General features: G+C 30.8%; 6 protein-coding genes across 16 annotated transcripts in view; 3 read left to right on the top strand and 3 right to left on the bottom strand.

Annotated features, from left to right (window-relative positions):
* The first annotated feature begins 13,009 nt into the window (after nt 1-13,009).
* LOC122532762 (disintegrin and metalloproteinase domain-containing protein 10) lies at nt 13,010-42,190 on the top strand. Its single transcript, XM_043661811.1, has 15 exons — nt 13,010-13,055; nt 14,603-14,863; nt 18,367-18,561; nt 35,644-35,939; nt 37,374-37,520; nt 37,609-37,757; nt 37,842-38,076; nt 38,157-38,331; nt 38,415-38,592; nt 38,665-38,842; nt 38,928-39,161; nt 39,247-39,363; nt 39,440-39,604; nt 39,693-39,825; nt 40,590-42,190. Exons 1-15 carry the CDS (start codon nt 13,010-13,012, stop codon nt 40,748-40,750), a joined length of 2,670 nt encoding a protein of 889 aa, XP_043517746.1. The 3' UTR covers nt 40,751-42,190.
* A 3,720-nt stretch (nt 42,191-45,910) lies between these two features.
* Nucleotides 45,911-50,010, bottom strand: LOC122532761 (membrane-associated protein Hem). Its single transcript, XM_043661810.1, has 2 exons — nt 49,890-50,010; nt 45,911-49,809 (listed from the first exon to the last, which is right to left on the bottom strand). Exon 2 carries the CDS (start codon nt 49,683-49,685, stop codon nt 46,317-46,319), a length of 3,369 nt encoding a protein of 1,122 aa, XP_043517745.1. The 5' UTR covers nt 49,686-49,809; nt 49,890-50,010; the 3' UTR covers nt 45,911-46,316.
* Nucleotides 50,011-54,506: 4,496 nt separating this feature from the next.
* LOC122532764 (origin recognition complex subunit 2) lies at nt 54,507-57,144 on the bottom strand. 2 transcript variants are annotated; one of them, XM_043661812.1, is made up of 9 exons: nt 56,895-57,144; nt 56,686-56,805; nt 56,400-56,609; nt 56,042-56,301; nt 55,739-55,953; nt 55,489-55,618; nt 55,177-55,417; nt 54,862-55,095; nt 54,507-54,779 (listed from the first exon to the last, which is right to left on the bottom strand). In XM_043661812.1, exons 1-9 carry the CDS (start codon nt 56,935-56,937, stop codon nt 54,580-54,582), a joined length of 1,653 nt encoding a protein of 550 aa, XP_043517747.1. In that variant the 5' UTR covers nt 56,938-57,144; the 3' UTR covers nt 54,507-54,579. The 2 variants fall into 2 exon arrangements, with proteins under 2 accessions (XP_043517747.1, XP_043517748.1); XM_043661813.1 differs by lacking the exon at nt 56,895-57,144 and having other exon boundaries at nt 56,690-56,803.
* Nucleotides 57,145-57,331: 187 nt separating this feature from the next.
* On the top strand, nt 57,332-59,480 carry LOC122532765. The gene is made up of 4 exons (XM_043661814.1): nt 57,332-58,043; nt 58,664-58,777; nt 58,843-58,999; nt 59,080-59,480. The coding sequence occupies exons 1-4, from the start codon at nt 57,747-57,749 to the stop codon at nt 59,247-59,249; spliced, it is 738 nt and encodes a 245-aa protein (XP_043517749.1). The 5' UTR covers nt 57,332-57,746; the 3' UTR covers nt 59,250-59,480.
* Nucleotides 59,481-59,892: 412 nt separating this feature from the next.
* On the top strand, nt 59,893-69,225 carry LOC122532766 (alpha-protein kinase 1). 10 transcript variants are annotated; one of them, XM_043661823.1, is made up of 16 exons: nt 59,893-59,992; nt 61,470-61,544; nt 61,735-62,027; nt 62,109-62,250; nt 62,321-62,440; nt 62,531-62,796; nt 62,879-62,988; nt 63,067-63,774; nt 64,930-65,106; nt 65,294-65,625; nt 65,868-66,158; nt 66,264-66,531; nt 66,809-66,865; nt 66,950-67,209; nt 67,303-67,453; nt 67,522-69,225. In XM_043661823.1, the coding sequence occupies exons 3-16, from the start codon at nt 61,798-61,800 to the stop codon at nt 67,527-67,529; spliced, it is 3,120 nt and encodes a 1,039-aa protein (XP_043517758.1). In that variant the 5' UTR covers nt 59,893-59,992; nt 61,470-61,544; nt 61,735-61,797; the 3' UTR covers nt 67,530-69,225. The 10 variants fall into 10 exon arrangements, with proteins under 10 accessions (XP_043517758.1, XP_043517759.1, XP_043517757.1 ...); XM_043661824.1 differs by having other exon boundaries at nt 64,918-65,106; nt 66,264-66,447; XM_043661822.1 differs by having other exon boundaries at nt 64,918-65,106; nt 67,312-67,453.
* Nucleotides 69,226-69,382: 157 nt separating this feature from the next.
* LOC122532769 (protein cereblon) overlaps nt 69,383-72,089 on the bottom strand; it is a 3,102-nt gene continuing 395 nt past the window's right edge. Inside the window, exons 2-7 of the mRNA XM_043661829.1 lie at nt 71,929-72,044; nt 71,481-71,810; nt 70,996-71,248; nt 70,778-70,923; nt 70,489-70,685; nt 69,383-70,396 (exon numbers count right to left, since the gene is read on the bottom strand). Coding sequence (XP_043517764.1) covers nt 70,261-70,396; nt 70,489-70,685; nt 70,778-70,923; nt 70,996-71,248; nt 71,481-71,810; nt 71,929-72,044 — 1,178 coding nt within the window. The 3' untranslated portion in view covers nt 69,383-70,260. The remainder of the gene's footprint in view (nt 70,397-70,488; nt 70,686-70,777; nt 70,924-70,995; nt 71,249-71,480; nt 71,811-71,928; nt 72,045-72,089) is intronic.

Raw genomic sequence — 72,089 nt, 5'->3', positions numbered from 1 at the left:
AGCGAAAACGCGAGATTGCCAGTACATGAATATTCATAATCGCGACTTTTTCGTTGGATATCTCATTACTCGTCCGCGGTAAAAAGTTGTTCTCTGTTTACTCGATTTCGAGTATTCTTCAACAGCGGAGTTCTTTTTTTTTTTTTATTTCAGCAGCTTTTCACAGCGCGGAGAAAGCGAAATCCCTCTGTTCTCTCGTGTACAGCGTGTTTCCGATTTTTCTCCTACTTACAGCCATCTGACAAAAAGAAAAAAAAAAGTTTAGAACAAAAGTTAAAACGGTACAAGGTATGCAGTAGGTATCAATAAAAAGAAATTTCGAAAACTGTTTGTTAGCTAAATATATAATATAATATAATAATAATATATTATATATAATATAAGTAATAGTATATAAGTATATATAAGTATATATTATAATATAAGTAATATAGTATAATATAATATAAATATAATAGCTAAATCAGGGTCACTTTGGATGAAACAGATAGGAACACATAATTTTTTTTTTTCCACTGTATTGTAGAGAACATCGAGACGAATTTAAAGCACATATTATGTGATATTTTTATTGTCATGTTACTCCATTTACAGTAGTGGAAATCGTTGTTTCAGAAGGTTGCTTTCGTTGCGGAAATCAATCTCTGTACACTTTAGTAGCTTCTCGAGAATTTCTCTTGCATTCGCCGAAAATTCACAGCACTACAACTCCTCTCGAAATTTGAAAAAGAACGCATTGTTGCCAAGCGATTACTTTGCACCAAATATCGGAAATATAAAACGAAGGAACTGCAATGACACACTGCAAATAGATTCCAGTCCTATGTTTACATTCAGTAATCCAAGGTCAACTATGTTTACACTGTCTTGGAATCAAATACGACGAGAAGTTAGAGCAAGCTAAATGCTTCACATTTCCACTACTGTAAATGGAGTAACATGTTAATACAAATATCATATAATATATGTTTTGAATTCGTCTCCATGTTCTCTACAATACGATAGAAAAAAAAATTATGTGTTCCTATCTGTTTCATCCAAAGTGACCCTGATTTAGCTATGAAAACAAACAGTTTTCGAAATTTCTTTTTGTCGATACCTACTGCACACCTTGTTCAACTTTTGTTCTAAACTTTTTTTTTGTCAGATGGCTGTAAGTAGGAGAAAAATCGTGCGTCGCGTTACGGGAAACACCCTGTATATGCAAGGTGTGCATGTTGAATTTTGTCACCAGTTTCTAGGCATTTCCGGTTAGTGCAATTAAAAAAATGTTTCATACAAAATTTTTCTAGTATTTGGTGAGCTACGTACGTGTATTCCCGTATTCCTAAATCTCAAAAGATGTTTTTCACGTAAAAAAAAAAGTCAACGTCACCGTGACATTTTTAAATGGCACCATATGTTTTTGATACCATATGGGATTATTGAGAAACTTCCACTTAAACTATGATACAGAGCTACTAGACTCTTCGTTGTCGCTATAATTACGCCGTCTCTGTTTACTTTCGTCGCTTTCCATAGTGATTCTTCATTAAAATTGCATTTGTGCAAAATTTTCGAGTTTAAGGTTTCGTTTCAAAGTCACAGTATAATCTCGACATCAGCCCACAATCCTACGACATCAAAAAAAAAAAAAAAAAAAAAAAAAAACAACGTGTGGTGCCATTTAAAGGTGACCTTGACGTTTTTACGTAAAAAGCATTTTTTGAAATTTAAGAATATAGGAACATGTAGCTAAAACTCACCGAGTGCTAGAAAAATTTTGTCGTTTGAAACATTTTTTAACTGCACTACCGGAAATGCCTAAGAACTGGTGACAAAACTTAACGCGCACACCCTGTATATATATATATATACACACAATACACACTGTTCACAAAAATTAGGGGATATTTCAAAACGAATATGAGGCGATAAAAAAAAAGAAGCTTTTGATTTCGTTTTATTAAACAAGAACACCAGAAAAGCAAACGACAAGTCAGTCGAAAGTTGTTCTTTCTCGAAAGAATGAAAGACGCGTTCCTTTTTCACCGCCCTTCTTGTGAAGAAGTGTTTCCGATTTGCTTGGTTTCGCGACGGGACGCGTCGAAGATCGAGCGTGTGCGATGTGAAAGAAAGTGAACGACGCGAGGTACCGGCGACGGAAACCTCGTTTTCTTCTCTTTCCTCCTCTTCCCTCCGCCTTTAATAATAAGCTAGCCAGAGGTAGTACGCGGCCGGAATATTTAAGAGGCGGCTTCGAGAATATATCAAGGGATCCACCGTAGGAGCAGTTGGCAGTCGCTCCGGATCGACTCGAGTCGCCAAGTTTTATTCAATCGGAGAGCGAGAAAATATATCCGTGATCTTATCGGTCTTATTCGTTTCTTTTCTTCTTGCTTTTTTCGCGATCGCTCACACTCGACCGGCCAACACACAGATCGCGCACTACGCGACTAATTCGATTGATTTCGCCGAGCTTCGTTCGATCAATTCGCCGTCAACTGTGGCCGAGAAAAAAAGAAAGAAAGATACACGCGTTTCACACTGGTTCACCCGACGCTGAAAACTACCACCGGAGGAGCGAGTCACTGTTATCACTACGACACTGGTTCTCTCGCACGCGGAACGCGGAGAGGAATCGCGGTCGCGAGCAAGGCGCCAACGCGATGGAAAAGAGGTGACGATCGAAAGAACGAAAGAACGAAAGAAACGAAAGAAACAAAGCGGAACAAAGGAAGAGAAGAAGACGACGACGACGCGGAGCGCGTACCGTGGCTTGCTGCTCTCTCGGTCCGCTGCTGCGGATATATCATCCTGCACCAAGGTCCGCCCCCGAACTGAAGCACCATCCTCGTTCTCGTGCACGTCGCGCTACACCGCCACACACCACTAACGATTGTTCCTTCGAGGAACGATTCTGCCGAAAATGGGGCGTAAATGTTACGCCAGCTCTTCTTCTAATCTCCTCTCATACCTCAATTAGCGTCTCATACATTCCAATTAGCAAATGAATTCGAACATTTTGAAAGTTGACATTCATTCTTTTTTTTTTTTTTGCCGCAAAGCCTTGCCGGTTCAAGGGCAGGGAACGCGTTGCGTTACAGTTGCGCGCCGTGATCTCGCGCTCGAACGAAACGGGACGAGCTGCATCGCGTGCCGCATTGTTTCCTCGCCGTGATGTGTTTCCACGGTGGCCGGTGGAAGTATCGCCTCTCCGTAACGAAGCATCTCGGCTCTCGGCTTGATTCCGATCGATGCGAGAGAGAGAGAGCCTTCGTTCTCGAAATAAATTCTCGTCTAGAGAGAGAATCCAGTTACCTACTTTCGGGGGGAGCGAGGAGTACTTTTACGGGGAAGGAAGGAGGAGAGCAAATTAATCGAGGGAGATCCCCGATCCGGAAGTGTATCTGCGAATCCATGATAATGCCCGACACGTGGAAGAAATCGTTTCGCCTCGGGAGAATCGAGAGTGTGGTTTCGTACACAACGGTGAATCTTCTGTTCTAGTCATTTCTGGAAATTTTCATTGCGAAACGGGGAATTCTTTTAAAAATTTATTTACAAAGTCGTGCATTGATGTCTTAATACTACGTGTAATGTGATTATTTTTTTCCCGGGCTGTGTCTGTTTAACCTCTTGCCACGCACGTCGAGAATTTTTTGTTCCAGAATTGTAATATTTTCTAAGAACATTTAAGTGAAACAAATTAGGCAGAACAAATAATAAATTTATTGCTTCTCGATAATCTCTATCCAGCGATATCGTACCGACGAATTTTGAAAGAGAAAGCGACGAATTATTGTGTACGGTCCGGTCACTCGTTACGGTCCGCAATCAGTTGCCAGCGCAAGTGATTAAGATGGAGTAAATTCGATAAAAAGACACTGAAATTTGTTATCAAAGTAACATTAGAAAGTTGAAATAACGTTAGTATTTAGTATTATTGTATAGTATAGTATAATATAATATAATATAATATAATATAATATAATATAATATAATATAATATAATAGAATTATAATATAATATAATATAATATAATATAATATCATATAATTATAATATAATATAATATAATAGTATAATAGTATTAGTATACTACTATAGTATATATATATATATATATATATATATATATAGTACATACTATTATACTACTATTATACTATTATACTACAGTATAATTATTTAGTATTTAGTATTATTATATAGTACAGTATAATTTATATAATAAGCTCTTTACTAAGTATATAATTTATATAATAAATTATTGATATGTGATAATTTGTATAATAAATTATTGATTATTTCACTTTAAATTAATTTTCACATCGTTGAAAAATTGCTTATCAAAGTGATACCTTGAAATGAAATATTTATTGCTCTGTTCTGTGATCTGCATCTTACAACTCTAGACACTTTTCTTGTCAATTATGGTTCCCGCACTATTGTAAGAATTGTAAGAGTATACTTCAGAAGCAAACCTATCAACCCTTTGCGCGTCAAACTATTTTCCAATCATTTCTTTCCTTTTTCTTTTTTTTTTTTTGCAATTTAAAAATACCGAGCGTGACTCAACATGAGAGTTCCTGATGTGTTTTCTGAATTGTGCAACGCACAGAGACGGCGTCGTTGCGTTTGGTCCGCCCCGTTACGAATCTTCATTCTCCGGAAGACGATAAACACGATCGTCGAAGCAAGGATCACGATTGTGCATTCATCGTGGAAATTTATATACGGCGAATCCTAACGAAGTGGCGAGAAGATCGAAGAGCGGAAAACAAAGCTACTTGCGAGCATGAATCGTCGAAGGACACCGGGAAACTGACGTCCAGCGTCTCGGCTGTACATAAATAAAGCGAGGGTGGATTTTCGGTGGTATAATACCAGCCACCAGACCAAATACAGGTTTCGCTGGCTCCGAATTGTGACCCATTTGCCAAGGTCGTACTCACTTTTGCAAACGAGACTCATCTTATTCGCACATCAAATTCGTTCTTTCGCGAAATAATCGAGCTCACCTCGTGGGTGACTCAAAAATCAAGCGGTACACTTTATTTTACTACTGCTAATGATGAAGTTTTTTTTCAAAAATTAAATTCTGTGCAAGAAATATTTTGGGTGATCAATTCAACATTTAATGGATTTTATTATTGCAACTATGTAAGATAGTGCATTCTATTGTAACTATCTTACAGATTGTCATAATTGTGAATATATATATATATATATATATATATATATATATATATATATATATATATATGTATGTATATATGTATATATATATATATATATATGTATGTATATCTTCAAATGTAACCAACTTCATTTTAGATCGCATATTCATTACGCAACTTGATACTTGATTGTTCTAGCTTGTTTTACAAAAAAAAAAAGGCACGATCTCGTTAACAATTGTTTATCCGGCTTTGATTTCAAATTGGAAAATCAAAAAGGAATATTTTGCTGTACGGCTTCCGAAGAGGAAAAAGAAACACTGTGCAAGCTCATGAAAAATTATCTGATTTGCTGAGCGTTCAAACTGTGACAGTGTCAGAATTGGTTTGCTAAATTTCACTGCTGATATCGAATTGTTCTTGAGACTTTTTTTTGTCGAAAAAGATAAGAATTTTTTTTAATGTTGCCTGAAAGTTGGCAAAATAATATAAAATGGAAAATATATTAATAAAGTTTTTTGTTTTTCATGAAAAATTCATTTGCGCACAAAAGAACGCAAGTCACTTTTTGTCCAATCTAATATTAGTCTCATTATTAAAAATATTACTACTGTTATTACCATTACGAAATATAGCTGGATACAGCTGCGTGTAGCTGAAACTCGTTTGGAATTGCATTTGATACTCGCTGAATTCGATATTGGAAAACGAAAACATGTTTTATTTGCATCTCACCTGAATTTGTTCGAGAATCTCCGTGGAATTATTAACACGATTCGAAAATGTTTTCGACGAAAATTACTTACACTCGATAATAATCGAACAGCGAATATTACATGCAGATTTACATTTTTCATAAACTGAAATGAATACTTTACCGGAAATCGAAATGGAACTTGTGCGTTTGTTTAGTTGAGAAGATTTACTGCTAAATATCGTTCTACGAAATATATAATTTCCATTCGAAAGTACGATCCACATAATCATTCTAGTACGCTTTAATAACGTTTCACTCGTTTGGACGATTACAGGCTGGAATGGATATTCGAATAAATGCCGAGTTGGAGAAAGCCGATGTTTTCCGAGCGATAGGGATTCACTGATAGGAAATCGGGAAAGCAATTTCGCATCGAAATTTCCGAAATCGCCGATATACCTCTCTCGCCGGAGGATATTTCTATTCTCGAAAGTGGAATTCTTACGGTTTCTGGAAACGAAATCCGTGCTGAGGCTTCGGATCAAACTGTGGCTAGCTGAGAGAGCTTTTTGCGGTGTTCTACAAGAAGGATTTCGGGTGGAGATACAGAAATACAATCTTTCATCCAACTAACATTTAAATGGCCTGGAAATTTGATAGAACGCGTGTGCATATCTTTTCACGTGGAATTGTTGAACTTGCAACTCATTTGCGGTGTCTCGCTACGATTCTTTTTCTCTCAATCTCTTGCGCTGAAATGACGTGGAGAATCTTTTTGTTCCAAAATTGCAATATTTTCTCAGTTTTAAGTATTTCTCATATTTAAGTATAACCCAGGCGAAACAAATAATAAATTTATTAATTCTCAATAATTTCTATCCAGTGATAAACCGACGAGTTCAAAAAGCCAGCGTCGAATTATTGTATACGGTTTGGTCGCTCGTTATGGTCCGCAATCAGTTGCCGGCGCAAATGGTTAACCTCTTGCGCTGGAATGACGTGCCACGCACGTCGAGAATCTTTTGTCCCAAAATTGCAATATTTTCTCAGTTTTACGTATATTTAAGTATAACCAAGGCAAAACAAATGATAAATTTATTACTTCTCAATAATTTCTATCCAGTGATAAACCGACGAGTTCAAAAAGCCAGCGTCGAATTATTGTATACGGTTTGGTCGCTCGTTATGGTCCGCAATCAGTTGCCGGCGCAAATGGTTAACCTCTTGCGCTGGAATGACGTGCCACGCACGTCGAGAATCTTTTGTCCCAAAATTGCAATATTTTCTCAGTTTTAAGTATATTTAAGTATAACCAAGGCAAAACAAATGATAAATTTATTACTTCTCAATATAATAATTTCTATCCAGTGATATCCTACCGACGAGTTCAAAAAGAAAGCGTCGAATTATTGTATACGGTTTGGTCACTCGTTATGGTCCGCAATCAGTTGCCATCGCAAGTGGGAAAAACAGAAAAATAGAATCGTGCAATTTCTAGTAATTTTGAACAACAATTTGAAACGAATGATATTTAACATTTGTTATTAAAAATAAATGAAGTTCCGTGCTGTTTTTTTTTTTTTAAACGAATTTGTTTAAATTAAATTGTTATTTGTTTGAACTTAAATTTATTTAGTTAAAGATTGTAAGTTGGTTGTAAATATATTCAAGCAAGATACAGGAAGTAATAGCCTTGATTTTATTTGTGAAATACTATATTTCAAATTTTCATAGACATATATGAAAATACTACCGAATGAAACTAAATCTGTTGTAAAAACTAAATTTCAATAATCGGGGCTGTACGTTACACCGGAATTATGGCAAAACGAAATTTCCCCGTTCGGATTACACGATCACGCTAATTTAAAGGTAACGCCGCTGTCGCATCGGTCCAATTACACCAACGATGCACATCGGGTACAATGCCGTACGTGCTGACCCACTTACCTCGATTCTTTCATCACCTTGAGCGTCAAACCCATTTCGTAATTGAGATAAACGTTTTATACTATTTTACTGGTGATAAAATATATGTACTTGGCAGATACACTTGGCAGAATATATTTGAGCAAAGGACAATGGTAAAAATTGCCCAATTTTTAGACCTGGTTGCCAATAAAAGTTTTTTACAGGACATTATCTTTCACGTTTTAAGGAATCCAAAATACATAATTATTTATTCTGAAGATAAAGATGTTTATAGTGAATTTGGGAATATTCCTCGGATAATGATGAAATAATGATTCAGAAAACAATCCAGTTCTGTGGATTGGTGTTTATCCTACCTAGAAAACCATAAAATTTGTTGCAACGCAGGAGCAACAACTGACAATCCGTTGATGCTTCTATATTCTACGATCTCCTTTAAACACATCCAGTGAATCCCAGTGATATGCGAACACTAAGTACTGAATCTGTTTTGAATAATCTCGAACTCATTTTAAAGCCTCTGCCTTTCGAAATACGTTATTTATTTTATTCTAGACCGTTTTTGTAGGGTACGTGAAAACAATTTTCCCCTCGAAAATGTTATGAATTGTCATAATATATAAAAACATACTATAGGAAACTAAATCTACTATGGATAGATTTGAAGATTGAATTCCTTTACAACAATCCCGACAACTTGATGTATAATTCTTTTCCGTCGTTTTGTTGAATTTCTGCATTATGCATTCTGGAGTCCTTGAAATATGTCCTATAAAAAATTTGTTGACACCGAGTTCAAAAATTTATACCATTGTCCTTACAATTTAACCTCTTGCGCTGGAATAACGAGAATTTTTTGCCCCAAAATTGCAATATTTTCCTAGTTTTAAGTATACTTAAATATAACCCAGGCAAAACAGGTAATAAGTTTACTTCTTAATGATTTCTGTCTGTAGTCATACCGACGAGTCCAAAAAGAAAGCGACGAATTATTGTATACGGTTTGGTCACTCGTTATGGTCCGCAATCAGTTGCCAGCGCCAAGGGGTTAAAAGCTCCCATACTATTTCACGAAAATGTGGCATCAGGACAAAATTAAATTTCTCAGTACCTATTTTCGACGATGTTCGTTTATTTGGATCCATGAAAGTCAGTAATAAATATCAAAATAATATTGATTAATCAAAAATTAATCGGTCGATTGATTCGAAATTTTTTCGAATTTGACATGCATGCTTTAGAACGTGCAATTCGAGCAACTTATATTCTAGTAGATATATCTTTCTTACAATTATATTTTTTTTATAAAAGCACGGATTATGAATCTTCGACGTCATTACGATTTTTTTTTTTTTTTTTTTGGTCATCGAGCTGCTGTTCTCAGGGAAAGAAGTGTTCGCCGGAAAATTGAAAGTCGCGACGACCATTTCACGTTTCTCAATCCCATCGTTCTACTGTCATCGTCCTTCTCTGTGCTTTCAGCATATTGCTCCTGCCTTTTTTTCCACCTCTGTTGTCATAGGCATACACGACGCACTCCCTCTGTCATTCGGATTAAAGTTTAAATCCAGCGCCCGCAGCGAACCATTGCGGGATTTATACGATTTAATGTGAAATGTGTTAGCTCCTTTTCATATTAGCGAGTATCCAAGTTTCCTGCAGAAAGACGTAGTTGTAAAACGTAATTTTCCGTGAAATTCGAAGTAAAGCTGTCGGCTGCCCAGAGTTTTTAACGCGTATCTCACGTTAACACGCCCGTGAGAAGAGAATTCTCGCGTTGTTGTGCCCAACTTTATCGAGTCCTCGATTTCGAAACGATGATTGGTTATCGGACTTGGACCGTTTTCTTCCCGATTTCTCGTCTTACGCGAGTGTACACATTGTGGAACGCGAGTAACTCGGAAGAAAACGATGATAAACGAAAATGTCGTTATACTCTCGTGACTTGCGCTGACTTTCCAAACCTTTTCTGGATTAATCCTGAGATATTTTCTTTTTCCTGTCCTCTTTTGTCTTGTTCCGGGGAAAAGCAACGTCTCATTTTCGTCCACAAGTCAACGGACATCGCTCGTTTTTGAACAAAATGATTAGATATTAAAATATTGATACGAATTAATATAGTATATTATATTATACTTATACGAATTAATATGGTATTAATATGGTATATATGTAAACTATATTATATTATTAGTATAGTTTACGATTAAAACAGGTTACCTTACATATGTATATGAATTTTTTTTTGTTTATTTGATATTGTTCTACAGACTTTGGGGAATAGATGTACCATGTTTGTTTAAAAAATATTGTTAATAAATATTTGTTTAAAAAATATTGTTTAATAAATATTATTATTCAGCATTTTAGTCGTAATTAGTCACTGTACGAATATTTTTTACTTGTGTGTGTATATATATATATATATATATATATATACATTTACTTGTGTATATATATATATATATACATACTTTTACTTATATACACTATGTGTATATATATATATATACATATAAATATAGTTGAATAATAATATTTATTAAACAATATTTTTTAAACAAACATGATACATCTATTCCCCAAAGTCTGTAGAACAATATCAACAAAAAAAAAATTCATATTGTTTATATAAATATCAAGAAAAATGAACAGAATGACAGAAATGAAATAAGTATTCGTATAGTTCTATTGTCACTATCAAGTGAACAAGTAATTTAAACATTTATAATAGAAAAACAAATAATTATAAAATTAATATTCATAAATTAATAATTTAGCATTTAGTAGGGTTTCCTTTTGATTTTATTATTGCAGCTAGCCTTCCAGGTATTGAATTAACCAAATTAGATGTGATTTTAATAGTGATATTATTTCATTCGTTGATTAAAGCATTTTTTAAGTCTGTTTGATGAAATTGTATGTTTTCGAATTGATCGTTCCAGATAAATCCACAAATGTTCAATAAGGTTAATATCTGGTGATTTCGGGGGTGTTTTTTAAATGTGCTGGCGTGTTATATGCATTCACAAATATTATGTGAATGAAAGGAATAGAAAGAAGAGATTGGAGTTCGCAAAAAGTTACGTAAAAACACCGATGGAGTTTTGGAATAGGGTCATCTTCACGGTTGAGAGCAAATTTAATATTTTTGGCTCCGGTGGACACTTCACAGTGTGGAGAAAAAAAAATGTAGAGTATAAACCTAAGAACTTACAGCCGATAATAACACATGGTGGTGGTTCAATATGTTTGGGGCTGCACGAGTGCCGCAGGTGTGAGTGAATTGCATTTGATTGACGGAACAATGGATCACAAGATGTATATTAATATTTTAAAAACTCATCTGCATTCAAGTCCTGAAAAAATGGATATTGATATATATATATATATATGTAAGATAACTAGTTTTAATCGTAAACTATATTAATAATATAATATAGTTTATATAAATGTATATATATATATCATATTAATGTTATTTATATATACGTATATTATCGCTTTATTAAATTAAAAATTTAATTATAAATTTTTTAGTAATTTTATGTTGTATAAATTTCTAATAAGGCGATCATATACGTATATATGTAAGTTGGTTTTAATTGTAAATTATATTAATAATAAAATATAGTTTATATATATATACCATATTATAAGTATAATGTACCATATTAATAACATGTATAATAATTATAAATTTATATATAATTTAAATTTAAGTATGCACAAATTTATAATTTAATTATAAATTTTTTAATAATTTTATAATGTATAAATTTATAATTTAATAAGGCAATAATATACATATATATGTAAGGTGACTAGTTTCAATCGTAAACTATAATATGTGTCATACAAAAAAATAGTTCATGTAAGAAATGGATGATTTCGGATGAATTACAATCTGATGTAAATAGTTTTCTTGTAGATCAACGCTTAGATATTATGTAAAGATCACCTCCATTTTTTTAACCGTTTAAATGCTTTCTGCATTTTAAGTATGACAGACAAACGCGATCGCGATCATTTACACTCAAACGATTAAATGGATCGATATATTTTTTGATTCATTAATCGATGTAGCTTGATATTGACAGCAATCTACAAAAGGTATTAATTTAAGTATGTCGAAAAATTATCAGTTTAGGAGATATTTTAACCTTCTTTGTATGAAAGACGAAAAAAAAGACAAGAACAGTATTCTTATGTTCATAATGGTTTTTCATTTATAGATTTTAAAATTAAAGTTACAATTGAGATTGAAATATCTCCTAAACTAATGGTTTTTTGAAATACATAGATGTTAATATTTCTTTTATACGAAATGTCGGATTGCATTAATTAATGGATCAAAGAAATAAATTTAAACATTTAAATAATTAAATAATTAAATAAATAATTTAATTAAATTTAAGAATAATTTAAAAAATTATTTTTACATTCGTTTAAAAATATGAAGATGACCTTCGTTGTGATCTTTCTGCGTTCTACTATTTGCATCAGATTGTAAACTTCCCTCCACGAAATATTCATCTCTTACCTGAATTAGTTTACGAGTAATTTGCATTTATAGATCAAAACTGATTATTCTGTATGTAATTTAAATAAATATTATGGATTAACATAATACTAGTATGATAGTACGGTTTTGTAATTACCAGACCAGAGACCAATTAAAAAATTGTGGAAGAAATTGGACAGAAGCATGAGAAAAACATATCCAAAATCAAGGATAGACGTATGAAATTAGAAGAAACTTGAAGAGCGATATCCTGAATTATAATACGCATATATTATATGTATATAAATACCCTTCGTTTTTAAGAAAATTCAATTTCAGATACACGTCTACTAAACTAAATAAAGTCTGCTTTCTTTAAAGCGAGATCTTAATAAATGGAAAAATTTTATTCATATATGTACATCCATTTTCGCAGATGGAATACTCTTCTAGCGATTATTCACTCTTGTCTAATTTAGAATTAGCCAAATTTAAGTGTAGTTAATAAATTTTCAAATTCAATTTTCTCGAACACGAAGGTTTAAGTGAAAAAATTTTAGCCTTTCTTTTCGATTTATTTATTTATTTTTTTTTTTTTATGTAGAATAACTTTTTCAACTGTATCGCAGGATCGGAAACATCCTGTACATATGTTTGTTGAACGTGTTTAACGATATTATTTTTGTTATTATTGCTATATATTATCTAAAAATATGTCATATGCCTTGGAAGAATACTATGGCAGTAATAGCGGCGAGTGTTAGCGATTCAAAATTGTCAAGCATCGATAAGAAGCAAGTTACATACACGCGGGTCCCCTTGGGGACATAAATCGGAAGAACGATGCATAAATGCCGCTTCCTTTCGTCGCGTCGTGCACGGCCGCACCGGAACCTCACAAAGAAAACCTATCTAACATAAATTCATTCTTGAAAATTACGAGCCGTATCAAACTGAAGGAAGACCATTGCCAACCACTGTGGGACACTTTGTCTCGTTGAGGGGGCAGGACAGTTTGACGGGCCTAAAAATTACGAATACTTTGGAGAGCTAGTAAAAAAAGAAGTACATATTTGATTGACACGAGCTTTTGTGGTTTAAGACATTATGTATTATAAAAAGCAACATTAAAAAAAAAAAAGAGAACTCTTATTTAACTTTTTAACGGCATCCTTTTACATTGCCTATCGGTGTGCATGATTCCAGCCAAACAGGATTAGCTGCAACAAAAAGGCGAAGAAAGTTTAAAAGTAAACGATATTCTCTAGGGATTGACGATCCAACATTTTCATTTTTGTGAAAATTATGAAAATAGCAGCTATTTGTTTTTTAAATTTGTATCGAATTTGTGCCAAAAATTTCTACGTTTTTTTGTTTATATTTTTCGAAATTGTTAAAAATTAAGAAATGTTCGATCGTCAATCCCTAGTAAATGTTACGCTAAAGATACGTACCAAGTTTCACGGTAATAGGTTGGTTAGATTCCGAGATATCTTGCACACCGTTTCTAAAAACCTAGTTTCGAGAAAAACGCGAAAAATTTCAGAACGTTCATTTTTCATATGTATCCTTTACTTACTTTTTTTACTTATATGTATATATCGCGGCTCACAGTTCTTACAATTCACAACTAAATTGAATCCAAGTCCCCTAATATTCGATTCACCAAAAGTAATATTTGAATCATACGATTTGCACTTTATAATACTGTTTAAAGTTGTAAACAGTGATGCAATTTCAATTATTCTGCATCCGCCGATATATTATTGTACCCCAAAATAAATCATTTTAAAAGCTAGGACCTTTTGTATCTTATTTCTAAAACTTCAAACTACTATTTAAAACAAAACAAAAAAATCGATTTTTTTCAAAAATTTCAAACTGTTTTGACGATTAACGGAACCGTGGATCCGCGTGACAACTTCAACAAAAATTCCCAAAGCGGTTCGACGTCGCATTGTTTGTCTCATTCCACCTCGCAACGCACATGTTGCTTTCATTTTCATTTACGAAATTGGTGAGAAAGTAGAAAGTGCGAATTTGGAAGAAAATTGCGCGCTATTCAGGAGTGCGAACTGACTGGGAGAAAATAAATCAGTTATTCTCAAACGGCCTTAAAATCTATGACGAATATTTCGTTATCTAATTCTTAATTCATTATCTAGATATTTTCATATCTATTTCATAAGATCTAATTTTCTCTTCATATAATTTTTCCCCGCCACAAAAAGTAAAAAATGCTCTCGAAACGTATCGTTAGAGATCGAAAGAATCTAAAGCATTGTCTGTTCACTTTTCTGTTGCAGCTCGTCGATTGAACGAATATATTCGCCACTACGAACCTCTCTCTTACCCAACTGAAGAGGTCCACCGAGGTCACTTGAGGGCCAAGAGGTCGGTTACCCGCGACAATTCTGTGACTCTGAAGTTTCGTTCGCACGGAAGGGACTTCCACATCCGACTGAAGCGAGATCTGGCTACCTTTAGCAATAACTTAATTATCGAGGGCCCTTCCGGTCAAACGGAGGACCTCGATACCTCACATATTTACCAGGGCCACTTAGTTGGTAAGTTCTACCTTTGATCGTTCTTCTTTCGCTTACGTGCTTCTACGATCTGATTTGCGTCGATTCGGCGCGAATAATTTTCGAAGATCCCTTTTAGCAACAGGGGGAGAGACGGCAGGGAAAATTATAAATAGAAAATGAAATTTCTTTTCACCAGTTTATACTTATCTTCTTCGTAGAATCGTTTTTATCGATGTTGCAACCTGAATTAAAAATATCTTCCTCCGGCATTCAGCTAGTTTAGAACTCGTCCTTTTGGAAATTTCATGAATATATACTTATGGCGGATTCTCGAACAGCGTTATCCTCTTTCCAAGATAGAATATTTTATATGTTTATACTTTTTTTTTTTTTTATTTATAATGTATCGATGTTGGAACAGAGAAAGTTTTCAGTGAAAAGATTCTGATCGTGAAATTTACGAAGACGTGCCTTTGAGATCAAAGGGTGCAATTGTTAGACATTTAATATTAAACATATATAGTGCATATGAAAGAAAAAAACAAACACTTAGTGAGTAATTATAAACTACACTGCGACGCGAAAAGTGATTTAATCATAAATCACGATCTCCGTATACAGTATAAATTACTAGCTGCTTTCTTCTTACGTCTGCGTTATCTTGGACGTTTTATGCAACATAGTCCGAGTTCTTAAGCCAGCCGTGATACCAGGTGTGGCACGCAAAAGTGCGTGTACATACTGGGTGAAACCTTTATTTCCAGTCTAATAATTTACGGGAGTTGGCACAAAGGGGGACATTTTAAATTATGGATTGGTTCGCTTGTTGGAATGGTTTATCTTTCATTTTCGTGCTTGCGATCCAAGCCACCTGGTTACGTCTACATATTTATCGCGGGCTGAAAGAAAGAAATATATATATCGCTCCCTTGCGACAAAAGCAGCAGAATCCTCGAGAAGAGTATATTTTTCAGGAGAAGCAGTAATCTAATTTTGAAAAAATTAAATATTATTTTGTTAATTGAAGGAACAATCCAATTCAAAGTAATTAGTTACTTACCTTGTCAATATGTGTTTGTTCACAGTAATAGTTGAGATAGAATTCATAATAAGCAGCAGCACAGTGTCAAATGAATGAGAAAGTAACATAATTTCTTTTCATCGGCCAAATCAGCAGTGAAAAAATATTCAAAAATCTTGTTACATCTTATGAAAGAATGAATTTATTGTAGTAAATGTTATGTCATGTTAACAAATGAATCTTACAACAAAATCTTTTATTATTCCCTTACTGTTCGAATACTTTTGTCCACGTGTGTGTCTTTTGATTCTAGAAAAAACTATTTTAAATTTGCCGACAATCAGTAACGTAATGTCAGCGATTGTTAAATAATATTTTTCCTAGAAATATTTATTCCACTATATGATGAAAAACACGAACAATAATAATCAGATATGATTCTTTATTTTTTAAGAAAGTTTAATAATTTATAAAATAAATTTTCTATTTCAATCGAATTTGAAAGGATGTCAATTAAAAATTTAACATGTACGTGATATATATTTTTTTCTATGATCCTCGTGTTTTGCTTTTCGATTGTGTTGTTTTCAACGTAATTTGATCAATGTAGCTTTAGCCCAGTTTGATAGACTGGAAATAAAAATAATAAACTGAAAAAGGTATTTCACATTATATTCCCATTTAGTGAATGACGATGACAAATTATTTTTGAATGAAAATGTGCATCTGATAAATTCTCAAGCTTGATTCTCTCGAAAACAAAGCAAAAAATTTTATTCTACATGTAGAACCTCCTGTTAATTATTCTCCGTCACGTCTAGAATTCAAGTAGCTCAAAAAATTTTCAAGTAACTGAATCGATTTTCTTGGAAACAAAGACTGAAAAAATTTCATTCTTTCTTTTCAACTTGTTTTTTTACGTAGAATCTCTTCTTACCTCGGTTGTACCATGAGGACGTCTTGTATATACATTTAAACATGTTTAATCAATAACCAAAATAATTGGAACCTCGGTTTTATACAGATTTTTCCGAATATTTTTCAATTTATTTCAAAATATGTTTTCTATGGGAAAACATCAAGATAGAATAGAAGAGCAATTTAGTTTTCATTTTCACTATAATATTGCAACACACTGCAACAAAATTTGTCAATGACCGTTAACAATAGTTTTCATCATAAAGAGAAAACGAATATGTTGCGCTGAAAAAAAGAAAAATCAAACTATCTATTCGATTCTACAACAGACAATCTCAGTCTCGATGTAATAAAAATCTTGCAAGAATACTTGCTAGACCACGGTCGAATCGAAATTGAGACGTTACCTAACCGAGTTGTGTAAAAAAAATAAAATTACCGATTAACGATGAGATTTTTCCAATAATCTTCAATTGCAATCAACGATTACATTCCAACTTCAGTTGTTGATCATAAATGACGATTAAATTCGTACCTTTTAGTTGCAATAAACGATTAAACATCTCTAATTGTTAATTACGAGTAATGATTAAATTCTTATTAACGATTGAGTTCCTTTTAATTGCAATCATGGATAGCCTTATTAACGATCAATTGCTGAAATTCTTTTTGTAGTGAAATTAGTTTTTACATGTCTTTTTGTTCGCAGTTAGAGATCGAGACACCTTGAAATAATATATAGAAAAATGATGAGGCTTTCGTAAGTTCGTGAAAAGTGAAATAATACTAATATTATCAGACATTAATGTCTAAATGCAACGAAATAAAGTCTTTTATTATTGCTCGTTTATTTAATAAACAATTTATTAAAAATAAGTTATAAATTTATTTAAGATTTGAAGAAATTTTAAATAAGTTACTTAATTTTACAACTTGACATACGTAGTCGTTCTATACTCCTCTCGATGATATAATATAAATTAGGAATACGTTTTATTTTGATTAAATATTTTAACCCTAAAGTGATGACGGTGGTTTATTATAATTTCGAAGTGCACCTTCAATTTAAAATTGAGATTATAATTATAATCAATTCAATGTAATAAATAACAATTGATAATTGATGGATAACGCTATTGATCAATTAAATCAATCGATTTTTCGACGATTAACTTTATTAGTCACAAACATCAATCAGTTAATTAAGCTAAAAATTTTAATCGGTTAATGCCCAACTCTGATTACCGATGATGTTTGTACATACATTATGAACAATTGAATAATATTTGATCGAACCAAAAGCGGAGTGTGAGCGAATCCATAGTGTGAATCGAATTTCGTCGTTCCATAATCTATGCGAATACATACATCTAAATAATTAAATAATTTCATTGAATCAAAGAGCAGAGCGTCAACAGATCGATAGTGTGCAATAAAAAATAAAAATGAAAACATTTTTTATCGCTGTTACTGCTCAAAAAAAAAAAAAAAAAAAGAAAAATGAACTGTGGAAGCTTCAGATAGCGTATTATATTCGTGGAAAATTTGTCTGAAATATTTCTAGTTGGCAATCATCATTAAATGGAGCCATTGTTATTTGTAGGTGAACCTGGCAGTCACGTATTTGGAAGCATCAGCGATGGTGTTTTCCACGGAAAAATCATTTCGCCTCGCGGTGGCGCGTGGTACGTGGAGAAGGCGCACTATTACTTCCCGCCGCACGAGATAAATGACACGTTACATTCGGTCATCTATCATGAGAATAACGTCGGCGACCCGTACGCCCATCTTCGAAAAGGTACGTCGAACTTTTTTCAATTCATTAGGTTTTCTTTATGTTCTCTAATGTTAAATAACAATATCACGACGACCATTTGGTCCAGAAAAATGTTAAATCAGATATGTACCGGTGATTATGAAAGTGATCATACATTTTTTGTTTCGAGATTTTGATACATCAACACAATATATGAAAAAATATAAAAATATTAAGAGTACTAATAAAAGTAAAAATATTACTAGTACTAATAATATTAGTACAGTAACACATAAAGTATATAATCAAATATTTGCTCCTACAATGTAAATATTTCCTTTGATTGTAAAATTTTATTTGTATCTTATAAGTAATTGTTTTTTTCAAACTACTTTTAATATTAATTGAATAATTAAGAAACGACTTATAATCATTTGCATTTTATAATTGTAATTTTAATTAATTCAAATAGAATTTTAATCTTGTAATCATCATTATAATCATAAATAGAATTTTGACTTATAATCATTTATATTTGTAATTTTAATTAACTTAAATAGAATTTTCAATACTTTAATATATTTGTGATGAAATTGGTGGAATGTAAGACGGTAAATCCATCATGTCATCATATCTTTTCTTTGTTGCTGGCCTGAATAGCATATAGTAATTGAATATTTAGCCTTCCTTTTTTGAGGGAAAAATTGAAAACTTCGGATTTAACAGCACTACTAGATTAGATATTAAATAGATCATCTATCTTATAAAACATTCTATATGGAGCTTTATATGGGGTAGTTTTTAAAATCTCATCCATTATATTTGTAACTAATGGACAAATTTTCCCTTGGTACAGTTTATTCTGCTTATTGTTGATTCCCTCAGTTGATAGAAAGAAATCTTTGTGCACCATTCATTCTACAGAAAATGGTTTCTCCTTTTACGAAACCGTTCTATTAATTTATAGTAATGTTTGGATATGTACAAGTAATCCGTTTCCTTTATATTCAGTTCTATCAAATCAAAATTGGTCATTTGGTAGAAAGGAAGTCAGACATCAAAAATTTGTAGTCTATTGTTTCAATACTGCTCTCTTCAGACTGAACAATCTTTCAATGCAATCCATATCAGTGCTACTTTAATATTACGATTCTGGTTAGAACAAGTATCACTATACCAAAAACGGTACAAAGAACCAGAAGATAAAGATATTCACTCTTACGATTCTATCAAAGGATCCAACTTCTCTCTGGTGTGATGTGTGCAACGTTGCAATAGAATATTTACTTTTACACTGCACTTTCCATAATAAAATTCCAAATACAATTTCCCAATACAAATTGGAATTATCACTTAAGATAATTTAAGTGTCAAGAATTCAAAACCTATTAGATTACAAATGAATAAGAAACCCAAATTAATTTACCACCCCATTATAACAATGATTTCTCTCTGATAACTTCACATCAAGTTGCCATTAATAATCTAGCAGTTGATGCGACATTAAGCTCAAGTTTAAAAAATGAAAAAAACGTCACTGTGAGCCATTATATATTTTTGTTATATTACTTTAGTGTGCTTTTTCAAACTTATGCTATTTCAAACATACATACTAATATTATTATTATAATGAAAAGTAATTTCTTCAAGAATCAAATCAGATTTGTTTTCAGAGGAAATAAAAAAATGTGACTTGGGTCTTTATCAAAATAAACGTGTTTTGTTTGTTTTGTTTCCTCTACCGATCCTATCTGATAATTGAATTTTCTGTTATTTTTCTAAACTAACAATATTATAATTTAAATACATTTAAAAACAAAATATCTACATATAAATTCATTTTTTCACATTTCTGATTTGGACTACTTTTATTTATCGGCATATATCATAGATACAAAAGAAAAAAAAAAATGAATGAGAAACGATAAAACTTTCCCAATTTAACACTATAAATACATTATGTTATTACAATTAATACACTTGAAATCATGCAGTGCGTTATTCACGATAATTAATTTTAATTATACATCTGCGCGTTTCCATAGTGGATTAAAACAACAGTTTCACGTACTATATGTGATAAAATGTAAATCCCGTTTGTCATTATTAAAAATCTTCATCCGTTTACATGTTCACGAAGCATAATGAAATTGGTCCTGTGGCAAATTTGTTTACGGAAATGTACGAACAATATCAAAATAAAATCTGAAAATAACGACAGTAGCATTGATAATATGTTTGCACTGTATTGATAATAACATTCACTCTGTATATAGGTATTATATAATTCAGTATTGCAAAAAATTAAAGTCAGTCACAATTTTCAACATCTTTCACATCTTAATAAATTTTAAAGAATTGAATTACGCGAGATTAATAATTTAATTAGTAATTTTGTCAATTATTATTGTATTTCACACATATGCACGTATTAATAATACATTATTTTTTACTATTGAGTTACTGTGGTTCTACATGATACAATTACTATTTCTAACGAGCAATTGAGGGCCGAATGAATGTTTTTGCTACTAGAGTGTATATTCTCGTTCAAAAATTTTAGGACACCTTTTTATTTTTAACACTTCAAATTGGGTCGTTATCGTGGGCAGTGAAATTTTACTCGTAAATTTTTTGAAACAAATTTTTAAATGTTTGATTTACCTTTAAAGGAATAAACCTTTTAAAGGTTTGATTTAAAAACCGATTTTATAATGTAGAAAAAGCTTCGTTGAGTAATCCAAAATTTTTTTACATTTTTTGAAAGATTCGAAAAATAAAGAAATTAGTTTCGAAAAATAAAGAAATTAGTTTCCTTGTTGTTATTGTGTTTCAATATTCAATATAGATGAATATTGTATTCGTTAATTCTAAACTAATAACATTCGAAAATTATATTCTTGCTCAAAAATCTTAGAACACTTTTTATAATTAATAGATAATGAAATTCTTTAACTGCATGTGATACATTTGTTAATATATTAACACTTGGCAGACTCTTTCTTGTATAAAGTAATATTTAATTTAATAGTACTGGTAAATAATATAATTTTTTAATTCTTCCAATTTTGTAGTATTCTAAATGTAGTATTTGTTCTAAGATTTTTATATGTGAGTGTAAGTTTCAAGTAATTATCAATTTAATAAATACATTGTTTAGACTACAGTGAATCTCGTTAATATTCGAATATTAAATACTAAAACTGTCATAATTTTATAAAAAAGAAATCGTACAATGATAAATTTGGACTTAATAGAAATATGCTTTCAAAACGCATCTTCTCCTCTGCTTTCAAAACAGTTCTTCTCTAATATGTTAAAAATTTTCTTAGTGTGTGAAAAGATTGAAAAATTCTTTTCGCGACTGAGTCTACAATGGATTTGTAGATTGAAACTATTACTTTATAACAATCTCTCAAAACTTACCGTACGACACTTTTCATTAATTTATTGAACTTTGAATATCAAACGAAAACGAAAATAACGATGAAAATGTTACGATTTCTTGGATTTTTATTATATAAACGTAACAAATTTCAATAAAATGACAAGAAAAAATCATGCGCCAAATTTTCGAGAGTTCGTGAGTGAGAATTTATAGCATTTTCAAGAAGAAAAATATCTTCGCTTGTTCAATTGAAAACCATTTTAAAATAAAATAAACGATGCATTTTAAATATAGAAGCTGCAGACTTCAAAATTTGGTTACAACAGCTTTGTTATTACATAACATTTTTTTTTTACAAATTATAACAGTTTCAATATGTAGTGTTCGAATATCGTTTCAATATTTAGTGGAAGTCACTGTAGATCATCTAAAAATAAAAGACGACAGGACAGTGCTTATGAAATATACTGGGAAAAAGTTACACGTTGTAATCAAAGCAGAAATTATAAATTATTAAAATGAATATGAATATTTTTATGTATGTAATATGTTTGAATATATATTAATATACATCCGAATTATATATATATATATATATGTATATGTATAATTCTATATAAATATTCTGTATATAATTCGGACATTCGTACAATAATTTTTATTTTATTAATTAATAACAATGATTATGGAATTACATTCAGATCTTCAAATTTTATTAGAGACACAAAGGACGTTGAAAATTATAAATGGTTTTAAATTTTTGGCCAGGGACTATAAAGTAATTGTGCAAAGTAATTTAGATACGATATTACTATAAAGAATGTTTGAAATGCAGTTACTCTGTTCTGTCATATCCCAACTTAATGAAATTTTTTACTACGTAGTGTACAGGTACACATTTTTTTGGAATAATGAACTGCAAAAAGTGATTAAAGTTTGGACGTGCAGTGGCTAGGGATTAGCTTTTTAACGCGTGATGCGCGAACGAAACTAACCACGTTGTCCCTCCTCGTATTTGGAAAATAAACTTTATCTCTCTAATATATTTCAACACCTATTTTGCACTCTAAAGTCAATCGAATTAACAAAACGAAATTTTCAAGCTAAATCATTATTTACTTTAAATTTCCAAAACATCGTGCTGCAATGTAATTAATTAAAATAGAGTGCACTTTGTGATACATTATATCAGATCGTTGAATAGATTTGTTTTGTGATAGGTTCACGCTCTCTATGTTATGTTTTGCGAATGTAAAATTCAAACGATCAAAATGAGTGAGTAAATTTGCACGATCGTAATTTAGTTTTTGATCATTAGCCACACGTGAATTTTATAATTTTTAAAAATATAATTTTTATATAATTTTTAAAAGATTTTAATGTATTTTAATAAATTTTTCTTAAAATACATTAACAACAAAAGCATACATATATCAAAATAAATTTTCATTGTATATTTATTTGTGTAGCATTCTTATCCCATCTACGTTGCACAGATTACATTGAATAAAAATTATACAGTGCAATAATAAATAGTAATGAAGCTTAAGAGAGCAATAAACTAGTAAGAAATGATTTATTAAATGATTAGTCGCACTTAAATTAAAATAAGCGTGAGATCATTAAACAATGTTAATCTTTCATACGATGTATAATTAATTTTAATTTATTATTTTCTGAAAATGGACAAATACTACATTCACATGCTTGCAATCGTATTTATACCTATTGTATGTTATAACAACTCGATCATAACGTAAATTGATTTGTAACACCATAAAATTTTCATCAGTATAGTGTATCAACGATATTAATATGGCAATGCATTCGCGATTAATTAAAAAAGAAAATAATTATTATGAAATCGTTGTAAAAAATTGTCCTTCCCTTATTTTTCTAACTTAATTTATTCCTTGTCGTCAAATTGACACAAAAAGTTAATACCTACGACGAAAAAATAAATAATTCAATTTGTAAATTTTTTTTATTAACAATAAGTAAACTGTTCTCTCTGTTTCTATGTTCAATTTCCATATTATGATCTTGTCTTCTTTAGTTTTGTCTAACGTTATGATCATTTATTTTCGATTTTCATTTATTATAATTATATTCAAGAGGTCTATACGCATCTTCGAAGAGACAGTAGATTTAATGTATAATAACGTCTAATATTTAGTAAGAAATGTTTTGCCTGTCAAGAGACTTGGCAATGAATATTATTTCTAATTTGAACAGTATACTTTGTTTTTTTTTTCCCCCATTTTAAAATTTTGTCCACAGTTGAATTATCCACTTAGATACATATTACAACACAACTTTGTACGAAATACACAAATATTAAGACAAATGTTATCCTCTGAAAAAGAATTTCCAGTGATTTCACGTACCATTTTTATAATACTAAATGTCAATATCGTGTTAAGCTATACTTCAACGTCTAAACGAGACCTTAATGCCTATCGGTTCGTTTGATCGATTTTATTCATCGATACAAAGATAGTTGCAGGAGCATCCATCTTACGTATATTGGAAAGTTATCAATCCGATATTTACGTCTTGTGGAAATTTTTTTAAAAAGTTGCGATAATAGAGAAAAGTCGGCTAACCGCGGCTAGAAATGTGGACGAAAGAGGTTCGTCGGTGGAAAAGCACGATTCTGAGCACACCGTCTGTGGATCCAACGGACAGGTCGCGTCGACGTAATATTTGCAACCGGCGCCACACGACCCTGCGTTTATACACACTTGGACGGACACCACCCCTTTGCCACGCGATGTACACAGTTTCTCCCTTCCTCGAGTCGACGGACGACAGTTTAGTTGGCGTTTACAAGCCATCCTTAAAGGAGCATCCAGCCGTGTACATACAGTTTTTAAGCGAATCGCCTTAACGATACACGCCGGTCTGCGTAACCGGCTCTGAACTTCACCGGTTGCTGAATAGAGGTGCACGCAGCACGCCCATAAAGTTAAAAATTTCACATATATACTTGACTTTGGTTGGTTGATAAAAATATTATAATATAAACAAATATCCGTTAACGCTGGAACAACCGTATTAAAATATTGGTTGGTTAATAAAAATATTAATGTAAATAAATTAATTAATATAATAAATATAAATATTAGAATATTAATATAAATATAATTAATATACTAAATATAATAAAATACTAATATAAATATAACTAATACAATAAATATATAATTAATAAAATATTAATATAAATAAATATCCATTAACGCTGAAACAACCTTATCAAAGTATTCTGAATTATAAATTATTATAATCAAGAGTATCCATATCTTTGAAGTACTTGTAAGTCTGAAATGAGTCACATCGATTGTTGTAGCGTTGAAATAATAAAATTGTACAATTATTTTTTAAAACTTCTATAATGATAATTCTAATAGACAATACGCACAAGTATCATTTTAAACATCCTGCCGAGAAAATGTTAAATATGTGCAGATATACCCTTAGAGAGCCAAATTGAAATAAATAGTTAGAAAACTAAACTTCTAGAATATATCTAGTAGTTAAAGCAAGTAATGACGTGTGTACAGTTTGATTTCAAGCTGAGCAACATTACATTTTTCCAGACCATTTGCTCCCGGAAGAGATGCATCAACGACATCGCACGAGTACTTACACGCCTCGGTCATTCCTTTTTAAACTCGTTTCTGCCAACCTATTGTTTCGTTTTCATCTCGTTGCTCTTTCTCGTCATCTCGTCTTATTTCATTAACATTCTTTACGCTGTTCAGTGAGAGTCACGCGCCAATATCGAGGTTGTTGCTCGATTCTCTCAACGTTCGAGATATATGAAAGAATTTAACTCTTCATCGAACGTCTTGCTCCTCTAACTGACTAACTATTTGAACCTAAGCAAACTAGCCTATTTCAGTTTGAGACCATTCCCCGCAGTCGTGCAGAGAGATTGCATTTTCCATTTAACCACTTGCGCTGATTGCGGACCGTAACGAGTAGCCAAACCGTCTATAATAATTCGTCGCTTTCTTTTGTCAATATGATATCACTGGATAGAAATTATTGAGAAGTAATAAATTTATTATTTGTTTTTCCTATATCGTTTTACTTAAATATACTTAAAACTGAGAAAAATATTGCAATTTTGGGACAAATAATTTTTGACGTTAACCACTTGCGCTGGCAGCTGATTGCGGACCGTAACGAGTGACCAAACCGTATACAATAATTCGTCAATTTCTTTTTCTTTTGAACTTGTCGGTATATCATTGAACAGAAATTATTGAGAAGTAATAAATTTATCATTTTGCCTGGGTTATACTTAAATATACTTAAAACTGAGAAAAATATTGCAATTTTGGGACAAAAAATTCTCGACGTTAACGTCATTCCAACGCAAGAGGTTAACCACTTGCCTCTGCAACTGATTGCGGACCATAACGAGTGACCAAACCGTATACAATAATTCGTCGTTTTCTTTTTGAACTGGTCACTATGATATCACTGGATAGAAATTATTGAGAAGTAATAAATTTGTTATTTGTTTTGATTATATTTAAATATACTTAAAACTAAGAAAATATTGCAATTTTGGGAAAAAAGATTCTCGACGTGCGTGACACGTTATTCCAGCACAAGAAGTTAACCACTTGCGCCGGCAACTGATTACGGACCATAACGAGTGACCAAACCGTATACAATAATTCGTCAGTTTCTTTTTCTTTTGAACTCGTCGGTATATCATTGAATAGAAATTATTGAGAAGTAATAAATTTATCATTTTGCTTGGGTTATACTTAAATATACTTAAAACTGAGAAAATATTGCAATTTTGGGAAAAAAGATTCTCGACGTGTGTGACACGTCATTCCAGCGCAAGAGGTTAACCACTTGCGCCGCAACTGATTGCGGACCATAACGAGTGACCAAACCGTATACAATTCTTTCTTTTTGAACTCGTATGACATCACTGAATAGAAATTATTGAGAAGTAATAAACTTACTATTTGCTTTGCCTATTTTGTTTTACTTAAATATACTTAAAGATGAGAAAATACTGCAATTGGGGGTAAAAGATTCTCGACGTGTGTGGCACGTCATTCCAGCGCAAGAAGTTAAAGGTACACTTGCTGTTCGTGATATCGTCGTCATTACAGAAGGAAGTAAGTAGTCTATTTTTCAAACGAGAGAAATAAGCAATTACCGGATAGAAAGTGTTGGCCAAGTTCGAATTAGACATCGTACTATGGATACGCGAGCGGATTTCAGCCAAGTCCGACAACTTCCACCGTGTTTACAGCATTTGTGCAAATAACTGTCGCTTAAACAAACAGTTGCCGTATCGCGTATAACATTTATCGTGCTTCTCGTCCATATTGCGTTTCACGGACAAACTTCCGCCGTCATCTTGCCTGTTTGCGTGTTGGATATAGATACGCGCGCGCGCCGTTATGAATCTACAAAATTAATGCCTCCAATGAATTCCCTCGGACTGATTATGGAACCTGTCCACAAATATATATTCTTCCACTTTCCTTTTACAACGATCAATTGTAAAATATTGTTGCGAAGATGTGTAATAAAAAAAAAGGAATAGATTTTCGTTTGAAAATTTTAGTATGACTTTCATGAAGACATTTTCGTTGCAAGATAAATACATGTCGGCACGAACTTTTGTATGAATTATTTTTCAATCATTTTTGATCGTTGTTAATTAAGCAGTAGAGACAGTTACCGTGGTTTTTGTTACAAAGTAAATTATGTCTGTGTCCTCGTAATAATATAATCCTATATACTATCCTATAAGCTATAATATCGTTCAGTCAATACTTGTACCGATCTACAGTAAATCTTTGAATATTCGAACACTAAACATTAAAACTGATAATTTTGTAAAACAGAAATCGTACAATAATAAATATAAAACTTGCGAAATACATATGTTATTCATTTGTCACATAACGGGTGGACAAGTACTATAGAATGTAAAAAATCCATTGTAAATTCAATCGTGAAAGAAATTTTCCAATGATTTATAACTTGTCATTTTCTGGAAAAAAGAGTGTTCTTCACTTTGCCATTTGTTACAGATAAAAGCATTTTAAAATAAAACGACCAATGAATTTTGAAAGTACAGGTTTCAAGTTATGAAACGAGCGAAGAACATAATTTACTATCGTACGATCTCTTTTCACAAAATTATAGCAGTTCAAATTTAAATGTTTAGTGCAACTTAATCTGTCAAGTTTCTTTCGGTAATCCTTCCCCCACGAAAAATAAAAGTTCCTCTTATTGACATCTGAAGAACGTTTGTATCTTTGCTGGCTCGTACAACGTTAATCCGAATGAACGCTATCGCGTAGGTAGTATCGACAAACCTGGCAAATATCGTGACATCGAAGCACCAAGTCATTAAAACCGGTGGTTCCCGGTTAACCCGCCAATAAAACCAGCAACGACCACTGCAATTATCTTGGATACGAAGATCAACGATACTGCGGCACTTCTACTGTGCGATTCAATTACAAAGAGTACAAAGAGAATTTAGGCGAAGGAGATCTTAATCGGCTACAGTATGGGAGGAACAGCTATAAATATTGCAAAACGAACTCGCGCGTGTCGCGGTTTCTCATCCCCCTGGCCACGAATATCAGCTCTCTCGTTAGCAATAGGATTAACACAAGATCATCGATATCGGGACACTTCAATTTGGTTACAAAGATTGTTGTAATTGACGTTCGTTTCTCAATTTTTACGCTACATATGTAGTACAACCAATAGAGTAAAAACGATCGGTAATTGTATTTATATTACAGACTCCATCGATTTCAATAGGGTTGAAATGTATTGTCGGTGGCACGATTCTGATTAATTTTTATCTTTATCGCTGTTCGACTTTAGTTTTTTGAGATGTTTATAAAAGTTTGTTTCATGATTTTTAATTAGAGCAGACTTAATTGATTTAAATAAATAAGTTTTAGATTTGTAACCAGATAGTAGGATCTCCCATAATGCGACAAATATTCCACGTTATGCGAAACCAAGAGAGCAAAAAGTTAGAACTAAACAAATAGTTTTTTTTACATAAATAAATAAAACAGAAAATAATATTCATGAATGATATAAGTGATATAAAACTTTTAAACCAACTTATCTTTTCTGAAGATCTTCGATCTTTTCATAGCTGAAAAATATTATTTCTTATTTTTAACATTAAATATAGCGAAAAAGATTGCCTTATGTATATAAATATATATTTCAATTACAACTAATTGCCTCGTTGTTTATATATATGTAAATAATATATATATATATATATATATACATGTATAACACAAGAAGTTATTTAATACTTATTAATATAATAATATAATTACATTATTACATTATATTTTATATTATTATATTATATTACATTAATATAATAATAATATAATTAATAGTTATTTAATACTTATTTAATGCTAAACTGTTTTTTAAGACGACAGAAAAACGCATACGTTTTCATGTCATAAATGAGTTTTCTTCAGCAATTTTTTATTTGCGTTATATGGGAGCAATAGTGCAGTTTTTAATTCGCATTATAAATAGAAATGCCTTATGTAGGGTACCCCCATTATACTCTCTAATAAGCGATATTGAGTCCAACGAATCTTTCTCTTCATTATGAATTGGCATTCACTTGGATTAGAAAAATTTCCGGCCGGCAATATTTTATCATTTTCATTTGTAACTTTTCTTTGTACTATGTATTCGGTTTGCGACAAAGTAATAACGGTGCAAGTGCTATAATTGAATATCGTTCGATACTATGATTATAAACAGCCATAACAAGATATTTCACGAGTCTGTTCTCTATTTACAGTTATATTCTACTTTCATTCCAGGCTTCACCATCTATTAAATTGTTAGTGTTATATATAAAGTGTCCCATTTGTAATCCCCTCCTAAACTATTATTATCGCAATAGAAAGATATGTTTCTAATATTGTGTATTTCTAATATTCTAATTATTTCTAATGTTAGAATAATATTATTCTAATTATTTCTAATATTGTAATATTATCTAATATCAGAGTAATATTATTATAATCATTTCTAATATTTAGAATAATATTATATCTAATATTATAACATTTCTAATATTTAGAATATTAGAACAATATTATGTCTAATATTGTTCTAATATTATTCTACTATTATTCTAAATATTTCTAATATTTTTCTAATAATTTCTATAATGCAAAAATATGATTCTAATATTATCATAATGGAAAAAAATGTTTCGAGTAAAACTTGAAACTTGCCGAAACGAAGAACACATATCAGTCGCAATAATACTGATTCCTTCAGAGAGATTATAATAAAAACTGGAAATATTCGTAGTAGCAGATATCTTCTGTTCATAAAAAAAAAATAACGAGAATTCACTTTGAGAGTCATGCTCGACGAATTACTCCAAAGTCTTAATAAGAAACCTTAATATGTTCAATGAAGGTAAATTTTGAACCTGGCAGTAACCCTAACTTTAGGATACCAACATATTTAAGTCGATAAATTTGTCACAGAATAGGCGACCATCTGAATAAAAATATATAGTTCTATTTAAAAACACGAAGGTCATTCTGAAATCAGAGGTACGTCCATCTAGGCAAGATTTGTGGCTATCATTGGATATTCTGCTCGAAACAAAGTAAATTTTACTTGAAACATTTTTTTTTGTAACGAACAAAATTTAAAATATAATTATGTGGATTACTTTATGAGACACTGTATAAAATTGTTTTCTTATTGAAATATTTCTTATTTCTACCTAAAATGAAATCATACGACATTTTTAGATATATGTAACAATTATAATAAATTAATCAACTTTTTAATTCCACGAAAAATAATGATGCTATAAACTACATAAAATGTGGGAACGAAATGAAGTTCGATTGAGAAAATTTAATATTTTTGTACCACGCAATATCTTATATTACAAATTGAAATAAAAAAAAAACGTGTTAAAATACGATATAATCTAAAAATTGGTGCGAACTCCTAATTTGAACAGTCATACTATCTAAAATATTTGCTACTTTATCGGATATTACTTTATGCTGAGACAAGGTTTTTTTACGAAATAAGTTAAATATTTCATCGGAAAGAAGTTGTCAACTAACTAAGAAATTGTGTTTTATGGATGGAGAAAAATTCAAAACTGAATTGGACGTGACAACTTGATAGTTGAAATTGTCGAGGCAAAGAATTTAAATTTTAATAAGGAACAAATGACTAAACGTTTTCGAGCCAATTTCGAACCAGATTACCTGAAACTTTTTTCCATTTAAGAGAAAATTATTCAAAAATGTCTGACGTTGTTGACAAGAGCCGTCAACAATATGTGGCAGCAACATTATGCATTATTGAATTTTTATTTCGATGAAAATATAATATGTCTTCAATTTTTTGACATAACGGTGGACATTCTTCCAATTTTCATTAATAATAACTGAAACTAAAGTTTAATATTATATATTTTTATACTAAATTTAATCCAAACTTGACCTAAATCTATTTTAAAACTGACTCAAACATAAAATCACTGAGAAAAACATTTTTGCCTATAACTTGGAAACTACAGCCGCGCGGCTATAAACTATATAAGGAAAAATCATTCAGAATCGTGTCCTCGACGACGTATTACCGGTTCACGAAAATCCATGAGGAATTGCTATAAATATAAATAATAAATAAATATAAATAATAGTAAGATTAATAATAAATAATAAATAAATATAAACATAAATAATAATAAATAAATTATTATATAAATAAATAATTAATTATCAAACGATTTACCTGTATTCGGCTGTTAAAAAACATTAAATTTAAGTTAAGAATAAAATCATTTTTTCAACCACGGTTTTATTGTCTACATTTTCACACGTAGCTTAGTAGAAATTCTCACACGTAGAGATTAAACGACAAATACGTTGGACAGTGAAAGAATTCATTAAAGTATGGATTTTTGTCGAAATGTAAAATATTGATATTAGTATTTTCCTAAAAATATTTTTTGTATTATACTTTTCAGTTTGATTTGGATCGTATTTCAGGTATTTCGCTACAGTTCTTCGTTTTTAAGGCTTTGTTTCATCTACAAAACGAGAAACTAATTGAAGAAGATCGAAAAAGTAAAATTGACGGTTTTTATTTTATTTTTGTTTTTATTTGTTTAGTTTTTGGTTTCATTTTTGTTACTTTTTAAGAAGAGAAACGTGAAATTGAGATATTTTTTTTATTTCGTAAAAACAAATAAAAACATGATACTTCTTTAGTTAATACGTAAATATTGCCTCCGGGAAAGTTCCAAATCTAAATGCACAAGCACGGAAGAGCTCTCCTCATCCCATAAAATATAATATAACGTAACCTATTATTTTACTAATATGGTATGTTGAATAGTTTAGCTTTGTTAAGTTAAACTTTGCAGACTAGGTTTGTTAGGACCTAAATTAAAGTAGGTTAGGTTATATTTTATGAGATTCATATATTCCTTAAATATTTAGCATAATTAAGCATAATCTAAAGGATTTTTGAAATATGTAAGGCTCTAGTTTCATTCTTTTTTTTTATTTAATAAATAGTAAAAATTATATTTTTATTATTATATTATATTAATTATATTTATTTTGTTATATTTATATTATATTTTATATATTATATATTATTATATTATATTATTTTATATTATATTAATTATATTTATTTTGTTAAATTTATTTATTTAATAAATAAATAAAAAATTATGATTTTCTTCGATTGAATTCTTTTTTTAGCGATAAAATAATTTCTAGAAAAACAGCTTTTTTTTTTTAAAAATTGTAATGAAGTGGCAAAGAATTATAATGTAATGAAAATTAGGACAAGTTGTTAAACTATTTATTTATCAAATAATTTTATGAGTATTTCGAAAACCGAAACCCAAAGGCAATTACATACGTGTATAAGAAAAAGATTCTGCGAATGTCCTTTGTAATAATATATTCAATGGTATGATGTGCCTTCTTTCACATACGAGAGAAAATAATCTTACCAATATATTTGGTAAATCATGCTGAATAAAAATGGTCATATTCACTATGGGCTATACTATATAGCCATTTTGATTCATTTGCTCTCTATTTATTTCAAAAAAATAGATTTTATACATGTAATTAAAATAGAGAAATAATTTTTTATTTTTCTTATGTTTCATTCATTTTTTTCCAGTTCATTTTTTTCTTATTTGAGTAAATTAAAAGTGTGTTCAAGGAAGTGTTCAAAATGATAATCTCTTCCTCTCGTGTGACAGCAACAATAATTCAGAAACACACGAAGACGCAATACGCAAATCCATTGAGGACATTAGAAATGAAATTAATAGAATGGATTGGCAATAATCATTAAAATTTTGAATAGATTTATATTTACAGAAGGAAAATCGTCATTTTCAATATCCTTTTCAATCTATACAAGTAAAAAAAGATGTAAAATGTATGAAAAATAAAAAATGATTTCTCTCTTTCAATTAAAAAATCTATTTTCTGAGATAAATAAAAAAAAAACAAATGAATCAAAATCCCTAGTGTACATGATCTTTTCCATTCAAAATAACATATGTTATATTATATTCTGAATGGAAAAGATCATGTAATATAAGAGATTATCATATATGGTAAAGTTATTACCTTATAATCTTCATATAAACATATAACTCGAAAATAGTTGTATGATACAAGTATAAATTATATCGATTATACTGAGACGAGTAAATATATTTGTTTATAATCGTAATAATGGTAAATATATTTATCGTTAATTCTTTTGATTCTTTTATTTTGTTACAATCTTCAAAAAGTTATAGCTAAAACTTAATAAATCACTATATATTAAATATTAATTAAATAAAATAAATTAATTAAAATTCAATAAAATTAATTAATTAAATACTAAACCGAGAGTAATTACCAATATTTTTCTGCATCAATATAGCGTATACATATATAATATATATATTTTCGGAAGCCAAAAAGAATACCAATTGTTGGAATATCGATTTCGTACATCAAGCGTTGCTTAAATAAACATACAGAACAAAAATAAATAAAGATTTCGAAATCAATGATCGTGATCAAAGAATGTGGTGTCGTCAATATAATGATCAAAAATTATACAATTATGTATTTTTTATGGTATTTTTGATTATATATTAATTGATTATTCTTAAATATATTGTTTTTAGTTATTGAGAAAGAGAAACATGTCTCAATCTTAAAAGTACCATATCTACAATAGTAAATTTCAGTATTACATTGATTTCACTATACGTGTCTATATAAATTTCTCGAATACTGATTTCAAAGTCGTACCAGTTTTAAGCTGAAGCAGTAATTGAAAAATAATCTCGTTGTGGCACGTTAAAGAGAAAATGTTGATAAACGAAATCTCGGTTCGTAGAAAATGATAGAGCGTCGTTCGTCTGATAAGTTTGCTCGTTCGCTCGTCTGGTTAGTACACCGTGTCGTTCGTCACCATGGATAGTGAAAGAGGAAGTATGATTTCACACCCATATGTAGGTGGGTGACCACGTCCTCAAAATAATAGCATCGTCGTTACGGATGATACGACACCCAAGGGGAAGCGGTTAGAGTTTGTCATTACGTAGCGCATTATGTCCGTACATCCGCTTTATAGACACAGCTCTCCCTGCATTTCAAAATTACACGAATAATTAAACTGCGCATCGGCACTTCCGCTGCAATGCGTTATAAACTTTCCTCGCGCGTGAAAACACCGAGACACATGCTCGAACCTAATTCCTCAACGTCTATCCACTTCTCGAATATACTTCCATTCCTTCGCGTCAGAGGTTTTAGGAACAGTCCTATATTTTCACGAATCCGATTTTTCCTCGTACTTACTTTCTATTGAAGATTTGAAGATTTGAATTCTCTTGAAACCCATAGACATTTTCAGTTTCCAATTGTATTTGACTTAACTTGATATTTGTTGTTGGCAACAATTCTAGATTCAAAATCAAGCTTGACTGCTTGACCGAAATTTTAACGATTTCTTGACGCAAATTGTCGTAATTTTGTAGGATGTTCAATTCGTTAGATTTCCAATGATTGCACCGCGCTAAACTTTGATGCAACTCGCACAAAATTTTTTTTTTTGCTGATCTATTCGTGTATAATGCACTGAAATAATAAACATATATGCATGATGATCATATCATCTCATCTTCGAGATAAATTATCGTAAAATATCTCCTTAATTATTAGGTTTAGGTTTAGAACTAATGTGGGTATACTTTTTTTATATTCTTTCGATTCATGATGAAAAAAAAATATATAGTTTAATTTAAAGAAATAGGGGTGACCTTGAAAATTTCGAAACCACTCAACACACACAAAAAATTGATACGCCATTTTGCCTCCCTTAAAATCATATAACTTTCGTATTAAACAGTTTTTCATTAGACGCGTAATTAAGGTTATTTCAAGTGTACAAGTTACGTGAATCATCTTATATATGATATCTTTAGTATATTCGTTTTAAAAGATGGTTAAATATTTTTACTAAAAAGAACTTAGAAAATAGATTTGAAAAAAAACTTTCTCAAGTATTACAAGCTCAAAGAATATCGTCATTGCCCCTAAGCTTATTTATACGTTACATACCACATATTATTAACGTTTTACTACCCTTGCTAGGTGAATCTGGTGGTTGTGGAATCACCGATGACGTGATGGAATGGATGGATAGAGTTCAAAATTCTGCCGAACCGGACGTTTCACGTCCGGTAACCGCAAATGAGAAGAAATTCAAGCCGCAGATGAAACCGTGGAACGGCGATCAAGAATCACCAGGTCACAAATATTCAAGAGAAGCTAACGAACCTAATCATCGGAGAACGCGGAGAGCAACCAGACCGAAAGAGGATAATAAAAACACTTGTTCCCTTTTTATTCAAACCGATCCACTTATATGGAGACATATATCGGAACAAGTAAGTTTAGAATATGTGTATATGAAAGTATCATCTTTATTTCAACGAGTTAACTTTGAAACTTGTTTGAAATTTGTTTTAACATTAGTTTCTAAGTTCATTCTAATCTTGAGAGGAAATAATCTGAAATGGAAATCCCATTTTTTTTTTATTCAAGGCAATAATAATCGACCTATATATAATCACACAACTCATTGTATAATCGTCAAATGCTCTACACACCTATCGTTCTCCTATTGTACTTACATTCACGAGACTATTTCTTCATATTTTATATCCTTAACCCTTGAGAAAATGTCTTCGTCTTTGCAGCCTCTTTAACCATTTGCGCTGACTGATTGCGGACCATAACGAGTGACCAAACCGTATACAATAATTCGTCGCTTTCTTTTTGAACTCGTTACTGGACAGAAATTATTGAGAAGCAATAGATTTATTATTTGTTTTGCCTGTGTATTTGTTATACTTAAATATATTTAAAGCTGAGAAAATATTGTAATTTTGGAACAAAAAATTCTCGTGCGTAATTCCAGCGCAAAAAGTTAACCGGACATTCTTTTCCGTACCATTGTAAAGATCTCTTAAAATTATTAAGAAGTAATAAATTTATTATTTGTTTTGCCTAGATTATATTTAAATATACTTAAAATTGAGAAAGTATTGCAATTTTGGGGCAAAATATTCTCAACGTGCAAGTGGTTAACATCTTGCGCGGGCAATCGATTGCGGACCATAACGAGTGACCAAACCGTATACAATAATTCGTCGTTTTCTTTTTGAACTGGTCACTATGATATCACTGGATAGAAATTATTGAGAAGTAATAAATTTATTATTTTGATTATATTTAAATATACTTAAAACTCAGAAAATACTGCAATTTTGGGACAGAGAATTCTCGACGTGCGTCGCACGTCATTCCAGCGCAAGAGGTTAATCGGACATTCTTTTCCGTGCCGTTGTAAAGATCTCTTAAAATTATTAAGAAGTAATAAATTTATTATTTGTTTTGCCTAGATTATATTTAAATATACTTAAAATTGAGAAAATACTGCAATTTTGGGATAAAAGATTCTCAACGTGCAAGTGGTTAACCTCTTGCGCGGGCAATCGATTGCGGACCATAACGAGTGACCAAACCGTATACAATAATTCGTCGTTTTCTTTTTGAACTGGTCACTATGATATCACTGGATAGAAATTATTGAGAAGTAATAAATTTATTATTTGTTTTGATTATATTTAAATATACTTAAAACTCAGAAAATACTGCAATTTTGGGGCAGAGAATTCTCGACGTGCGTCATTCCAACGCAAAAGGTTAATCGGACATTCTTTTCCGTGCTGTTGTAAAAATCTCTTTATACAAAAACTATTTGTCGGCAGGTAGCGTTAGCAAATGTCGAATAGTTGATTTTTTGACTGCTCTTTCAGTTGCATCACGATGCAGAGAAGACCAGAGAAGAGATACTGTCTCTGATCGCACACCACGTTACCGCTGTGAATTACATCTATAGAGACACTAGGTTCGATGGTAGAATCAAGCACAGAAATATTAAATTCGAGGTGCAACGGATAAAGGTGATTGAATTATTGGATAATTTTTGCGCACAACGGATACACGATCTGTCCGTTGCGTTAAATACGAATATTATTCTGTTATTAATAGATCGATGACGACACAGCGTGTACACCCCAACAAACGTACGGTGAACCAAATCCGTTCTGCATGGAGAACATCGACGTTAGCAACTTTTTAAATTTGCATTCGCTCGGCAACCACGAAGATTTTTGCCTCGCTTATGTGTTCACTTATAGGTACGAGAAGAACGAACCGTTTTAAAATATACATATCAAGTGCTATGCTATGAATACAGATTCACTGGTTTGTATTATTAACAGAGATTTTACTGGCGGTACACTCGGTCTTGCTTGGGTAGCTTCCGCATCGGGCGCATCCGGTGGCATTTGCGAAAGATACAAAACGTACACAGAAACTGTGGGAGGAATGTATCAATCCACCAAGAGATCCTTAAATACCGGAATCATTACTTTTGTTAATTACAATAGCAGAGTGCCACCAAAAGTGTCACAGCTGACGTTGGCCCATGAAATAGGACATAATTTTGGATCACCTGTAAGAATTTATCGTAAAAAAACTAATCATTTGTTTTTACAATTTTTATTTTAATCACACTTTTTCTTTTTTTTTTTCAGCACGATTTTCCACCGGAATGTAGACCCGGTGGATTGCACGGAAATTACATTATGTTTGCGTCAGCGACGAGCGGAGATCGACCGAATAATAGTAAATTTTCGAAATGCAGCATTGGCAATATCAGCAATGTCCTAGATGCTATAGAAGACAACAAGAAAAGAAATTGTTTTACCGGTATATATGATGTTAATGGAGATAAAATATGCTTTTATGCTTATATTGCACATAACTGTAAATGTTATTTTATTTTTGTGTAGCTTCTGCTGGTGCATTCTGCGGCAACAAGATCGTCGAGGCTGGAGAAGAATGCGATTGTGGATATGACGACGATGAGTGTGTGGATAAGTGTTGCTATCCGAGGCAGGTGTCGGAGTTAGACAAGATAAAGAATGAAACAGCGAAAGGTTGTACCAGAAAGTCCGGTACACAATGCAGGTATATATTTTGCTGGAAATCTATGATGCCTACTTTGCGTAACTAGTCTCCTCACGAGTCCTTTTCTTACAGTCCTAGTCAAGGGCCTTGTTGCTCCAGCGAATCGTGTCAATTCGTTCCTCTCTCCAAAAATGTTCAATGTAAGGCTGAATCGGATTGTAGTTACAATTCAACTTGTAACGGACGATCCTCTGAGTGTCCTCCACCGTTGCCAAGGGCTAACAAAACTAGATGTAACGAAGGAACTCAGGTAAAGAAAAAAAGCTTTGAAATTTGTCTAGATATCTAGAATAGACATTTTGGAAATTATATTTATTTTGCAATTTTGTTCGCAGTTGTGTATCAATGGCGAGTGTACGGGATCGATTTGCCTCGAATGGAATCTAACTGAGTGCTTTTTGACTAGCAACGTAATTCCAAATATCGATAAACGTAAATTGTGTGAATTAGCTTGCCAAAATGGAACTGATCCATCGACCTGCCGTAGTACCAGCGAATTTGCACACGTTGTTGGTCTGCCCGAAGGTGGAATTAGCCTTCGACCTGGATCACCTTGTGATAACTTTCAAGTAATAACCTAATTATATATGTTATATTTCTATAAATTTATTATTTGTATACATATAATTAAAAGCAATCGTTCGCTTGTTTTAGGGATATTGTGATGTATTTTTGAAGTGTCGAGCGGTTGACGCGGAAGGACCATTAGCCAGATTAAAAAATCTTTTATTCAATAAGGACACATTGCGTACAGTAGCACAATGGATAACTGTAAATATAAATTTCATCTATTATAATATCTATTGATCTTCACTTCACAGGATTATACATGTTTATATTACTTTAGGAATTCTGGTGGGCAGTATTGTTAATGGGAATAGCCTTTATTATTTTCATGGGCTTATTCATCAAGTGCTGTGCCGTTCATACTCCTTCGAGTAATCCTAAGAAACCACCAGCGAGACGTATTAGCGATACTTTAAGAAGACCGATGAATACTCTAAGAAGAATGGTATAATGAAACAAAAAGAATAGAATGATAAAGTACAAGTCATTTTTGTCTAGCTTAAAACGAAAACTGGCGTAATTATATTTTATAGCGACATCCACATGGTGGAGGTGGGGCCGGTCCCAGAAGTATACCTCCCAGACAAAGTCAAGGAGGCCATGGTGCTACTCGCGGTCCCTCTCATGGTTACGGAGAGGGTAGAGGTGCTCAGTATTATCCAAAAGGTAAATCTACATGACAATTTCGATCGCTTTTCAATGCAGCTATCGTTGCTCGAGTTTGATCCTGATAAGTGTTGCTCATTAAAATACATACCATATGTTTGTATATTAGTTGGTAAAATACGGATTAAACTCAAGCTAAGAAGCTTGCTGTTATGTATTTGTCCCTGTGTGATCTGCAACTACATCAATGTTTTTTCCTGTTTGCATTTTCCTCGCATTGATTGACGCGCATCACTACCTGATACTATCGTTCTATGACCTACAGAGGTGAGCTGGGGCCTATACTCTATATCCTCGATAGGAGCAAATTCACGAATAGAAACTTGATAAGAGAAACATATTCTACAGACAAATGTCGGATGAGAACGATCGCTGATTATTCTCGATCGCTGTACATTCTTGTATTTGCTCCTAATCTTCTTTCATAACCATTCGACGAAAGCCATTGTTAAACTTTCATTCGATCGTTCACGTCGAAGTATTTAGTATTTTATTTCGCTTTCGCATCATTCGCATTAATTTCGATGATATTTCTGAGAAATATGGCTTTTGTGTGATTAGTGAATCTTGGTAGAAGTATCTTGGTAGTAACTGGAAAAGAAAAGCGCATGATAAATGTAGTTGTCATAAATTTTGCCATTTTTCCAATTGACAAAAATTGGATGTAGCAATAGTAACTGATTTCTTACCCTGGTTACAATCGTTGTTTCATTTGCTTCGATATTTCTTTTTCACGATCGAATACTTTTCTAAACCTTAAGCAGGCTATCGCTCGGTTCCCACAGCTAGTGCGCCACCCAGTAGCAGCGCAGCACCCAACTACGGCCGGTCCAACCACCCAGAACTGTACGCCGGCGCCTATTCGGGCTCCGGGGGAGGCGGCCGGTCCTCAGCCTACGAGATGAGGCATCACAACAAGGTGTGACGATCTTAGAGAATTACCACGGACGAGGAATAGTCTCGACGTTGCACCGTAAATTGTTCTCTTGTTTAATGCCAAACTGTGAGACGAGCCGATCCAGCCAACATGATATCTCTTGTAATCAAGATCGACGAGATCAATGGAAGAATACGAAAGCGTAATCGAGTGCATTTGAAAGTACCAACAATCGCCGATCTACGTTTTTATTTGGGTTCGAATAATTCGTGCAAGGGAACTGTAAAACTGGTTCGGAATTGTAAATTGACAAAGTGTATTATATAATCAATGGTGATATATTGAGACTTCTCGTTTGACGTTGAGTTTTTGTCGAGCTGATTTTTATCAGCAAGCGTACGAGAACATCAACATTTGCAGAAACGAAATGAACGATAGCGTTCGGACGTGATAGATCGTGAAACTGAGAAATCGTTAAAAGACTAATATTGTACGATTTTCTGTAATTCATCTTTTAAATGTTTCCTGCTGATTCCTCCGTGTTGCCATGAAATATTTTTCGCGTCTCGATCGAAATTACAAGGCTTTTTAACAATTCTGTCTGTTCACAAAAATTCATTGATATAAATGTCCCGATCGAACCTGTGGAAATTTATTTCTGTGGACAATGCTGGATTCAAACAGCAAATATCGCAGTAATACTGAACGCAACATATTTTTGTCGTTCGATATAAGAGAACATTTATGGCCAAGGTTGCATAGTAGCGTTTATGCCTCGATTTCTTGGTGAAGTCGAATTCTCGCGTGCTTTTCGCTTCGGAAAGCGTATTTTTATACATATATGGAGACTGCTGGTTAGAAGAGTAAGGGAAGTTCAAAGGGAGAACGGAGATGACAATATATATTTGGAATAAATGTTAGGATGATAACCCGTAATTTTTGAGAAGCTCCCATTGAACGTACCTTGTGCCTTTTAACTTATACGCGATTGTTACATACGTTATTCTATATTATAGTGCGATTTTAAAAGACAAACATTTTTTTTAATTTTAATGTTCTTCCAAATGGATGTTTTTTATTCAAAGCTTTTAATTATTAGCGTTTTATACAAATATAGGTAAAGATAATTAATAAGTAATGCCAAAATGTTTAATATGATTTCTCTTTGACGCATTTATACATAAGTTATTAGTCTATAAGATTATTTAATTTAAATCTAAAAGTATTTTTGTGATTGTACCATCGCTTTCCGCAGCGAACGAGCGCGTTTACCATTACCAAACTACTGCAGGTCATTCACTTGATCTCTACCATTGTAGTATAATAATTAATAATATGTAATATTCTTATACTAATTTTTATTAGCCAATTGAAACGAGCAAAGTTATAAGAGATTATGAACATGAAAGAAAAGTATCAACAAAAAAAAGTTTTATAGCTATATTTCATTAATAATTATTCTGATGAAAATGATATCAAACAATATCAATTCTTTTATAATTACACTAATTATTAATGATATTACTATGATATTATTCATGATTTATATTATTATTATTATTATTATGGCTATTACTATTATTAATTAGTTATCTATTGCAAATGATAATTTATCTCCGCTATCGCGAATGTTATAAGTTATATTTAAATATGATTTTTAATTTACAATTGTCGGGGGCTGTACCGTAAACGCGCTTTAATGATGCGCATACGGGACCAAAGACGAGCCCTCCTTTTGAAATATAAACGTGTTTTAACATACATGGGCTCAAGCAGCATATTCATACACTGCTGCATACTCGTATACCACAGAGAAAAAATTCGCCCGTGCCCAACGGCGAATCGTATTAAATCGTACACAATACATACACTTCCTTTTCTCGAAACGCCAAAATGTTATACGTGAACGACTGAATTTTTTTACTCGTCCCTTGTCGAACCTTCTTGCGCAAATATTATCTAGGTTTTCCATGAATTTCTACTCGAGGCAATAATCGAGCGTGCAAATATTTATCATCATTATCACTAGCGATATAATAATTGTTACTAACATCCCGATTTAGCGTTTTTTCTTTTATCTAATATTTTTGATGATATCTAGGCTTAGCAATATTTTCAGAATTAAACGTGTTCGCAATTTCTTCTCGTTCTGTATATTATAAGAAATGTCATTATATACCATTCAGCGTTATGGCAGCTAGTTTACACGATACAAAAAAGACATAGATTTTATTTAGGCGATGAGTCAAAAATTTAATATATAGCTATGCAAGACAGAAGGAACATTAACAGGGATGAAGATTAAAAAGAAGGAGGTGTCTGTCAAATATCGCAAAAAATACGAGTTTGCGGATCGTGTGGAAATGTACAATAGTCGCAATGTGATTATAAAAAAAAAAAGTGGATAATACGAAAGTTTGATGCAAAGTACGTGAGAAAGAGGAAAGGAACAAGAGTGCGAAGACAAGACATGGAAAGAGAATGGGCGCGAAAAAATAAAAGAGAGAGTGTTAAACTGTGTACATATATTGATATTTTATATATATATATATATATGTATATATACAATTATATATTTATTATGTATATTACATATATACATATATATATATATATATATATATATATATATATAGCCACACACACGCGTGCACACACGTACACACATACACACATATACGTTCACAAATGATAATTATGTAACCGGATGATAAAGCGAATACAAAAAAAAATACTTGTTTTTATATCAAATCTGTATTATAGCGAAATATTATCCTGTATTTTGTAATCGAGACGGAAGCTATAAGAAATGAGGAACGAATGCCTGTACGTGCGTCTAATCGAGCCCTTAGATTTTTAAGGTGATGACTTTTAATGACGATCCAACGTGGACCGGGATGGATCGTTTGACATAAATTATTTAAGAAGTTTCGAAGTTTCTTGCATATAGATGCAACGGGATTCCGTTTGGCCCCATTCGTAATCGCTCGTCCGATCGTTGTAAAAGTTAGTTCTTTTATTTTCTATATGGTTCGATAATAATAATAATTCATGGCAATCCATGAATTTGTGATTTACTGCCATTCCTAGTAATGCGTAGCAAAAGAGATCGAGTGAGTTTTCAAGGTATGAACGATAATGTTATAAATTTATTCGAAAACAAAAAAAGACATTGGGACTAATGTGATGTTAATATCATTCTTTCGATCGTATGTATTATAATATTATTAGATTTTTCGAAAATATCAGGTATCGACTGCCATTTAAATCAGTAACCACGGTGCGTAGAAAACAGATTTTACTCCGTAAACGAATCGATGTTTCAAATATCGTTTATTATTATTCTTGCTTCCATTTCACTGCCATAAAAACGGTTCAAATGACTGAATACAAGATCAAAATAAAAAAGGAAGAAAAAAGAAAATAGTGGCATTGTTTAGGAAAGAAAAGCCTAAGACGAGCGTAGAATGGGACCAAGTATTTTAGTATCTAGTTGACGAAAACGTTGCTTGCTTATCGAGAGAAGTATAAAGATTAAAAAGCAAAAGTACGTTTTCATTCATCATTTGTCTTCGAGAAGTCTCTACTACATTATGCTTTAAGCTCATTCGTTTCTGCGCTGTCTGGATTAAGATTGCGTTCTATTATTATCGTTGCTAATTAATAATTGTGCATCTCGCGATACCTTTCACGAAATATATTACAGAAACAGTTTCTGTGGGGCACGAGCAAAAACTCTGATTAAAAGAAAATTCGAATGTTTTGCAAAAATTAACATCCTCGAAGTACCTATCTTAATCCAGGCGTACGTCATTGTGACGCAATGCACACTACTTTATCACTTGTACATAATATTAGTAAGGAAGAAACAAAAAGAAATCGAAGATTATATTTTTTCTATTGATCTAAAAATGTGGTGACCTATCAACATCGTGCATCCAAAATTAGTTTCATCTATGTTAGTTTCATATCCGTTCTGATATGATTTTAGCTAATATAATATGTATGTACATACATATGTTGTCTCGTTTCACCAAGAATCAGTACGTTCTATGTAAAGAAAGTATTGCTTGGATATCACAAAATCACCAAGTTGCCTTTGTGTTTTATGTGCCGTAGTGTTTTATTTCATTTTTTAGTTCATACAAACAATTGTAAGCTCTAAGTTTGAATTGATATTTTGATATAAGTTCCATTAAGCATGATACTGACCAATCGCCTGAACGTTGCTTCAGACCACCACTCTCTCTTTTCCCCAATGTCTAGAACGTGGCGAGTGTTTTAAGAATATTATAAATAAAAGGAATCTGATTGTGAATCTTTTGTGTTATGTTAATGTGATTATAAAAAAAGAAAAGAACAAAAACATTGTAAAAAACTAAATAAAGCATACATTTTACATTTATACAATGGTATTTTCCACCTTATTATATTTATTAATATAATTAAGAATAATATCATAACTTCAGAAAAACGAATTTTCATATTATTATTTTCATTACATATACATAATATTATTTTTTACAAACAAACAATTGTGTGAGTAATTTAACATTTATCAGTTAAAAAATTGGTAAGGAGATTGAAAATTTTGATAAAAAATGGAAAAAATAATATTGGAGAGTTAGAAAAAAATTAAACATATAAGATTTATATATAAGATTTCATAAATTAATGTAATATTTTTAAAAAAATATTCAATTTTTTTTCTATCTATTATCTTTTATACCATATGAAAAGAAAAGGATTTTATGACACATTAGATACAATTAGATACAATTTATAGATACTTCTATTTATTTTATAAACTATTAAAAGTTACAATTGTACATTAGAAAATGTAAATTGAATGATACCTATTTTTACGATACGATATAATATTTATTTCGGTTCATAGATAGATAGCATTTTACAATTCACCTGTAATACAAAATGTTCCTTACATACGAATGACACATAATAGAATACCGAAAAAATGTAGTATTGTTTGTCATTGAATATTCTAAGCCAAGTATCAAATATGAAATGCATGATATTGTTCTATACAAAATGCATTGTTTTTACCCTGTTGTTCTCCACGAGTCTATAGGACAAAACTTGGATATTTTAGTATACATTATTATAATAAATATAGTTTTTACATATTTGTAAATATTCAATACTAATATATATTATTAATATTAATTATAATATATTATTGGTTTTAATATTCAATACAATATAATATTACGTCCTTTTGTATAGTTAATACTTTTTATAAATGAAGTATTGCAAAAAAAGATATCAAGAAACTAAACATGATAAAAAAGCGAAGAGAACAGCAAGGGTAAAAAAGTTAACGGACATTTTTAATATGAAACAGACTTATCAAATTTAATATTGTTGGAGAATTCGAGTCGAGCAATATAATATATATATTCTATATATAAATGCTTATAGTATATATATATGTATATATAGAATACAGAATATTTTGCCACGTTTGTCATTTTCTTTTTTTGTTCTTAAACAATCAATGAAAATACTTTTGATTCCATGTTTAATGTAATGGACGTAAAAAAAATTACCCTGAGTGGCAAGTTGAAAACATTCTTTATCATTATATTTTTTTAATTTATGGCTGCGAATGCTCGAGCTTGTATACGTCGTGATATGCATTACGTATTAGAGCATATGGGAAGCAGCTTTCTAACAGATCCATCGTTAAAAATGGTGATTCTTGGACTATTTGATCCAACAAAAGATATACGGATTCTCTATTTTTAATCGCCTCTTTGTCTGCTTCTTGACCTAGTCTAAGTAAACTGGATGATGCCAGTGCAAGGAATTCTTTCATTCGATCTTCTATATCATTTTGTCCGCAGATAGTGAATAATGCACCGAAAATATTATTTATTGCAGTTGCCATACAATGTATGTTATTAGAATGACCTTCCAATGATGCTCGATAAAAAGAATTTTCATTTCGAGCTAATTTCGGAATAGAAACAGCCACGAAAACCATTAACAAACATACGAGTAAATGTTCATCTTCATCTACTTCAGATTTTTGGCTTCTTAATGCTGCTGTTAATGTTGGATCAACTTTGCAAGTTAAACCCGCAGCTGATGTCATTTCAGAAACAACACGCATAGGATCACCAGATGGTAAATGATGTCGAAAATCTAAAATTGAACTTAAAAGGAATGGTATACGTTCTTCCAAGACATCAACCAATGCAGATTGCGCTAATTGTCTGAAACTTAATATTACACCTATAATCGTAACTCGTTGCAGTACATTATCTACCTGCTGTAATCTTTTGAATTGTTCTTTCATTACTTCTGGTTTATCAAAATTCGTTCGCAATGCAATAAGAACATCTTTGTTACCAGCAACTAATTTTTTTAGCTGTTGTACTTGACTTGCTATGTGCCACATTAAATTTTCATTCAACATCTTCATACCATATGGTCCGATTAATTCAGCTAATGCTCTCAATTCATTAATATCAGAAAATTCCTCTGCGTTAAAAGGTATTGCTCCCTCTACAGATAAACTAACAAATGCTCTTTGATTGCTAGAATAACAAATATTTCCGGCACTAACTCGCCTTAATAAAACATCTGAATACCATTGTGTATATAAAGCAGCAATAGTTTTATCACCATGGCTATCTAATTCTTGAGTTTGTTGAAGAAGTGCATTATTAAATACACGTGTAATATCTATATGCACATAGTTTTCAACTGTCTGAAGGACATTCATGTAAGATCTAACGCTAACAAATAATTCTGATGGTTTAGCTATTTCACTGGTATCTGAATTGTACATAACCATACCAACAAGTGCTCTGGCAAATCTTGATTCTAAATGTTGATGCAAATATTCTCTTGGTGCAAATGTATATTCCCATACATTAATAGTAGGACAATAATTAATGGCATAACATAACTCTGTTAATGCCATATGAAGTTTATCCATTGTAGTAAGTTCTTCTCTAGTTTTTCTGTAACTTTCTATGCCAGGTTTATGAATTTCATACATGTTCTTCTTATTTTTATCTTTTTTCTTTCGATTCACAACTTGAGAGATTAATAATGCACAATGTTTTGGTAATAATTTATCACTCATATTACACTGCTCATCACAAATAGTAGTAATAATATTTTTAGCTTCTTTGGCCATTTCATCCAAAAACATATTAACGACTGATAAACTTCTTTCTCGAATATGATGACGTTCTTCTGGACACAATTCATGTGTACAACTTTGAAAATGACTACATATTAAAGGAAATGCAACAATGTATCTATTTTGAGCAGGAAATTCTAAGCACATGTGAAATTGATCTTCAAACACTTTGCTGTAGAAACAAAAGATAGACAAATCAGATGTTTCAACTAACATTTCATCCAAATTGTCCACCATTTTGGTATGAAACACTACAGTATCCATGAAAGATGCTAATTCTCTATTATCAGCTAAATTCATATTACATTTTGCGATAGACATATACGCTTGCAATCTAAACCAATCTAATCGAAATGCTCGAAAATCAAACAATTCATTATCTTCTACTTGTTTCACTGTTAGACCGGCTATCTTTGAACACATATCACTAAGAATCGCTCCTTCATCCTCTGGACAAACTGGAAGATTTTGTATCATTTGATCTAATGCAGGAGCATCGAATCCAGATAAAAACTGCACATAATATCTCTGAAGTACTTGAGAATATTTCTTCACTAATGCTCTTAATTCTTCACAGTGAAACAGTAATTCTGGCAATTGGCGATCCACTAAATCTTCACCTCCTCTTCCTTTACTTTTTCCTTGTGTGGGAGGATTAACACCATGTCGCAAAAGCCATAAAACTTCATCTCTTGCATGAGAGAGTCCCATTAAAACTAAGAGTGCTTTTGGTCCCAAGAGACCAGGTTGGTCAGTTAAAATTAAACCCAATTCTTTCAATGCCGTCCTTAAGAATTTTCTTCTTTCCCTGTGTCTATAACCAGCCTTTTGTACTGCTTGATTATAACATTCTTTCACTTCAGATACTCTTTTACTATATCCTTTTATACTTTCAAAAAATGTTTGTATATACTGATGTATGTAAATAACTTCATCTCTAAACAAAGCAAGTACCCAGCCAGATTCTAATGCTGTGGTCCATAATTTACTTGACTGTTCCTGATTTAAAAAAGAGTGACACAACGTGAAGCCTAAAATAACCCATCTTTCTATTCTATCCAAACTCAAAGTTTCACAGGACATAGTATCAGTTGCTGCTGCCTTAAGTATTTGTCCAGGACTTCCAACAAGGCTTAGTTTTTGATCTGCTCTCCATGTATCTGCAGACAAATTTCTTTCAGGATAAATAGGCCACAATGAGGTAAGAGCAGTCTTCAATAATTTAGAATGAGGAACAAATTCTTCTGAGAGCTTTTTTAATGGAGCATCATAATCCATTATCATTTGTCCCAAACGAGGAAAGCTTGGATCAGATTGACTGTGCACCATTTCATGGGCTGCATTAAATAATCCTAAAACTGCTTTGCGATCTTCTACTTGCGATAAAAGAATCATTAAACTGACATATGTAACAACAAGATCCAGATAACCTTTTGTTAACTCAAAATTTATCGTTATGTCCATATGAACACCGCAAGCATCCATTGTAGTCAAAAGTTCACAAACATTGTCTTTAAAATCGAGTAGATCAACAAAAGTATAATAATATAGAGATAATGATTTAATTATCTCATTACGAAGATTTGTAATAGTTTGAAGACCTTTAACATCAATATTAGGAAATTTTCTAACAATCATTTTGATAGAAGATTCTAAACTTTTATCTGAAAGGAATCCGGGCTTTGATTTTGCATCACCACATGCCTTTTTTATGTTATAAATGCGAGTTAACATTCCAATACCTCTGTCATTTAAAATAGTTAGCTTTTCTGCTAACTTTTGTTGACTAGGTACAATAGGTCGTGCCATGATTATATTATATTATATTTTACAAGGTCAACATAATTCATTCACCTCTTTGGCTTTAAATGACAGGAGACCCCACCCCTAGAGATAATTTACCGCATACGTTTAAAATAGAGACTTTGTTCTCCTATAAAAAAATTGGTATATGTTTGTCACGTTCATTTAAAGACAAAAGTAATGTTTAACATTTCGAAAGGTACGCCTTACTTTTCTTACTGTTACATGTTTAATGTGAATCGATGACACCATAGAACGAGATTTCTGTGTACGTTGCGTATTACATGAAGTGTTACTCTTTTAATAAACAGTGTAGCCAATAGATGCTGTGTTACTAATATTTCAAACAGAACAAATGTTACTAAATGTTGTGAATGAATTTGAAAGCATAAAAAAGTAAGTGTCCTTAAACAATAAAAAGTTAATTAAAAAGACAACCTATTTTGTTTATTGATACGAACATTGAATATAGTATTTATATAAAATACGTTATATTGTAACTAGGAATCAAACAAGTATTAGTATACATTATAGTATATTTGATTAAGAAATAAATCGATGACAAGGTAAATAGATAAAAACATATTTTACATATAATTATTTATAAAAATATATAATCGAAATGTGACATGACATATCCATTTGTTGTATTCTCAATTAAAGCTTCCGCTAAAATATTAAGATCTAATTTTCCTGAAACTGACAATTCTCCCATATTAACGGGCATTCTATTTAACTATAAAGATCTTAAAATATAGTCTTCCATTTCGGTGTTTCTTGAAACCGTTACTTGAGCTAAACGTATCTTTCCTTTTCTTTCCTTAATTGATTCTTTATAATATTTTTTATCTGCACGAATTATTATATCGTAATATTGAATCTTATTAAACCACTTCCTAAATCTCGTAAAAATCACGGGGTCGCCAATTTTATGGTGGTTTACTTCTTTAAATAAATACGAAATTTAACAAGAAACTATACCAATAACTATTTATTAATATTAATGTACAAGATTTTATAACGTTTGCTTTAATTAATTATTAACAACTAAGAATATACAATATATTTTCTGCTATCTTTCTTCTTTCATCATTTTAAATCATCGTCGCTGCTGTTTTGAATACGCGCGCCGCCAGAACAAGCAAATTTTCATTCACAAAAAAAATTAATTTAGAGAATTAAATTGCAAATTTTAGTAATTACGTCTTCTTAATTAAATCGTCAGCTCTCTTTCTTGGACCCCATTTGCGGCATAAAGTGTAAAAATAAAAATTTTTTAAAATAATTAGTACGACTGGCTTATCGACAGATGGCGCTATTATGTCCAAATCTGTAGCGACCTCTACTTCGAAGAATTTAGATCAACGACATCTATGTTCATTAAATTGTTCCGTCGAGATGTGTATTTAAAATAAACAATAGAATATTTAAAAATTGTTAGTTATTTTATTGTCACCATGGAAATATTTACAAAAACTTATATATATTGCAATGATCATGTTAATTATTCATTCATTATTTAACTTTCGTTTTATTATTTGATATTTATTATTAGTAATTATATAGTTATTATTTATTTGTAGTATTGTGATATTAATTTATTTATCATCATAATTACTACAAATCTATAGCGACAATTACCTCTTCAAAATTAACATCAACGCCATCTACACAATCGTTTCGCCGAAAAGTATGTTTCCTGTAAACCGACATCGCCAACTGTATATAAACTCCTACCATAAGAATATTTGTAAATTGTTATTTTATTTTTATTATTACTATGGAGATGTTATTACCATGTTTACTTATTTATAGAGATGTATATATAGACCCCATTTTATAATTTGTTATTTATTCCTTAATTAACATTCGGAGAAAACAGTTATTTATTTGTGCTATAAACTTTATCTAATATATTATTGTTATTTAAATATCATTTATTATAATTTATTAAAAGTTACTAAAATTACGAAGTTCTTATTTATTTGTAGTATTATTATCATCATAATCACTACAAATCGAAATACCACTAATTTGTAAAAAAAAAATCAATGAAGATGAATAATTTATCAACTTTTGAAATTGCGTTGGGGTTTTTAACCCGGGATTACTCGCGTGAGGGTCTAGTCGCCGGGATGTACCTGCGCTAGACCCCCAGGTGGGTAATCCCGGGTTAAAATTCTTAGCTTGTATGTTTCATTTAAATTTTAAAATGCATTAGTGAAGATTTTTAAATTTTGCTTAATAGATCGAAATTCTTTTTTGAAATTTTATTCGATTTTTCGCAAACAACATTGAATATTGAAATCAAAGTTATTTGTGAATATAGTTCGTAGCATAATCTTCGAAATGTATATCTAATAAATGCAAATTATTGGTGTAAAACATTAAAATTAATTATTTTTAGTATCAAAATAAAGCGTTCCGTTACTCTATTTTACTATAACGGGATGGTGATATTTCTAATCCCGTTTAAAATATTTAAATTTATCTATCTTTATAGCATAGTCTATTAGAAATTGGTCGACCATGTGTATTACCTAATTGTTGCAAATTCTGTGGGCGATATCTGTCTTTGATGGGTTGTTTTCTGATAATCATAACTTAAATGATTCTTTATGTAATGCATTATCAAATTATACTTGTTGATTAGTCTATGAAAATTTTATTTCGAACTCATCAGTTATAGAAGGTTTTTTTTAAATAAGGGAAGTCAGATTTATTTAGAGTAACTCCAGAAACATTGTTTTTTTTTAGAGTTCGTTTTCTTTCACTGGATTGTTTTTTCCTATCAATTTGTAATTTGTGGTTTTCCAGAAATATTTACTTTCACAGGCCATTATTTCAATGATTTGTTTCTTGCAGAGACAATGCTCATACTCTTGAGAAAACGTATATGATGGTATTTTGCACTTATATTCTTTAGTTATCTAACATCATACACAATGTAACAGCAATGTATGGTGCTTCTGCTTTTGATTGTGTAACCAGCAGTTCTATAGCAGTATCTATAGCAGGTTCTGCATGTTTTAACGAGACTGATATGAACATGAACCTTTACGTTGTAAAGACCGAAGATTTTAAAATATTTTGGTAAAGTCTTTCCTTCAAAAGTAAGAGTATAATTTCGTTACAGACCCACTCCCATTTATTACCTTCAGCGATTTGAATCTTTTTATTCATTCCACTGGCATTTAAAATTTTACATGAAAAGATAGATTCATTAATAATTTCTATCACATCTATGTCAATTCTGTCTTCTCTTTGTATCTAGATATGAAGGCTTCCAGATCTCGTTTGTTTAGTTCTAAGTTGACAAACACGTTTGCAGGGTCCTTGTTTGAGAATGAGATCTTTGCATAGCTAAAGGACATGCATTTCATGTCTCCAATTTTGAGTAAACTTATCATTTTTGCTATCAACATTAAATTTCGGCGTTTGGTTTTCGTTTTGTGTTTGTTTTTTATTTTGACTTCTATTGTTGAAATAGAAAAAGTGAAGGTAAAAAAATCTAGATCACATAATCTTAAAGACAGATATTGCTCAGAATTATAACATAACAATTAGATGACACGTATGGACAGATCATTTTTATAGAACATAAACTGTGCTATAAAGATAGACAAATATATTTATCGCAAGAAATCAAACAAATCCTCTTCTATCAAAACTAGATGGAAGAGATACAAAGATGAAATTGGACTTTCTTTATAACATATTTCCTCAGCTATGAATTCAGTACTTTCTCACCAGTATGCAAATACAATAATTTATATGCAATACATTAATTTCGTGAAAGTAACTAAGAAAATATAATAGTAAATAAAAAACTATAACAAAAATAATCCAGTATAATGGTGAGATAATAAATGCAATTAGGCTGTGAGGAAAATTAGGCTTTTCTCAAAAAATGGCTACATACTCTACACATGGAAGATTGGGCTCAACATAAACGATGACAATTGCAGAAAGAAAACTGCTAAAAAAATAAGAAGTAAGCAGAGAGCTAACAAGCAATCTAAACAGCAGAACAGGCTTTGCTCACTTCTGGAATACGTTAAAAAGTTTCAAATCAAAATGGGTAAAAGCAAAAAAAGAATTTAGCAATGGCTTTTTTTTTAAAAAGAAAAGCTAGCAGAAAGCAATGAACAGAATCTGCTTACCATGGGTTACAGATCCATTACCGAAAAATTCCTCAACAGGTTATTTATTTCTAGATTAACTCTTTAACTATATTGGATTTTTTACAGCTTTGAAGAAATGTAAATCATCCTCAGTTCCAGGATCAGACAATATAAAATATAAATTATATATACATACATATATATATATTATATATATATATAAAATGATAAAAACATCAAATGAACGCTTTATATGCATATTAAAAAGAATAATTAATTTTAAGGTTTTACACTAATAATTTACATTCCTTAGATACACATTTCGATAATATATAATAATCATACGCATAATCCTACATGCTAATTATTGGCTTGTATATTCATATATAAATATATTTGACACATAGGTATATATGTGCAATAGTAATACACATGTAAAAATGTGTTTATATTAAAATTTAATATAGAATTTTATTCAACTTAAATATTTAAAAGAAACTAAAACAATATTATATTATATATAAAATATGATAGATTTTGTTTATAGAACTTTTTTTGAAGGACATAACATTGCCATAATTATATGCTACATTATTAACTTTTTAATAATATGTTTTATTGTTTTTTATTTTTTAAGAAAATATAAATTTTTTAATAAATTTAGTGTATAAAATGAATACAAAATGTATAAATATTTATATCTTACTATAATTTAGTGTATAAAATGAATACAAAATGTATAAATATTTATATCTCATATGTTATAGTTAAAAATATCACATATCGTGTTCTTCTAGAAACTGTTTTAAAAATCCATTATTTAATGGAATAATAAGATGTTCAACGCTATCAATATTGCGCTTTATTTTAACTAATTTATGATCTATAAATTCAGTCAGTTGTGCTCTTAATGCTAAATCTGAACTTACAAGAAATCCTTCACGGGCAGCTCGATACAGATCTTTAAATGCCATTCCTATTAATAAAAATTTTTATATAATTTAAGTTAAAACTATGTAATTCTATATATATGATTGTTTTAATAAATTTGAAATTACCAGTGAAATTAGCATTATTACAATTATTCAACTGATTCTTTGCAAGCAATATGTAGATTGATTTAGCATTTGAAGTTAGAGAAAGAAAAACATTATGAAGAGATGATAAAGCAAGAGCACCACTTTGTTGAACCAAGAGTGAGCTTTCATAAGATGTTTCTTCCTGGTAAGATAAAAATGTTGTTGTATCCCACCAAAAAAAATTGAATTTAGAATGTTTTGTGTGATCCCACACTATAAATGTGAAATCATATAAAAGTTATTAAAAATATAATAAAGTAATATCATAAAAATATAATATAAAATTGATCATACATAGCGGGGCATTGATATGATCAATTGATGCTAAAACACAAACATTCGGTATATTTGCAAGACAAGATAATAAATCTTGAGCTTTACTTGAACGTAGCATTATGCCATCTATATTATGTATTAACAAATATAATCTGTCTTTTGGGTTTTTCTTTAAAGTCTTTTCAATAAGATCTATACATTCAGTTGTATTGCTAGAACAATTCAACTCCAATAAATCAATAATTATACCATCCAATATCTAAAAAATGTTATACTATTTTTATTATATTATTTGAATATTTATATCTTAATTTCATTCATATGACTTACATCTTTTGTAGTTAAACTAGGGAAAAATCCATTTATTACTAGTGATGGATGATAAGATATACTTTTATGAAAATTATTGATCAAACATCTTTTTGAACCCAAACCATAAAGCAATACAGTATAACCTTGTCTAAAATACAACAAAGCAATACGTATTACCAAAATTTTTTAAAAGCTATATAGATTTCAATATCTTGTTTTTAGTATTTCTTAAAAGCTATGTAGATTTCAACATCTTTTTAGTACTTACTCCATAATAAAGTACCACATCGGAAATAGCATAGAATAGTTCCTAGTTAATGAATAAATATTCTTTTTATGTTGTGATGACACATGATTTTGATTTGCTAACAATGTTTCCAATTTTTCCTTAGTTAAACGAGAATTACGTAGATGTTCTAACGTCCGATCAGATGTAATTACCTTTTCTGATTGTGTCACAAAGTATTCATCAGTTTCCATATGCTTTAAAAGTATAAAATATACAACAATAGTAATCTATTATATAATTTGTTTACCAACATTCTATTGAAATTCATTATATTATACTTACAAAATCCTTATGAATAATTGAAGGTTTATTTTTTTTATTTATTTTTTTTGGTGTACACAATAAGTTTGATTGTGATATAAATTTTTGTCTTTGGTTTTTTGTTTTTATTTCATCTTTTTCATCGTAACTAGACTCTACATCCTCATTATCAGTTGTTTCATCTTCAGTATCTTCACTCGGGTGATAATCACTGGGTTCAGATATACTTTCACTTTCGCTTGAAGTTAATCCAGATTCATATTTTCTTGAAACAATAGGAACTGGATATTTGAAAATAAAAACTATTATTGCAGTATTATATTATTGTTAGATTGACTATTGAAAGAACATTATATTTTGAAAGTTTTTTTTTTTGTACCTTTTGAAATCTTTTGGTTTTTTTTTAGTGTTTTTGATAATTCTTTGTTATTTATATTTATCTTTTCAATAACAACTTTAGCTACAGGTAATTTATGAGCATTAATGGGTGTACGACACAAATATGCCTTCTTTGTCATGGCATCTTTTTTTCCAGGTGTCTGTAATTTGTATAATGCTTCTCCACTTACATCATCGTTTGAAAATAATTCTAATCAAATAATATATCTTAATTTTTGAAAAAAAAAAGAAAAAAACCAATGCTAAACATGTTACTGAAAAATTACCAATTGGCTTTTGTACATTTTCCTCTACGTCTTTAAGTTCATTGTCTGTTGTATTTATTTCTATTGTATCATCTAAATTTTCATCCGAACTAGACGATATATATCTTTTAGGTTTTCTTACTGAAATAAAGATAAGTTATTTAACAAAAAATCGTAAATAAATATATCTTCGAAGAGTAATGTTATCCATTTTTGCATGTATATGCTACCTTTTAATCGAGAAGAGCGTCGTAAATTTCCTACTGTAAACATTTTGCGCCTATTATAATTATTTCAAGAAATAAATGCACGAGAAAGTTATAACAATGCTTAAAAAATATTTCAACATCCGTAAAATAGGCGTTTTCAATCAAAATTGATCAATGGTATTAACAAACCCAAAATAACCGCTATTTTAACTATACCAAAATAATACATCTGCTACGCCATCATACGGAAAATTGTATTTTAATTGAACAAATAATATTAGTAACAATTTTGTTATTATTGTGATAAATTAATTTATACATTGAAATATTTATTATACAATCTGTTGTATAATTTTAAATGAATAAATAATGAATAAAAATATGCGTGAAATACAATCATTGTAAACTGTGCCCTAATCTTCTATAGTTATTTGCATTGAAAAATATCCTTAAAGCATTAAATTAACAGTTAAAGCATTAAATTATTGCAAAAGTTGAAGTGATAGAGCACATGAGCACATGATATAATAAATTCCAACCTATGAATTAATTGTTTCGTTTTTACGTTTATTGTGACGATACTATTGTTCATTGAACTTGCTATTGAGAAAACGTATATACGTGTGTGTTTATACATGTTTATATTAATTATATTGAGTATCGTATATTTATATGACAGTCTAATTTTCTCCCGGGTTTATGTAAATAGTGTGTTGGATAATAGTTCTTGGAAATATAATAAAGAATTATATTTCGTATGTACATGTATAGTACAAATTTCATATGGAAGATTTATAAATTACAAGAAATTTTACAATATATGTAACTAAACGCTATATTACTTTTATTGAAAGATAATTTGTTTTATTAAATATGACTGATTTTGATATGGAAGATTCCTTAACTAAGTTAAATACTCAGTTGAATAAAAGCATGGTCCTGATGGACAACACAGAAACTGGAACATCTCAACGAAGAAGTAATAAATCTATAAAGATCAATACAAAAATTCAACGTTCCAGTCTTCCTAATTTACCTATATCTAGGAAAAGCATTTTAAAAAGACCTGAGAAAAGAAATGTAGTAGAAGCAGAAAATAATGAAGAAACTTTAAGTGAAACAAATGACAGTAGACTATCATTGAATGTGTCTACTGTAAGACCACACAATGTGAATAAAATTTGATCTATACTTATACTATGTATTTTTGGAGGATGAGCAAAAGAGTACAAGTCAAACTTTAATCAAATTAATACAAGTCATTATTTTCAACAAAATGATGTATACAAATCATTATTTTCAACAAAATGATGTATATTTTGAAGTACAATGAGATATATATTAACTTTCATGTCTAAAATTCAATATCTGACCTTATATTGTATTTAAAATTTAAATGTTTTTAATGTTTCTAATGTTCTGCAGAAGTAACAATTTTTTGACTTATACCCTTTTGCAATTAGAAACGTATATATTTTGGTTGATCTGCACTGTTGTCTCCCAAATTTTTAGTACATATATATTATTCTGCTGGTATTGATCTACTAAAGACAGCATCATAGAAAGGAAGATATATAAAAGAGCTTAGCCTCAGATTATTTGTTAATAATTTTGATTTTTGATCATTTATTATCTCAGCAAAAAAAAAAGTAATATTTGTATTAAAATGTACGTTAAAACAAATAGAATAATGTATAACATGTGCTACAAATTTGGAGAGGCAACGATAAAGCTTTATATTTCTTTACCATAAATTTCTGCATGGAATTATTTTGTAAATTTTATTTTAGATCAATGATTTAGTACAACAAGAAGATTTAATTGCAGAAACTACAGATACAACATTTGACTTGGATGATTTATCTGATAGTGAAGATATATGGATTATGGATATTCCTGGAACAGTAAGTCAAGAATATTCGAATAAGAAAATATTACATTAATATTATAAATATTGTACAATTTGCAGGTAAATCCACAAGAACTTAAAGGTCAAACTTTAGTATTTGGAGAAAAATCTAAATTTAAAATTAACGAGGAGAAATACTATGCAGTGAATCATGAAGTTAAATGTAATGTCACATGTGTTTTCCATGCTGGCAAAATGAAATCACAATATAAAACTGGTAATATATTTATATGAAAATATGATCAGTGGCTGTTTTGTGTAAAGTTTTAAACATTTTATATATATTTTTTAATGTAGTTAATATGAAACCAGCGGGTACAATTACTGTCAGACGAAAACTTTCAAACGTTTCAAAAATTGAACCAATGCAGATAAAAAACTGTAGTGTACCGTTCCCAAAAAATTTGAGAACACGACATCCATTATTTGGTGTACAGTATAAAGGTAATATTGGTATCGTTCAATAAAGTAATTATTCTAGAGGTAAAAAATGGTAATGGAAAAATACAATATTATATATCATACTTTGTTTAAGCACTGTATATTATTGATGAATTGCAACTATAAAAAATTTTTGCATCTTTATTTATAAAAAGTTAAATTAATAGACAAAAATAAATAGAAATAATTTTAGCCTGACAAGATAAACTGTAAAATTAGGTTTTTGTATTTTATAATAAAACGTAACACTTGATTATCATATTGAAATATTATTATGTCCTATATCAATGATAAATATAACATGAATTTCACATTTAATTAATTTAAATAACTTTAAATATATAGAATTCATCCAATGAGAATTCCCTATTTTATCCAATGCTAGGGTCATTTACTTTTATTCATTGGCGTTATTATCACTTACTGATTATTTTCAAATGCGCGGTAAATATGAAATGGAAGAAATTGTGAACATCGAAAGTAGTAGGATAAGAAATATTTGTTAACTATCTATCTTATATCAATATGAGTAAGAAATATCAACTGAATGAAAAAAAAAGAAATATTTGGAAGAGCATAACAGTACAATCGAAATGTGGATCTGACATGCGCTTTCAGAATTCTTTACCTATGAGCCTTTCTTTAAATATGTACCAGTGTATGTAATGTCCGTTTCTGCGCAGTCGCAGTGCGCATGCGACCAGATCTAGAAGACTGTACAAAAATTTCCCAGTACAGAAAAGAGATTTGTTAGTGGAAAAGTTGTAACGTAAGTAAACAAGAGCCAAAAAATTTGGACTGACGAATGCGTGAGGATAACTCTAGAATCGACGACGAGAACAGTGGCACGCGGTTCACCTACTATCGAAAATTGTTGAAAAGTTTCCCTGTTGTAACGAAGTTAAGGTTAAACGAGTCAGGTATACCCTGTAACCAGTCCCCAGGGTATTTAGCAACCCCTCTGACGACAAATCATTCAATCCTTTGTGAAGTTCACTGCGAGCCATACAATCGCGCTGTGTCGCAGTTTTGTCTTCCGTAAACTGAAATATTCGAGTTGGGGCTTTTACTTTGGTTGCATTCAAATTAAGATCACGGGTCTTTTCCTTATTAATTCTTTTTATTTTATTTTTTTATTTTTTTATTTTTTTTTTTAAGAGTAGGTACAACAGATATGAGAGATCAGTGAGAGTCTTTTCCTTTCACGCGCAAGATCAAGACAACGACTATTAGCTAAAAAAGGACAAAACGAATGATGGCATCGTTGTTCTGTCTTTTTTTTTTCTTGCACGTCCGTCTCTTTCTTTCCCATTCTGTCTCTAGCCTCCTCTCTGTCATTCTTTCTCCTCCCTCTCCTCTTTCTTTCTCCCTCCCTCCCCCATCCATCCATCCCCTCTTCCCTCCTCTCTTTCCTTTTTCCTCTTTCTCTCCGCCACTCCTTTTCGTTACTTCCATTTCTCATTCTCTCGCTCGCCTTTTTCCCCTCTTAAAAATCATATCGCGAAACATAGAGCCATCGTCCTTGCGTATGAGGATAGTTGTATTCAAAGCTCTGGGGGATTTACGTGTCATGCCCCACCACGCCGACTTTTCTACGGATTTTCACGTAGGTTTCTGCTATGGCGTAGTACCCTCTCACTCACTCTCTGACGTTTCTTCACTTCTCTCGACGCCACCAACAGCTGTTTCGTCCGATCGTCGCCCTCTCGTATAGTTCGTGTCTCGTCGTAAGAGCGACGGAGAAGGAGAGAGAAAGTGAGTGGGAGAGTATAGACGGTGGGCCCTACCGCAAGTTTTTCGTCGTCGTCGTCGTCGTTCTCTCAACCTTACGTGCAAGCTTGTCACTTTTATGTCCACCGTAGGGCACACCAGATTAATTCTGACTCCCTAAAATCCAAAGCGTTGTTTGTTCGTTCAACATTCGTCTGACAGCTCCTGTCAAATGGGTCCTTTCTTTCCAACTGTTCGTTAAATCTGTCAGCCAAACAGACTCGCTGTTCCTATCTTATTTTGCACAAGATAGAAATATTCGGTTATAATATTTTGGTCTGTTTTAACGCCTACTCGGTGAAATACTTCTCGAAAAAAAGAGAGAGAGAAAGAAAGAGATTTCGTTACGATGTACGTTGCGAATCCATTTCTTGTGAATTGACGTGGAATTATACGAAAACGGCTACTAATACTTATGACACATTTGAGTCATAACATTCTCGCTGTACGTTTTAATATCCTATTACTTGTTTCAGATTGTGCAAGGATATTAGTGTATAAGAAGTTGCTGGTCAATTATATAGTGTCAGAACATTGTGGAGAATTCGCACGTATGTACACTAAATTTACATTGATAATAATGTTACTTCTGAATTCAAATGCACGTTCCGTGCATTTCCAGTGTTACAATATATATTTTGTTTGTAATATCATCACCATAGTCGAAATATCTGAACAATTATAGTTATGCACTTTTTTATGTTGAGTATTTTGTGTGAAGTACGTTCTACTTGTATGCAGGATTTACGGATAAAGGAAATCTTAAACATACTGTATTGTGTGATATAAAAATTAGAAAGAAAAATGTCAGTATTGAATCAAAGTGGAGAAGATGCGGTGGAATGTCCTTTGTGTATGGAGCCATTGGAAGTGGATGATTTAAATTTCTTTCCATGCACTTGTGGATATCAAATATGTCGATTTTGTTGGCACAGAATTCGTACAGATGAAAATGGTTTATGTCCTGCCTGTCGGAAGGCCTATTCTGAAAATCCTGCCGATTTTAAACCTCTTAGTATGGAAGAAATTGCAAGGTATGTAATGCTTGTCCTATAATATTTCCAGTATCTGTATGAATCATAAATAAATTGATACTTATTCATTTTTATTATTAGATTAAAAGCCGAAAAGAGATTAAAAGATCAGCAACGTAAGCAAAGGGTTACAGAAAACCGTAAACATCTAGCAAATGTGAGAGTAGTACAAAAAAATCTAGTATTTGTAGTAGGATTACCATTGAGACTTGCGGATGCTGATGTAGGTGGTTAAATTAAGTAAATTGATTTTGACAAAAATTTTTACTATCTTTATAATAATTAATTTTTAGATATTAAAGCGGCACGAATATTTTGGAAAATTTGGCAAAATTCACAAAGTTGTAATAAATCAAAGCACTTCCTATGCAGGGTCTCAAGGTCCTAGTGCTTCAGCTTACGTTACTTATCAAGTAAGTTCTATATATTTTTATATTGAAAGCTCTACTTTTACTTAAACATATTTACTGTACATTTTAAACTGTATATTTTAAAATTATTAGCGTCAAGAAGATGCACTACGTGCTATAGAGGCTGTGAATAATGTTGTTATGGATGGAAGGACTATTAAAACGTCACTAGGAACAACAAAGTATTGTTCACATTTTATGCGCAATCAGCCTTGTCCCAAACCGGATTGTATGTATTTACACGATCTTGGGGACCAGGAAGCATCGTTTACAAAGGAAGAGATGCATCAAGGCAAACATCAAGAATATGAGCGTAAACTTGTGCAATCGTTACATGCGTCACATGCATCTGCACAACGGTAATTTACTTTAGACTAGAAATTATTAAATTATATTTGGAAGAAAAGATAGCGTAGCTCAAACAATAATTATTTTGTTCAGGAAACCAACACCATCACCGTCAGTGACAGGCAGTATTGTTAGAGAAAATGGAACTTCAAATTCTCAAGCTAAAGAAGCTTGGCCATCGTTACAAACCGGACAGACAAATAGTAAGTTTTTCTTTCATGCAAATAAGTATATTTAGAAGCAACGCAGTTATATCAATTATTGTAATTTTATATTTATAGGTTCACAAACAAATTGTAAAGAATTATCTCCGCCATCACAAACAACATCACAGCAAAACAACATGACAAACGGAAGTAGTACAATAAATCAGCAGAGTCATGTATTGTCTGGTGGTTCTACGCAACAGCAGAACAATAATAATAAAGGCGAAAATATGAATATACGGAGAGGAAAAAGTAATAGTGAAAGTAAAGCTCAAGCAGCACGGAATAAACACAAAAATTGTCAAAATAAAGAAAAACACAGTACACGGCCAACTTCCCGATCGGAATCTAGCTCTATTGGTACACAAAATAATGTACAATCACAAATTAATGGACAAAAGGATATTAGAAATTTTTCATCCGAATCGAATAGTGATGTATTACAAAAATTGGGTAATAAGTGTAAATCGGAACAACAGTCGCAACCACAGCAACAGCAGCAACAGCCACAGCAACCACCATCTCAACAACAATCGCAGCAACAAAGTAACAAAAGATCTAAATTAGTTCAACAACAACAACAATACCAACAATCTCAAGAACTTAAAGTAAACGGAATAGTACAGAATGGAGATCGCCGGCATTCGGATAGTGAAACGGATCAACAACGTGAAGGTAGTACACCAGCTAGTACAATTTCAAGTACGGAAGATTCAAATGTGAATCATCAAGTGGAACATTTAGTAGAATCAAGTGAGGAGAACAATGGTGCTGCTATTTTGGGTGAGTTCCTTATATTCGTGATCATTTCTATATGTATTGATTTTTTACTTCTAAAATAAATATAAAAAAATAGACAAATTCAATATATAAATATATGAATATTGACGAATGTATAAATGCATTCAGTATATGAATAAAATGAAACAATGATACAAGTTTTTGTTATAATTATTAGTAAAAATATATATTAAGAGTTTATAATGAAATTTATGAAATATTTACAAAATGATATTTGCAAATCTCATTTATTGTTTAAGCTCAGAATCTTCTAAGACTAAATTGACTTTATTTGTTTTCTAATAATTTGCACATACAAATTTGTAACGTATTAAACTGTATAAATTTTTTGTATTATTTTTTGAAAATGTTTCCAAATACTATAAATATACATTTGCAAAAAAAAAAAAAAATGGAGGAAAGTTTATACTCTTGAATATTAAAGTATGATATGTAAAATATTTGTAAAAAAATTACAACATTCTGAATGTGTGCCTATTTCTTATAACACTGTACGTTGTAAACATATGAAACAATAATTTTTGAGCAATGTATAGTATATTGACATGCAAATCTTATGGCTGTCTTATAACTGTAGAATAGAATTTAAATAGTTATAGATATATGCCAAAATAAAGAGAATTCTTTGAAAAAAAAAATAGTAATTGTTTTTTGTGTTTTTGTACACACTTGACTTTATCCTTCTTGCAAATTGCATCATTTAGGCATTTATTATATATACATATATATAATATAATATAATATAATAAATTTTTATAAATTATAATTTTATAATATATTTATAATATTATAATTTTTATAAATATTAAATTTAATGTATATATAAATATATATGTATAATATATTTAATGACTATAAAATGTCTGGAAAATTACTTATTGTTTTTACTTTTATATACAATGGATATTTTATATATGTATAGAACTAAATTCAACTTTTTTTCTTTCTTTGTAATCTTTTATTTAAATATGATGAAATTTTCTGAACACATATTTTTACATTTTTGAGATTTATTAATGGTGGTAGAGAAGAATAGTATTTGAAGCTGTTTATTCTGGCATTTTACACTATTAAAATAATTTAATTGCATCACACAGTGTAGAGATTTGTACATATCATCTTTAGGTTCCTCCCCAGCTAGCACAAATTCATCACAAGGTGCCAATCAACAGCCACCACCAGGACTACATAATGGGTCCCAAATACAATTCAATCATCGGTCAATCTTTCAGACAGACAATAATAGTTTCTTCAGTTCAAACACTTTCCAGAAAATCTCTACCACCACTTCAGTGCCACCTACTTCTTTGACAGGCATGTACACAGTATCTTTTTTTTTACTGTTGCAGTTTTTGCAAATTAATTTTTACTTTAATAATCAAACTTGAGTTATTAAAAAAACTGATTAAGTTTTTATAATTGTTTTCCTTTTATGTTCTTTTATATTTTATATGAAATCAAATATGAAAAAATGTTAAAATTAATTTTTTTGGACATGTAGCAAACCTAAATTGGACAACTACAGGCTTAGCTTCTATTCCCGACTCATTACCAATGGTTCAATCCAGTGAAGATTGGCAAGCAGCTTTTGGTTTTCAACCTGAAACTTCACAAACGAATCATGTTGTACAAAAATCCAGCCCTTCTAGTTCACCAGGAGTGACATTCAATTCTGAGGGTTTTGTAGATGAAGAAGTTTACACTAATCTACAATATACTACTTTATCAGAACCATCTAGTACTTTTACATCAAGTTTGCTTGTTAATTCTCCTGCATCTAAATTCATGGCAGATTTTCAACAAAACTCATTGCAACAAAGGCTTGCTCTGCAGGTAAATAATTTATGAAATTATAAATATAATTTTGTAAATTATTTGAAATATTAAAATATTTCAAATATTATTGAAGTATTAACTTGTTATAATTTTTTGCATGTTACATATTCATGTAATATGAAATTACATATAAAATTAGATGTTCAATCACAATAATTTAATAAGAGAATTGATCAAATATATATTGTCTTCATATTACTAAATATAATTAATAACAAAAATAACTATTATTTTTTCAGGCACAACAAAATCAAGAAAACTGTGAATACATAAAACAAAATGGTCATGCTACTTTGGAAGAAGTTAGAAATCATAAAGAATCTGGTTCGGATTTAAAGGCTGACGATGATTTAGGTTTTGATCCCTTTCATGAAACACAAAAAGCTTTGGCCGAACTTATGGAAAATGAAATGCAAATTCAGCAACAGAGGTTTCAGCAGCAACAACAGCAACAAAGAGAACGAGAAGAGCAAAATAGGGTACAACATCAACAAAATATTACAAATCTTGGTCAACAACATTTTCCACAGGTAGATTATTTATTTTCTTTGAAAAATTTAATAATAACTTATTAACACTATTAATTCTTTAAAATAAACATGAGACGTTATTATTTGTTTCTTATTATTATGTAGGTTGCCCATATAGCACATTTACAACAACAGGCTCAACATCTGCAGAATCTACAAGTTATTCAACAGTCTCATTCCTTGCTGTCTCGTCTTCCACAAAATTTATTACAAAGTGGTACCCAAAGTTCTGCTCAGAGTACTGTGGCTACTGCCAGTTTGGGACAACGTAGTCGCCTTCCACCACCAGGTTTCCCTGGTTCTACACCAAATCACATGAATTCTTTTGGTCTTGGTATACCGCGACCAGCTCCCACGAACAATGCTCTTTCGGGTTAGTATTTTCGTAATTTCATCAGTAATCTATGATGATGGTAAACATATTTTATGTTTATTCTGTTCATCTATACAAAATACACATAACAAACTTTTTGTAACTCTTTAAAAAACTGATGTTTTCTATTATATAAATTGGAAATAATGAATTAATGTCAAATATGTACTTGTGGCGAGCAATAGTGTTATCCAAGTATAAAAGTGAATTCTTGTGACTTTACAAAAAATCTATATAATATTATACATGAGTCATTCGTCTAGTGTGCTGTTTACAGGAGCACAACCACCACAACAAAATACCTATCTTCCAAATGGAATTTTGAATTCCCAAGGTATATTGTAATAATAGTCATTATTTGAACATTTTGTATCATTTTCATGACTAATGCGTGAAATTTAATTAATACTTAAAATAGGTATTAGTAAATGCGCGGGAGATGCAATGTATACGCTTAAAGATTGGTGTGATATTAATAATCAACAACAACAACAACAATTTCATCATCAAGCATTACATCAAAAAGGCGGATGGAACAATTTTGGACCTATTGCAGACTGGACTTCGATTGATCCAGCCATTGTTAGTTCTTCTAGGCCTCTTCCATTCCAAACTACTAGTACATGGCAATTTCCACATGTTCATCCTCCACACACTGTATCACACAATGCGCAACAGGTATTGAACACTTCTCTGATATCTCTTTTATTATACATTATTTTCGAAAATGCAAAACAAATTAAAAAATATATTGCATCTTTTCTATGTAAGGAACAACAGAACGCACCAACTCAACATTGGGCAATGCAACCACCTCCAGGTTTTGCTGCACCAGCGACTACAGGACAATTGAGTAATCAACAACCAAGCACAACTGCACAGCCGCACACTAAACTTATCTCAGCAGGATCGGAAATCGAAAGTAAGTTTCTCCAGTGAATTCTTTTTATTGAATAAAATAATAAAATGCATTAAATGTCTATATTACAGATCTATAAATAAATACGAATATACGAAGTGTACAACTGACGTGATAAAACATCCATGTTGAAAGTCAGCAATGATACAAAAACCCGACAGTCTGTTACGTACGTTTTCCTGACCCGTATCTATATCTTTGAATTAATTTTATTTTAACATTTTATCCTCATTGGATAAAAACGAATATTTACCATTACAAGTATTGAAAAATATAATTTTCATGAATAGTTTCGAATATATGCGACGAATATACTCCTATACGTTTTCAACAATATTCTCATATTTAATCTATAGTAAATTCAAACTATTTACAAGTCTGGCAATTTTACGATGGTTAAGTTCATGTAGGTCAAGATGATACAGATATCAAAGGCAATGATCATGATTTAATAACTAACACATTAAATAAAATACTTACGATAATAATTATATTAAATTGAAATTTTTGTGTATATATATCACTGGGATCCGAGTAAACAATATTTAAGCGAACATAAGAAATGCTTTTTGTGTAAATAACATTTTCAGATGGACATACACTAAGCTGAAATTTCGCATAATGGAAATCCATAACCCTTATTTTTTTCTGTATTAATATATTTTTTGTTTAAATTTAAAATAGGGTATTATGTTACAAAAAAAAAAAACTAATGATACTTAACGGGTCTTTTTATTTAAAATATAATGCATACTACATTTATATTATAAAATGCTTATATACTGGCAACATTAGAACAAATTTTTTAACAGAATATTGTCTGTTTATCTCTTAGACAAAGGATTTCTGTTATATATGTATCATAAATATGTATTATTATTGTGAAAATACGCAAATAGATACATGCTAATAAAAAAACTAAAATGTAAAAACTCATAAAGAATTTAATTGTTATTATTGTTTTTTTCTCTTTTTTTTTATCAAGAATAATCTGAAATCTGAAATCGTAATCAAAAGTCATTAATTCCTGCAACTTGAATCATGATTATCATCTTGAAATTCACATTCAATATACATTTTTTTTTCTTTCAATTTTTTTACGTCGAATTAACATTATCATATAGTGTCGACATCAATTTGTCTGTTAAATATCGTACAATCTCTTGTTTTTCTCTAATTTTGAAATATGAAAACTCAAAAATCTATTTGTTTCATGTAACTTATTCAATATATAACGTCAAAATAGACTATGAAGAGTATACAGAGGATGAACTATGATAGTTGTGCTTCAAAAAAATAAAGTGTAAGAAAATACTTTGATGTGTTTAAAAATACATACATATATCAAAGTTTATGCCAGACGAATATATAATTTATAGCAAATATTTCGTCGCATTTGTATAATCAGCTAACAACGTATTAAGAATGTTCAAATTGAATTATTTTATAATAATCAGGCATACATAGGATTCAGGAAACGACGAGCAACTGTCAAAATAATGAATATAAACGAGTCAGCGTATCCGAATCTCGAATACAAACAAAATGATTATGATATACGTATAACGAAATATGTCTGAATGATAGTACTATAATACAAAATGTTATCGTCGAATGATTAAATTTTGGCAGATTGTTAAACATATCTGCTAACTCAACATGATTAAGGAAAACACGATACATATACAAGAGAATGATTGAGATAAAGATATAATTATAACAAATTTAATTGAATTAAGATAATCGAGAAATATACGACATGCGCAAGAAATTAATGAACAAACGCAATTTAATTCATGATACCTTTCCTTTCAAATATCACTTAGTTTTTCTACTTTCCTACATACTTACCTTCAATTTCATCTTTGTATTTTTAAATATATTCAAAATATATTTTTTTAAATAATAAAAGAACGTACAGTTTGTAAATAATTACGTTTCACGTTAAATTCACATTTATTAAATTCTGATGTACAAATAACAAAATATCATATCCCAATAACATGTATTATATCTTTGTTTATAACTTGTATATAATTGTTGAAGTTCAGTATAATAATGAGAGGTGACATGATGTTAAACTTATTTTACAACTGTAAATATTAAAACATGTAAATATTACAATCAATACTATTCAACTTCTGCCACTGGTTTATCGCTATTAATCGTGTTAAGTGAGAACATTAAATCGTAAAAAATTTGTATCTAGTTACTATTTGCGAATTTCTTAGGCAAGGTATGTTGACAAATTCTTATTATATTGATATTAATATTGAAGATGGATGTATATGTCTCATAATGACTAGTTACATAAAAAATTTAAATCGGGAAATCTTACCCAGATACCCATAAAAAAACAAACAAAGCAGAATAAACTGCTTTTGAAAAATAAAAGTTTTTTTTGTAATGGTTCAATCCATTTAATTTACATTTTGAAATTATATAACAATACAAATTTGAAATAAATATAGTTTTCTTTATCGATCTCGTTTCTCATACAGCTAAATTAAATTCTATATACATATAAATATTGAAGTTTTTTTTTATACCGTATTTCAGTCGATAATCGAAAGTTCACAGTGAATAATTATTTCAATATGTCGTATTCATTGAAAAAATTAATATTATCACTATCGAAAGCTTACAATAGCATAAACAATTGTACATAGTTATATGCTAAACACAAGGGCAATACAAACAATTGTATATAGTTATATAACACCAAAAAAACTATTGGAAATATGCGCCGGGTTTTTTAAACTAATCACCGAATCTTTCGGTCTAATATATTCATTAAATTTTTGGTTTGCTCATTTTTCTTTACTTTTCAAACTCTTACGTATCAAGCCCCAGAATGCCTTAGGTTTTAAATTATTTTGAACTGCTGTAAACTTCCATCCCATATGATCACCGCAATATTTACACATTGCGACAGTCCAGGCGTATCTGTCACGAAATAAGTCCGTATACAAAGTAATTTAATGTAAAAAATAGAAAAATACAATAAAAAATATATTGTTATATATATATAAAATTACCCTGGAAACCATGTATAATTTATTGATGGTGGATTATCACTCAGTGCAAGACCTTGTGCATGATACAAGGTTACGGTTTCATGTATAATCCCAGAAGGATTGCAATAGGTACCCTGCGGGCCTTCTTTACTCATTGGAAACATATGTGATTGCCTTCCAATATAAGAGTCGCAATTGCAACAAACAAATATTTTATCCTATGAAAGAAAAGTACGATCTATTAACCATAAAGATCTAAAATAAATATAATTAAAAAAATTTTTTAACAAGATTTGTCAATTTTACACACTTCTACTAGATATCTAATTTCTCTTTGTAACCTTGAAATTGCACAATCGTAATTTAACAAAACGATTCGTTCATTATCATCTAATAACAAATTTTGGGCGACCCAGAATGATAAATCTGCAGGATCTTCCGGTATACTACTTCCCTCTATAATTAATCAGACAATATTAATTTAAAATGTGCGATAATTTTATATGAGAATTCTCTACTAATACATACTGCTTTCGATAAATTGCAAACGTTGTCGTATTTTTAATGAAAGTCTTAAAGGATCATATTGTCGGTACACCCAGGCTGGCCAAGGTGTTACTACAGCATCTAAATTTTCTACTTTTTCTTGCTTCTTAAAATCTTCCTCATTTTTTGGATGTATTCGTATATGATCTAATGAAGCTAAACGTTCATCCAAGAATGGTGGTCCAAGCGTTATTTCTGGTAAGACTTGTACATGAGCTGATATTTTATCATAACCCTAAATATAGAAATAAATATGTTAATTACTTACTTCAAAAATACATGACTTTACAACCAAATGCCCTTGCAACAAGAATCACAACTGTATAAAAATAAAAAGAAATTTATTTTAAAAAAATATGGCTTTAGTAAAAAAGAAAATTTTTCATTTTTATATTTGTAATTTTATTAACTTGTTATCATCAGCTATTATACTGTATATAGATATTAAGATTTGTATTAATACCTACCTGAATTATAACTCGGAGAATTTTAAATCTTTGTCTGCCCTTAGCTTTCAGGCGAAAACCTTGATCAGGATCATACATACACTCATAAATTTCTGCAGTTGTACCTATTGGTACCATTTTATCGTAACCCAAACATACAACACCCAATGTTCGATCATTTTCAATGCAAGTTCTTATCATATCAATAGTTTGTGCATCAAATACTGTCATTGGCAATGTCTGTCCAGGAAATAACATGACAGACTGTTTCACTAGCAGTGGCAAGTTCACATAAAGTCCATCATCTAATATTGTCCTTCCTCTGAGTTCTTCTAAATTATGTCCTAAATACTAATAAAATACACTCTCATATTATAAAATAACATCTTTCTCTTTGGATTACAAGTAAAACTAAGCATAAACATCATATAATTATAAATATATCTATGAACATGTATTAAAAATTTACAGAATGTGTCGCTGGTAATGTCAAGTCAAAAGTACTTTCGGTAGAGACAGATGTTTCGTCTGTATTTTCTTCTGAATAATCCTCCTCGGCATTGTTTTGTCTATTCTCCGGATATTCTGAAAAATAGATATTTTATTCCTTGCTTTCGTTTTTTTAACTAA

The sequence above is a fragment of the Frieseomelitta varia genome, unplaced genomic scaffold, assembly GCF_011392965.1.
Source record: "Frieseomelitta varia isolate USP_RPSP 00005682 unplaced genomic scaffold, Fvar_1.2 scaffold_470, whole genome shotgun sequence".
Classification (NCBI taxonomy): domain Eukaryota; kingdom Metazoa; phylum Arthropoda; class Insecta; order Hymenoptera; family Apidae; genus Frieseomelitta; species Frieseomelitta varia.
Note: the sequence above shows the minus strand (reverse complement) of the source record. Positions and strands in the feature narration are given on the sequence as shown.

Coding starts and splice junctions, on each gene's coding strand:
- LOC122532765 (XM_043661814.1), top strand. CDS start 57,747: ATGACTGATTTTGATATGGAAGATTCCTTAACTAAGTTAAATACTCAG. Junction 58,044..58,663: donor CTACTGTAAGACCACACAAT/GTGAATAAAATT, acceptor ATTTTATTTTAG/ATCAATGATTTAGTACAACA. Junction 59,000..59,079: donor GAAATCACAATATAAAACTG/GTAATATATTTA, acceptor TTTTTAATGTAG/TTAATATGAAACCAGCGGGT.
- LOC122532761 (XM_043661810.1), bottom strand. CDS start 49,685: ATGGCACGACCTATTGTACCTAGTCAACAAAAGTTAGCAGAAAAGCTA.
- LOC122532766 (XM_043661815.1), top strand. CDS start 61,798: ATGTCAGTATTGAATCAAAGTGGAGAAGATGCGGTGGAATGTCCTTTG. Junction 62,797..62,878: donor TCACATGCATCTGCACAACG/GTAATTTACTTT, acceptor TATTTTGTTCAG/GAAACCAACACCATCACCGT. Junction 63,775..64,917: donor CAATGGTGCTGCTATTTTGG/GTGAGTTCCTTA, acceptor TATCATCTTTAG/GTTCCTCCCCAGCTAGCACA.
- LOC122532764 (XM_043661812.1), bottom strand. CDS start 56,937: ATGTTTACAGTAGGAAATTTACGACGCTCTTCTCGATTAAAAG. Junction 55,954..56,041: donor CAATTATTCATAAGGATTTT/GTAAGTATAATA, acceptor ATACTTTTAAAG/CATATGGAAACTGATGAATA. Junction 55,418..55,488: donor CTAGTTTAACTACAAAAGAT/GTAAGTCATATG, acceptor AACATTTTTTAG/ATATTGGATGGTATAATTAT.
- LOC122532762 (XM_043661811.1), top strand. CDS start 13,010: ATGTCATATGCCTTGGAAGAATACTATGGCAGTAATAGCGGCGAGT. Junction 14,864..18,366: donor TTACCAGGGCCACTTAGTTG/GTAAGTTCTACC, acceptor TGTTATTTGTAG/GTGAACCTGGCAGTCACGTA. Junction 37,758..37,841: donor GCTTATGTGTTCACTTATAG/GTACGAGAAGAA, acceptor TATTATTAACAG/AGATTTTACTGGCGGTACAC.